Source organism: Gymnoscopelus braueri, assembly GCF_963280865.1.
Source record: "Gymnoscopelus braueri genome assembly, chromosome: 11".
Lineage (NCBI taxonomy): Eukaryota > Metazoa > Chordata > Actinopteri > Myctophiformes > Myctophidae > Gymnoscopelus > Gymnoscopelus braueri.
The window spans coordinates 48441990-48502937 of record NC_137613.1 but is presented as its reverse complement, the minus strand read 5'-3'; the positions used below and the strand labels follow the sequence as shown (position 1 = coordinate 48502937).

At 41.8% G+C, this 60948-nt stretch overlaps 3 protein-coding genes and 1 long non-coding RNA gene across 4 annotated transcripts in view; 2 read left to right on the top strand and 2 right to left on the bottom strand.

Moving 5' to 3' along the window:
• Positions 1–776: 776 nt before the first annotated feature.
• Positions 777–10726, bottom strand: LOC308095692 (peroxisomal membrane protein 11B-like; the record flags this gene model as incomplete). Its single annotated transcript, XM_080442735.1, has 5 exons — positions 777–1039; positions 2601–2834; positions 7672–7873; positions 8544–8691; positions 10685–10726. 5 exons carry the CDS (start codon positions 10724–10726, stop codon positions 835–837), a joined length of 831 nt encoding a protein of 276 aa, XP_080298861.1. The 3' UTR covers positions 777–834.
• Positions 10727–17571: 6845 nt separating this feature from the next.
• LOC308095063 (peroxisomal membrane protein 11B-like) lies at positions 17572–29735 on the bottom strand. The gene is made up of 5 exons (XM_080441981.1): positions 29389–29735; positions 24390–24505; positions 22321–22522; positions 21721–21954; positions 17572–19297 (listed from the first exon to the last, which is right to left on the bottom strand). The coding sequence occupies exons 1-5, from the start codon at positions 29442–29444 to the stop codon at positions 19093–19095; spliced, it is 813 nt and encodes a 270-aa protein (XP_080298107.1). The 5' UTR covers positions 29445–29735; the 3' UTR covers positions 17572–19092.
• An 18139-nt stretch (positions 29736–47874) lies between these two features.
• LOC308094939 lies at positions 47875–49855 on the top strand. Its single transcript, XR_013933997.1, has 3 exons — positions 47875–47984; positions 48546–48655; positions 49234–49855. It is a non-coding gene; the product is annotated as an uncharacterized lncRNA (long non-coding RNA).
• Positions 49856–55393: 5538 nt separating this feature from the next.
• Positions 55394–60948, top strand: part of LOC308095750 (uncharacterized protein) — a 12706-nt gene continuing 7151 nt past the window's right edge. The window contains exon 1 of the mRNA XM_080442792.1: positions 55394–55484. Within this exon, the coding sequence (XP_080298918.1) occupies positions 55405–55484 (80 nt within the window). The 5' untranslated portion in view covers positions 55394–55404. The remainder of the gene's footprint in view (positions 55485–60948) is intronic.

Here is a 60948-nt window from a genome sequence, read left to right as displayed (position 1 = left end):
GGGTCAACGGGAGTACACGGGGGGCCGGGCCCCCCGTGTACTCCCGGACCCCCGTTGACCCCCAACAGAGGTCCGGGGTATACAGGGGTCCACGGGGGCGGGGGTCCACGGGGGTCCGGAGGTACACAGGGGGCCGGGGGTACACGGGGGCGGGGGTCCACGGGGGCGGGGGTCCATGGGGGGCCGGGGACCCCCGGCCGCCATAAGACAAAAACATTTCGGGCTTGTAGATCTTTGATTTTCGCATAAGAATTGAATAAGTGTAGAAAAACTCATTGGTTTATGATTGGAGTCATTGGACTAACAGCTATTTCACAAAACTTGAAGAACAAGGCACTGGATTAATAAAGCTTGGCTGTTAGCCTGCTCCTGACCAGGCTAACTTCACAGCTAAATTGCCATGGTAACTAAGCTAGGCTTGCTTCAATTCTCTTTTGAGGAATCGGATAAGGCTAAACTTAGCCAGGGTGAACTGGCTAAACTAATCTTCAAGATAATTCACCTTTTGAGGAACCGACTCAGCTCTAATCCTGGCTAAATTAAGCCAGGATAGGTGGTAAAGCCAGGCTTTAGCTCTAATTCACCTTTTGAGGAACAGGCCCCTGTTCTTTTCGGCAAGCGAAACCAACGCACTATTGTAGTATAAATTAGGCTTTATAGGAGTAAAGCCTAATGAAAATTAGGTGCTATAAACTACATTCATCCTCGGGATGGCGCATCCCACTCCACGTCGCGACACCTCGCACTGCGAGGTTCCTTATTTCCTCACGGCACGCACACACACACACACGTTGCATAAGGTTCCCTTATTTCCCCCCGAGGTCACAACGTCATTCACGGCTTGAGCTTGAGCCAGGGGTGGAGGATGGTGAGGATGGAGAGGATGGAGGAGGCCAGGCCGCAGGCCCCGACGATCCCGGGCCCCGTGGGGTACAGGCCCAGCCGGTGCAGTGGGATGAAGACGTCGCAGCTGTTCTTCAGCAGGTCTAGCAGGAGCGGCGGGTTGGCGCGCAGGACCGCCGTCAGCAGCTGCAGGCGCCTGAGCATAGATCAATCAGTCAATCAATCCATATTTTTGTTTTTGCACCTTATGTCTAATTTCATCTAAGTACCTGCTGCTATGTTGACCTACTGATACGTTACTACTTTGGCACCTTATGTTTAACCATTTAAACCCTATATGGTTGACCAGAGTCCCTGTCTTTTCTGTTTCCTGTTATTGTGGAGAAAGCTTTCGCTGAAAATAACCGTCGACTCGCAGCGCGGCGCGTTGTGAAATTGTCGATCTGCTATTTTCTGCGGAAGTCTTCCCCATATAAGGATGCTGGGGTTTAAATGGTTAACCTTTTAAATGGTTAATGTACATACTGTATCTGCTGGCTTTATGCTATGTGTATATGTAGATGTCTTTTCTCTTTGACATGCTTTTTTATTTAACGTTAGATTTTTCCTCTACCTGTCCCTTTTTCTTTCCTCCCTTTCTGAAAACAACAAAAATGACGGAGCTTACGCAAAAACGAATTTCACCCACTTCTTTACTCCTGTAAACCTGTGATGTGACAATAAAGTTGATTCTTGAAATGTTATTGTCACAACACAAATACAGGTACGCCTAAAGATGATGCGAAATTCGTATTTATGCAGACCTTTCCATGGCTGCAGTTTAAAAAAGTAAAACATAATAGTAATTAGAATATAAAAGGGAGGATAAAAGCCTGGAAATAGCAGCATGTTAAAATCAGTATCACGTAGATTAGAAGAAGTACTAGATCAAATGTAATTGCATTCAGTAATAGTTCCAAGCCTGTCCCAATTATGACATAATCGCCAATCGCAATTATTTGAGATAATCACAACTATTTTGCAATAATTGTCAAAATCATTTCCGTCTGTATAAATGAATCTGTTGGAAAGTAGCAAAAATAGCCGATCTACAAGTTCACAACGGGTCGCGATTTATTGCATTGTGAGCTCATCGATTGGCTATTTTTGCTCTTTTTGAAACCAATTTAAAGAATACAATGATTAAAAGAATATGCCTGTTTTGGCCATAGACATCATTCATTTTGATTGTGTGCAAGTTTTTGTTTGCATTTCAAACTTTCTGTACTTTTTCTTCTACTCCACTACATCTCATGGCAAATGTTGTACTTTTACTCCACTACAATTATTTGAAAACTTTAGTTAGTAGTTACTTTTTAGATTTGGATTATTATTACAAAACATACATTACCCACTTCAGCCCTATATACATTTCTGGCCATTTGAAAATAGTCGATCTACAAGCTCACAATGGCATTGTGAGCTTGTAGATTGGCTATTTTCAAAAGATTTGTATACATTTTACACATTGGAAAACTGAAAACTGAATACTTTTGTACTTTTACTCAAGTAAATTTTAACTTCCGGACTTTTACTTGTAACAGAGTACTTCTACATTGCAGTATTGATACTTTCACTTGAGTAAAACATTTGAGTACTTTTTCCACCACTGGTTCCAATGTTCAAATGTGCTAAAAACACAACTAAACCGTTATTCACCTTTATTTGTAGGACAATTAAATCACCAACCAAAAATGCCATGATGGTGACCGCCCTACCTGTGCAGCGGTGCGACCATGACGGGGAGCATCGCAGAGGCAGGAAGGAGGCTCGCGCCGCCATCTAGCGGGAAAGAGAGATGCTGCTCGCTGGACACGGGAGACGGCGCCGGAGACGAGGGCGAGGCGGCCCTGCTGCATTTGGGTCCGTGGGAGCAGGCCTCATGCTCCATGAGGAGGTGGATTTCATACATGTCACGGGTGAGGTTGAGGATGAGGGCAAAGAGATAAAACCTGTGAGAGTGAGACAGAGAGAAAGACAGAGAGAGAGAAGGGAGAGTGAGAGTACAAGATTAAAGAAAAGTAGCGCACATTCGACTACTTGAAGGCAGGTGCTGGGCCCCGAAGTGAACTGAGATCAAAGAGAAGAATCGAGCCGTTCACTGTTAGTTCCCTTTGTCGGTAACATTTTTTTCGCAGTTACAGAGTGACGTTTCGAGCCCATTCAAGAGCATGGGCTCGAAACGTCACTGCTGATGTCAAACTGCTAAATCAAGTTTGATTCTTCTCTTTGAGAGTGAGATGGAGAGACAAAGAGAGAGAGAGACAGATAGAGAGCAAGACAGACAAGGGACCAAGAGAGTGAGAGTCTCAAACCAGATAACACAAATCCTTTGCAAAATATTCCATGGATTCATTCATTTTTAGCAAAAAAAGCGATAGCCTATACTGTGGGGACTTAATGTGCTTCATTATAATAGGAACTTAAAGCCTAGTTGACCAGAGTCCCCAGTCCCCAAGCATATTATAAGTTGACTATTATTTATCTCTTTGGTACCACCTTAAGAACTGTTCAGAGTAACATGTACCTGCCACCTTAAGAGCGCAATGCATTGTGGGGCGTTTCATTCATTCTAGTAGCAGCAGCAGAGAGAGCGGTGAATTCCAGCCCAGTTCACCTGCTACAAACTCCTGTCTTTATTTGTACAGCACTACAGTGCCAGTGTGGGTCTTTGATTACTTGTCTGTATCATCTACCCATTCTGCAACCCATGCCTGTATGCCTGTATCACCCTGTGCCTACCTCAGTAAAGCTGCCACTATAAACACTCTTCACTCTCCTGTCCAATTGTGTCCTGACCGACGCCCCAGGGGCGAATGAAGCATTACCCCACAGAACCAGTACCCCTTATACAGTCCTTTAACAAACCCTCACCAACATTTGGTCCTTCGAGCCGGATGTTCCATTTACCCCTGGACAATATGGAGTTTGAAGACCACCGAGCATGGCGTCAGACACGCCCACCAAGCCGCTTCAATAACTACCAAGTTAACTACTTAATGTGGCACAGGCAGCGAAACAGGCATGGGCACGAGGAAGAGTGGCCATCTCACAAGGAGGGAGCGGCCAAGATGACCCCCCTCTACTCCACCCCCACTCCCTACATCGATCACCACAGGCGGGATGCTGTCCTACAAGAGGCGGACCTGTACTACCGGGAGCGGCAGAGGTACAGTCCGGAAACCCAGCTAGCTACGGTATCTAGAGAGAGTGCCCAGGGAGGAGATTCGAGAACCACCTTCACTCCATCATGCACCCCAGGAACGCACCTTGAGAGAGAAACTCAGGGAAGTACAGAAAGATCACGTCATGCTCCAGCAGACGCAGCAGGTCATGCACAGTGATGTGGCTAGACTTACTCATGAAGTTCAAGCTGAGATGAGGAGGCTAACCAACACAGTAGTCAGCCCTCAGCAAGCTACGCCACACTTTGTCAGCCACTGTGACCCCCATCCTGTCCGCATGGAGGACGAAGAGGACTGGCCAGACCCCCCGCCATGGCCAGAGACAGTGGACCTCGAAGAGCCGTCAGCTCAACCGATCGAGGACCGAGTAGATCAGCTGATGGTGGAGCTACAGCTGATGAAGAGCCAAGCCATGTCAGCTAGCTGCTGCAAACAGTCACCCGCGAAGGGCGGCAGTCAACCACCGCACCTCCAACCCCGGCAGCTAAGCAGAGAGCCTTATCCTCCACACATGGCTTCCACCTTCACCTCGCCTACCTCACAGCCTCCACTGCACAGGGCTTCGACCTATGCAGCAGGCTATCCACTTCAGCAGCCTCTACACCACTTTCAGCCTGCTGTGCAGCCTCCACCCCTGAGGCCTACATACTACGTCGGAGCGTCGGCACCGCAGCAGCTCCCGTACCAGTACCAGCCTGCGGCCCAGCCTGTGGCCCAGCCTCTACCCATCAGGGCTACATCCTACGCAACCGCTTATGCACCTCAACAGCCTGAGCACCTTCCAGTCTCCATGACACAAGCCTCATGGATGCAGGGACAGGGCCAGCAGATTCCTGTTCCACTGTGCCGTGACCCAGCAGCCACAGCAGAACAGACCTACAGGGGCCCACGCCCAACCATACCCAACTTCAGCCACAGGGACCCACGTGAGTTTTCACAACGTCAAGACCACGCAGTGGTTGCCCTGCCGGAAGAGAAGACCCTCCGCGTGGAGGTAGCAGGGGTCCTGTGTTATGTCACACCCCTTCCGCACAAGGGAGACATGCCTCTGCTTCATTCCCCCAAAGAAGCCGTCATGCCGAGTCTGTGGAGCACAGAACGACAACTGGCTGAAGATTCGGAGCGGGCCAAAGCCTACATCACCGAGATCCAGGAGCTGGTGGATGCAGGCTCCGTCACCAAGCTAAACCCTGAGGACAGTCAAGGCCAAGTCCTTCTGCCCTTCCCCCTGCCCCAGTCCAGAGTTGCACCCAAGCGACTCCTCTCCCCACCCAGATTCGAGCTGTGTAGAGCTGTCACTGGAGCCCAACTAGCAAAGCTCACAGTGAATGAGCTCACGCCGAAGATCGATCAGACTGTCCTGTGGACAGACTCCACAGCGGTGCTGACGTGGCTGCAGTCAGAGTCCTGCCGCTTCAAGATCTTCTTCGCCACCAGAGTGGCAGAAATACAGCAACTAACCAGCCCACATGCCCGGCAATCCGTGGAGTCAGCGAGGAACCCTGCTGACGATGTCACAAGGGACAAGACCCTGCAAGACCTTGTGAAGCCCAACAGTTGGAGCCAAGGGTCTCCGTTCCTCCTTCAACCCCCAGATGGGTGGACTGTCAAGCCCAATGTCGAACACGACAACGACGCCTCTGAGCTGCAGAAGTCAACCTTCTGTGGTGTCACCTCGACCACACCCATCTCACTAGACACAGCGGCAAAGCAGTGTGACACCTGTAACAGATGCAGATGCTGCATGGGGCGGCAGATCAGAGCAGCAGCTGTACTGCTGAAGATTACCGCAATGCAGAGGTCCTCATACTCAAGCAAGCCCAGCGTGAGAGCTTCCCAGACAAGCTGCGGCTCCTAATGGCAGGCAAGCCTGTCTCATCCAGCAGCAGACTGCTCACCATGTCACCCGAGATGGATGAAGAGGAGGGACTCATTCGGGTCGGCGGCAGACTCCGTCGTGCCGAAGACCTCGAGCAGACAGCAGTGCATCTTATCGTGTGGGATCCTGGCCGACTCCTCATTCAAGACTTTGACAGTCGTCTGCACCAGCCCGGTCCAGACAGGGTGTTTGCGGAGATGCGGTGCTCGTTCTGGATCCGGCAGGTCTGTGAATCAACACACCGCTACCAACACACCTGCACAGAATGCCGGCTCTGGAAGGCTAGACCTCCCAGACCACAGGATCGGCAAGAGCAGCTTCCCAAGCAGAAGATCAGCTTCTACTTCAACCCCCCTGCAGCACCTCACTTAGGAGGAGTGGGGAAAGGGGAAATCCATTCCGTCAAGACGGCGTTGTACACCACAGTGGGAAACCAGCCAGTCCCAGAGGCAGTACTACGGCTTGAAGTGGAAGGGATACTCAATTCTAAGCCGCTGAGGTATGTCTTGTCCAGCCTCACCGACCTCGATCCTGTGACACCCAATGTCTTGTTGACGGGGCGGCCGGATGGATCCGTACCCCAGATCGTGTATCCAGAGACCGAACTACTGAACCAACGTCGCTGGAGGCACCCACAAGTTCCGCCAGATCACTTCTGGTACAGTTTCCCCCATAACTATCTGCCCAGCCGGCAAACTCGCCAAAAGTGGCACTCTACACCAGCCGACCTCACAGAGGGCTCTGTCGTGCAGAGGTGAGGCTCAGAGATCGCGACTACACCCGACCAGTAGCCAGGCTGGTCCCCCTGCCAGCTGTCCTGACCGGCGAGCAGGAGGACAGCGCTACCGTCACCGCCACCCCCTTGTAAGACACTAGAGACTGTCGCCTTTCTTTGGAGCGAATTCTTTGGAGCGAATGTACCCGGTACATTCGGGGGCGGCTGTTAGAAAGGCTCCAAGCATATTATAAGTTGACTATTATTTATCTCTTTGGTACCACCTTAAGAACTGTTCAGAGTAACATGTACCTGCCACCTTAAGAGCGCAATGCATTGTGGGGCGTTTCATTCATTCTAGTAGCAGCAGCAGAGAGAGCGGTGAATTCCAGCCCAGTTCACCTGCTACAAACTCCTGTCTTTATTTGTACAGCACTACAGTGCCAGTGTGCGTCTTTGATTACTTGCCTGTATCATCTACCCATTCTGCAACCCATGCCTGTATGCCTATATCACCCTGTGCCTACCTCAGTAAAGCTGCCACTATAAACACTCTTCACTCTCCTGTCCAATTGTGTACTGACCGACGCCCCAGGGGCGAATGAAGCATAACCCCACAGAACTGTACCCCTTATACAGTCCTTTAACAAACCCTCACCAACAAGGCTCTTTTGGAATGTTTGCCCCAGAATAGGAACTCTAGGGCAGGGTTTCTCAAAGTGCTGCTGTGACGCATGTCCAAGGGTGCCGCAGATTACTTAAAATATTTAGAATGAATCAATATCATATCACCCTCTATTGCACAGAGTACGAGTTGCACTGTATTTTGTGCGTTCTTTTTCGATCTTCAGTACACCAAATGTCCTTGCCAAAAATAGCCAATAAACAAGCTCATAACGCCCTCTTTGCCACCTCCCTCTCGTAAAAGAGATGTTATATCTCAACAAGGTCTACCTGGTTAAATAAAGGTTTAATTAAAAAATAAATAATAATTTAAAAAACCCTCTCACCTGAAAGACCTCTGGCTCCATTTGCGCTGGTCCAGGTTCAGGAGGAGGCCGGTCTTTCCGGCCCACAGAACGTTGTCACAGGCGAAGTACATGGCTCTGTTGAGGTGGGACACGGTGAGGCACAGCCTCAGAACGCTGTCCGACAGGTGGATGGCTCGCTTGGCCGCCTCTAACGCATCTATCGAGTTCCCCAAACGCATCACTGGAGCGGACACACAAAACCAAAGTCAAGATCAAATTAGGAGCAGTGGTTCTCACCCTTTTCAGGCCGCAAACACCCCAAAATAATCATATTTGAACTGGGGACCCCCCCAAAATAATCATATTTGATTTGAGGCATTATATTTAGTTCCACGCATAAATGTTGTGAAAATAGCCGATCTACAAGCTTACAACGCCTCGCAACGCAAGTATATTATTTTACAATTTGGCCAAGTTTTTATAGTATAGTTTATTGATTACTTTTGATGCATGCAGTAAGTCTTTTTTATGCCAGTATGCCAGTCTATACCATTCCAATACCATGTAATTTATCACATGATGAGATTTCATCTATAGTAATATTTTGAATTGATGTTGCACTACTGTTCAGTGTTTTATATTCTTATTACTGTACAATTTACATTATTCTTTTACTAACTTGGAGCTGCACTTTTATTTATTTTTATTCCTAGATCAGTGGTTCTCAAACTTTTTAATTTCAAGGACCCCCATAACTCTGAGAGCGGGTCCATTTGGTTCCATTTGTACACTCTCAGAGTGACAGACCTGTATTACATAATGGTATCGGATCGGTACTCGGCATTGACCGATATGCAAGTTGTGGGAATCTCTATTCAGAACCAAAAAGGAGATAATGGCTTGTGACTCACTCTTTCTAGTGAGACTCATGTGAGCCTCCAGCTGACTGATGGTGTTCAATAGAGCCACACTCCCACCGGCCTTCTGGAGAGTGGAGCCCAGCAGAGCACACGCACACTGTGTAGCCCTGTTACAACACACAACAAATACATATGAATACTGTTACAACACAACAAATCATTAAATACATATTAACCCAATAAAAGGGATATTTCACTTTCAAACATGTTTGGGGTAATTTTAACGTCTACTCAGGCTTTTATGAACACCCCGAACAGTTTTTAAGTAGCTTGATTCAATATTTGGATATTTGATATTCATTTCATCAGACACACCCCCTTCCTATACTATATATATATATATATATATATATATATATATATATATATATTTATATATATATATTGATTCAAATATTGAATCAAGCAACTTAAAAACTGTCCGGGGTGCTATTTGTGCTAACAAAAGCCTGAGTAGATGTTAAAATGAGCCCAAGCATGTTTGAAAGTGAAATATCCCTTTAAGACAGGGAAAGCCTGTACGTTGTTATACCTTTAAAGCAGGGACTAGCATCTGTCATTTTAGAGGTTGCTATGTATATAGCAACAGGAATATTTTTTACATTTATTTATTTTTTATTAAAAAATAGAGGATTTTCTGAAAACTTAGGTAAGGATTTAGAAGGCGTTTTTAAAATCGGCCTCAGGTCTAAACGGGTTAAAGTCACTGTTACAACACAATGACAAATATACTTTTTTTCCCTTTCAATCAATAATTCCAGTGCTTGGTTTTTGCCCAATTCAGCATGGCTGCCATGTACACAAACACGCAATGATTTATGTATTTAATTTATTTATGTTTTTTGTTTTTTTTTACTTAAAAGCTGCACTACATTATGTAACAACATTCCTGTTCTACTCCAGATTTGAACCCGGGTCTCCTGCATGAGTGCTGAAAGTTTTACCACTGAGCTATTGTACCTTGCCTGCCTGCTTGGGGGAGAAATTGGTCAGGTCGAAATTCCTGTCAAACTAGAAACTAAATGTCTCAATTGAACAGCAGGGAGACCAAACCACCCCAATTGTATACGTTATAGTGTGTCAACTGTCAACATACTCTACCCTAGACACTGGACAAAATAACATTTTAGAAAGGAGTGGAAATACAGCTTTTTCAAAAGATTTTGAGTGGAGAATAAACAATGCAGAGACAGAATAATGGTTCATATTTGATCAACACTTCCTGCCAGAGTTTTGCTGGATGGACGTGGCATAATTCAATGGACTATTTTCTTTACCGTAAGCATTGAAATCCTTTTAAATAAAATGTTTTTTTTTTGTTTTCATATCATGTGTCAATTCATTCATTTCTTTATCAAGTAGCTGCTGAGTAATAAGCGGGATAATGAACAGTCAGTTGTGACAGTATTGTGAGCAAGACTTAAGTTTTGACAGCACTATCATCAGTGTATGTTGGATTCATCTTAATGTGTATTTTCAGACATTTAACCATGGTTAAATGTCTGAAAATCCGGTTCACCAAAAACTTATTTTCTATCAATTACACCCCACAAAGCCTTGAAATCATGGGAGATCTTTTAGTTTTTGTCGCATTCCTAAGCCAATAATTTGATGACTGGCGGAGTCTGACTCAATCCGGAGACTCCGGTCATCAAATTATTGGCTTAGGAATGCGACAAAAACAAAACAATCTCCATGAATTCAAGGCTTCATGGGGGGTGAAAATGATAGAAAAACTAATATTTTTTGCGTGAACTACTCCTTTAAACCGTCAACTTGACCTTTCACTCGTCTGCTCGTTTTCCCTCTACACCAAACCAAATGTTCCCCTCAGAATAGGGATGCAAGGGTTTAGGTGGTTGGTGTAAAAAAAAGTTCCAATCACACAGAGATTTGGCGGCCCCCCTGTAGTCACTCTGTGACCGGACCCCCTTGAAGACCCCTGCTGAAGGCTACAGGAGTTTAGAGACGAGTTTTATAAAGACATGCTTATTAGAAGAATACAATTTCAGGTCCTGTCTCTGAGAGCACCAGTAGCAACACACCAAAAGTGAGTTCAAGTGTATTTTACTTATATTTTGAAAAGGGAAAAAGAAAGGGAAAAAATGAAAATTGAAACATACAATACATACGTCCTCATCTGCCTGCATACATACGTCCTCATCTGCCAGCATTTCTTAAAATAAATCATTGCTCTTTTTCATCAAAGACAGAGTGCCTTGCCTGGATGTCTTTCTTTGTAAGTCTGCAGGCTACTTTTTAGAGAATGTTTTTGATCATACAGGAAAAGCGGGTTTGTGCAAATTCACCCGATAGCTTGGGGTGTTTTTGACTGTTCGAGCCCCGTGCGGCGGTGCCCCGACGTGGCATAATTCAATGGACTATTTTCTTTACCGTAAGCATTGAAATCCTTTTAAATAAAATGAAATTGTTTTGTTTTCATATCATGTGTCAATTCATTAATTTCTTTATCAAGTAGCTAGTAGAGTAGAGTAGTAGAGTAATAAGCGGGATAATGAATAGGGATGCAAGGGTTTAAGTGGTTGGTGTAAAAAAAAAGTTCCAATCACACAGAGATTTGGCGGCCCCCCTGTAGTCACTCTGTGACCGGACCCCCTTGAAGACCCCTGCTGAAGGTTACACGAGTTTAGAGACGAGTTTTATAAAGACATGCTTTGGTTAGTTATTATTAGAAGAATACAATTTCAGGTCCTGTCTCTGAGAGCACCATGTAGCAACGCACCAAAAGTGAGTTCAAGTGTATTTTACTTAAGCAATATTACACGAGAGGGTGTGCTTTACCGTCATTATTGGCACGCCAGTGATGCGGTCAGGAACAAGGCGGAGCCGAGTTCCGCAAGCATCACTGAAGTGCCAATAATGTAGGTAAAGCACACCCTCGAGTGTAATATTGCGATTATACAACAGTTACCAACAAAACACATCCAAATGTATTCATATTGTGGGGCAATTCATAATAAAAATGTTTCGCTATTATCCGTTTCCCTGTAAAGAGAAGAGTTTATTTGACTGAGACATTAAATAAACTGAGGCAACGAGCTCAATCGATGGTCTTGAAGGGCGGATCCAAACACAGCCGCCCGGATCCGTGCGGGGCTTCCTATTGCTTCACCAATCTATGTCCCCGCCTCCCCTCCCCTCCCCCCCCCCCCCCGGCCTGTGCACGGAGCACGCTGACGTCACCAAATTTAGAGCGACGCCCCTCTGCACTCTGATAGGAGATAACAAGGTCCTAAGACCATCGTTCCTGCATGGCTCCCCCAGGCTTTTTTTCTTTTGTAACAAAAAAAAAAGCATGGGTTTCCGAGGCTACCGTCTCATCAACACAGCTGATTCCAGTAGGCTATATGCTCCGTCGTACGACCGTGTCACGTGGCCAAAATAACTGATCTACAAGCTGACAATGCGTCACGATGGCGACGCGTTGTGAACTTGTTGATCGGCTATTTTCCTTCTCATCCTCTTCTTCTAACCATTGATCAACCGTAAGTCCACCAAATAAGTCAAAACTAGAAAAAGTGCTCCTCGGAGCACAGGTCTCCGCCAGGTCAGGTACGTTATTCTGGCCTCCTGGTGGCGCTATAATAGGCCAATGTGAAAAGGGTGCCAACCGTGCCATTTATTCTTGCATTGACACTGCATTCATGATTTGAGGCATTTTGTTCCAAAAATTTGTTTTGCTAAATTAGACCTGCTGGTGTCGCTATAACAGACCAATGTGAGAAGGGTGGCATTTCTTCCTCGGCCTAGTGGGAATGTGCGTGTGAAATTTCACGGAAATCCCAAGCTGTGTGTATACTTTGAGGCTTTTTGTTCAAAACGGACCAATCCTGCAAACTTTGGAAGCCAACCTTAGGCAATGAGGATGGAATATGGGAAATCGGACAGATCCGTGTTGATCACATGACTATAGAGATACTGTGTACCGATTTGCATGACGTTTGGATAAAATTTGTAGGTGTAATATAAACAAATGGGTTTTGCACAAATCGGCCTCCTGGTGGCGCTATTACAGGCCCATGTGAAATATTTGTGGCAGAGGTTCTGAATTGGCATCCAGGGAGTGTGTGTGCACAGTTTCGGAGCGACCGGGCCAACGGTGCCGGAGATTAGCTGGTGACAGACGGACGGACGGACGGACGGACGGACGGACAGACGGACACACGGACACACACACGGACGGACGGACAAGGGGTAAAACATACTCTCTCGCCATGCCGTCGAAGACAATTAACAACATAGTCCATTTTGCATAGCTGTTTGTTCTCCGGTGGCAGCGGAGGGTCAGGCTACTGTCTGTTTGTTTTCCTACGTGGGACAGCGTGACTTCGCAGCACAGCTGTGCCATATATGGTCTAATCAGGTGCGGACTGCAGTGCGGAGTGATTTATTAATGTGATTAGGCCCGTGCTATCATACTGGTATATTTTGAAAAGGGAAAAAGAAAGGGGAAAAATGAAAATTGAAACATACTATACGTCCTCATGATTTGCCTGCATTTCTTAAAGTAATACTAGGTAACGTTTTCAACAAAACTAAAGTTAAATTGTATATCTTTTGTCAGTGGCAAAAGTTTCACAACACCCACTACATGAATTTCACCCCCGGAAGCCTTTTATTTATATATTTTCTATTGAACGGTGAAGGGGGGGACTTTCCCGGGAAAATGACGTTCCTGGCCAACGTCATGACGTCGTGGCCGACGTCCCCAGGAACTACCGCAACGGTTTCCTGTTTGGCCAGGAACTACCGCGGTAATAGCAAAAAGGAACCTCACGCTGATGTTAAGAGAATGTAGGATTGGAAGATCGAAAAAGAACAGAAAAAGAAAGCACAGCTCATGGTAACTAATGCTCCACTGGCTAAGAGAAACGATCCGTAGATAGTATAAAACAATTAAAAGATCGCTTTTTGAAACGCTTCCGGCTTCCGGTGAAAACGAATGGAATTCTGGGTAATCGAGGATTACGGAAATTGTATGCAGTGACGGTAGTGACCAGCAGAGGTTGCTAAAAATCGTTATTTGGGATTCTGCATTGTACAACTTTAAAATAAATCATTGCTCTTTTTCATCAAAGACGGAGTGCCTTGCCTGGATGTCTTTCTTCGTAAGTCTGCAGTAGGCTACTTTTTTGAAAATGTTTTTGGTCATACAGGAAAAGCGGGTTTGTGCAAATTCAACCGAGAGCTTGGGGTGTTTTTGACTGTTCGAGCCCCGGGCGGCGGTGACCCATCAGATCAGCTATTTTTACAATGTTTACCTCTTTCTTATATTATTTTACTATTTGATTTGACTATTTATAGGTTGTTGATCACTTTTGATGCAGTAATGGTCTTTTTTCATTTGTTTAGGTATTAAAAAGGTCTTAAAGTCAATGTCATCTTTACTGTCATCTGGGGACCCCCCCAAAATCATGTGGGGACCCCCCTGAGGGTCCTGACCCACAGGTTGAAAACCACTGTTCTAGACGATACAGAGTGCAGAGACAGAACTGCGAATTGTTTTTGTTTAATAATAATAATAATAATAATAATAATAATACCAGCTATGTCCCTGCCTTGTTGACATAATTATTTTAGCCTGCTTTTACATTTTGTTCTTTATGGTAAGTATTGTAATAGAAATCATATATTTTTGCTTAATATTTATTTATTTATATTTGGGGAGGGGAAGGGAAGGAATGTTTTCTACCATTTCTAAAAGGTTCTATGACATTCATTTTCACTTTTTTTTTTTTTTTTTTTTTTTTTTGGGGGTTTTATGACCTCAATTACACCAAAAAAAATCTGAACTTTGAACATTCAGTGGATTTTCTGTGGTCTGGGGTTTTCTGAATAATTAGGCTGAAAAGTAATCTGAGCTTGGCCCTTCGGCAGTGAGGTCACAGCCGATTAATCCCGCCCACTCTCCTCCTCGCCCCCCCCCTCCCCTATCCTTTCCTTTTTAAAGACTTTTAACGTGTGGTAAAACTGAAAGTCATGAAACCTTTAATTCATTTTCAGTAATCCCATAACATAAGCTTCTATTTGCGATGAGGTCTGACGCCATATGGACGTTGTATGCAGAGGTGGAAAGTAACTAAGTACATTTACTCAAGTTACTTGAGAGGAGACAATATCACTGATGTTCACAAGTTACTTATAGGCTACAGGTTGGGAAAAGCCATCTAAAAACTTTACTTTTCAATCAAAAATCTGTAATTCAACATTGCACAAAGACAACAGACCCTCTCTCTCTCTCTCTCTCTCTCTCTCTCTCTCTCTGTGCCCATACGACGTCCGAGTCAGACCTCTGTAACCACCAAAAAAAACAGACATAATCAACGCTGAATCGCCGTTCATACGCCGTCCTAGCTGTAGAATAACTCTCGTAGACGTATTTATGATTCTGACGTTTTCAATCTACAAGATTCTCGTAGATTGAAGACGTCAGAATCATAAATACGTCTACGAGGGTTGTATACTACAGCTAACGCCGTGCATACGCCGTCCAGGTCAGACCTCAGTCCCACCAACTTTCGCAAAAACACGTCCATACAACGTCCGACAAAACGACGTTCGAGTCGGACCTTGATACGACGTCGTCACGACGTCCGTCCATACAACGTCGAGCATCTTTTTGCAGACGTTGAATCAACGTTCAATCGCTGTCTGACTTTGACGTCGTATGGACGTTGTATCGACGTCGTATGGACGTATAGTTAGAAGGTTGTGCAACGTTGAAGAATGGATTTTTGATTACAATGTTTTTCCCAACCTGTAAGCCTATAAAGTAACTCATGAACACCAGCGATATTGTCTTCTTTATGTCAGTGGTTCTCAACCTGTGGGTCTGGACCCCCAGGGGGGTCCCCACAGGATTTTTGGGGGGGGGTCCCCAGATGAAAGTAAAGTGACAAATTAAGGACTTTTAAGACCTTTAATATAAAGAAAAAAGAAAGAAAGGAAGTGAAATGAAAAAATATCATTACAAAAGTAATCAACAAACTATAGCCTACTGTAAAAACTGGTCAATGCCAAGTGCTTGTCAGCGTGGGGGGTCCCAGTTCAAATATGATTGTTTTGGGGGGGGCGTGGCCTGAAAAGGTTGAGAACCACTGCTCTATGTGATGCCAAAAAAATAAGGTAATTACAGTGAGGTGACTAAATTCAGCTCTGAAAAATATAACAACACCAACACAAGTTATAAAGAACACACTTAGTTGATTATTAATCTTATCTTTTGACATTGTATAATCATACACTGACTGAGCTGCCAGTGTGCCACAGTGTATTAACAGAGCACAGAATGATTCAAAGGTGAATGCTTTACCAACTGAGCTTCCCAAGCACACTATATACTGGTTACTGGTTTAGTAGTACGCTTAGCTACATGGATTTAGTGAGACATTGCATTCTGTGGTGTATGCCAGTGGTTCCCAAAGTCGGCAGAGTTTAGAATATTTACATGTCAAAGTACAAGAAGTAGTTTTAACTACAAGCCTATTTGACTACTTTTAATTTTGATCATTTAGAATTTATTTCTGTAAAACTTCGGGTGGACAGACTTCTTTCAGACATAACCCCTCCAGGCCCTCCCCCACCTTGATGGCATGGGACTTGAACCTGCGAACTGTCTGTAGCAGAGGCAACCGATTAAGCACACCACACCATTGTGCCAAGGCCTTTAGGCCCTCAGCAGGTTTCTTCTATTTTTTCTTGTATTTTATTCTTCAGATTTTCAAAGAACTACAGCAATGAACTAAGAGGACTGGGATTTGAACATGAAACCACTACACCATCACTCAGTCATTTGGAAAATGTCTAGTCTTTTACTGTTGAGGTGTTCTTTTGTATATTAGCCTTCACTTAGTAAAGATGAACAATTCTAGCATTGAACTGCAATAGGATTTGATCACGGAACCTCTGTGCTGAGAGTCAGATGATTAGACCATAACACCATCACTCAGTCACTTGCAACAGATGTCTCTTAGTACTGTTGAGGCGTTCTTTTATATGTTAGCCTTCAGTTAAGTAAATGTTTGAAGTACTCCAGCATTGAACATGAACATGGAATCTCTGTGCTAAAAGTCAATTGATTAGACCACTACTACACCATCATTCAATGATTCTCGGCAGATGTCTCTTATGCTCTTGAAGCGTTCTTTTGTATGTTAGCCTTCGGTTAGTAAAATTTAAGCAACGGATTAAAAAATTAATAAAAATGTAGTCAGCCTGTGCCATGTTTTCCATTCAACCCCATTGCAGCCGAATCGGGAGCAGTACTGACACCTGCGTGTCAGTACTGTCGAGGGTTAAATGGAAAAACATGGCACAGACTAAATAAGCGATTTAAAGCAAAATGTGTTACCGTGGCTATTTAAAAATAGCAGATATACAGGCTCACAGCACGCTGCGAACTTATACTGTACATATGCTTCCTTTTTTTTTACATTTTTGAAAGATCTTGATGTGTTTGAAAAACAATTGAATAATTTTGAAATTAACTCAATTTCTCTTCCAGGGGTCCCTGGCCCAAAACATTTTCAGATGGGGGTCCGTGGCCAAATATATATAATATGTATCAATTTGGGGGTCCTTGACAGGAAAAAGTTTGATATCTACTGCATTAATTCATTACTAATTACAATCCAATAATGGGATTATGAAATGGATCGCTCTGTCAATTAACTACCTTTACATTTGCTACTATAAGTATATTTTGATGCCAGTCCTTTTCTAGTTTTAAAGTAAATTTATGAATGCAGGACTTTTACTTGTAAAAGAGGATTTCTACACTGTGATATTGCTACTTAAGTAAAAATAAATACATTAAATCAAAATAAATCAGTACTTTTCCCACCAAACAGTGCCTGCATTTAACCAATCTCTCCAAAAAACATGTCCAAAAAAAGAAAACATTGCTTAAAAGTGAAAATAAGGATCATACACATACAGTGAACTCAATATAAGTATATACGTAACAGTGAACTGAGAGCGTCTAATGATTGTGCACACATCAAGGGCAAATACACCTTTTATTTCAAATCCTTTTCCACGTAGGTTATAAATGTCACATCTGTTAACAGTTAGACCATAACATCCTATAAATGCCTTCAGCCAGACACACAGTTATGGACAGTTCTCATCTTAATTATTAACAAACAAATTAAAACCCATTAACATGTTTGAAATGATGAATTCATCTTGTACAAGGCATGACATATAAAAGAGTCAAAGCAATAAATCCTGTTGTCATGTTCAACCACTTCCAAACTGGGGTCCCTGCTTTGGACATTTAAGGTGAGATTTTTTTTTTTTTTCAATAAAGATTAACATTTTCATAATCTCCAAAACAGTCTTCAAGCTCACAATGCATTGCAGTGCAACACGCTGTGAACTTGTAGATCTGCCATTTTCACCATTAGTGAATGATGAAATTTCATGAACTCATTTGATAAAACAACTTGCTTTCTGAAACTACTTAGTAGTCTAGTGTAGCCATACAATCAAGAGATCTCTGCCTACTGATGTCTTGCTGAAATTTGAATTCATTGAATGGGCTGGGACAGTGGAAAGAAAGGCACCCAGTAGTGCCTACGTTTTAACAGCGGGCGACTCTCGGGCGATCGCCGGGCGACATCGTCCAAAAGATAAAGAAAATCCATCTTTCATCGCCCTTTCAAATCCTTTATAGACCATGGATGTTAAGGATTGCAGGTTTTAAACCCGGTCATTTCAGTTATGTCCGGGATAAAGTGATCTTAACCAGTATCCACTTGTAAGGGGAACATCAGCTGCTGGTTAGTTTGGACCAGTGTTTAGTGATATTATGCATGTGATCTGTAGTATTGTCTTTCCCTGCGGTGTGGCATTTCATAATGCTTTTGGAGTCGGGACAGTACGAGAGTACAGAAAAAGACACTTTTTTGACTGCTAATTTACTAGTTGAAAAGGTACCAGAGAGGGCAAGCTAGCATCTTCCTTTAAGAGATTTAACTGCTGGGACATGGTTCACGGAAATAACACAAATACAATCAACTGCAAGCCGGAAACCCTCTGTTGAAATGACCAAAACATAAAACACATGAACCTCTGCCACTGGGTACAAAATGCATACGGTTCCTTATTTCTTGATTCACATCTTCATGGCTTGAGCTTGTAACAGCCCGCAAAATGGTACCCTTTCGAATGTCACCACTCCTATAAAGCCTAATTTATACTCTGTAGTATGTCGACGACGCTTGCTGAAAAGAACAGAACTTCAAGCTAACAACGTGCCACAACGCGTTGTTAGCTCGGAGACCTGTTCTTTTCGGCAAGCGAAACCAACGCACTATTGTAGTATAAATTAGGCTTTATAGGAGTAAAGCCTAATGAAAAATTAGGTGCTATAAACAACATTCATCCATGGGATGTCGCATCCCACTCCACGTCGCGACACCTCGCACTGCATAAGGTTCCTTATTTCCTCACGGCACGCGCACACACACACACATTGCATAAGGTTCCCTTATTTCCCCCTGAGTCACGACATCATTCACGGCTTGAGCTTGAGCCAGGGGTGGAGGATGGTGAGGATGGAGAGGATGGAGGAGGCCAGGCCGCAGGCCCCGACGAACCCGGGCCCCGTGGGGTACAGGCCCAGCCGGTGCAGCGGGATGAAGACGTCGCAGCTGTTCTTCAGCAGGTCCAGCAGGAGCGGCGGGTTGGCACGCAGGACCGCCGTCAGCAGCTGCAGGCGCCTGCGTATAGGCCAATCAATCAATCAGTCAGTCAACAATCAAATCAATCTTTTTGTTTTTGCACCTTATGTCTAATTTCATGTAAGTACCTGCTGCTATGTGGACCTACCGATGTGTTGCCACAAGGTTTAACCACTTAAACCCCAGGGGTCTTCAACCTTTTCAGGCCAGGGACGCCCAAACTGATGGGGTGATGGAGCAGGGACCCCCTACCTCGTAGGGTAGGGGGGGCTACCACATATATCATATATTTATGTATAAAATTGGGTTTTATATGTATAAACATGAAAAAAATGGTTGCCTGCTCCTATACGCACAGGTTGTCCCAGTAGTAGCCATGGTTCACATGACGCTCGTCTGTCACAAGCGTCATGGCGCTACTTGTTCCTGTTTTTTTTAAATGTTACATTTACAACCAGTACATCTACATAAACATTCAGATTTCAAATATAAAGTGCTGACCCCACGGCCACGGATGTTAAAGCTCACAGGTCTAAGTACCCGTATCTTCCGTATTGTTCAATAAAATAAAATTAATCCGATCACCGGCCATTTCCTTTTTTAATTTTTTTAAGAAGTAATGTATCAGGGTGCAATACACCTCCCAACCGATAGGGGTGCATATTTGAAAGAATATGGAGAAGAATTGGAGAAAATGGCCGGCGATCGGATTACAGGTAGGCTACTTAGACCTGTGCACTTTAACTTGTAACATCCGTGGCCAGGGGGGAAGCACTTTATATTTGAAATCTGAACGTTTATGTAGATGTGCTGGTTGTAAATGTAAAATTTTCAAAAAACAGGAACAAGTAGCGCCATGACTGTCATGGTATGACAGTCGTGTTTCAGGGCTATCCCAGTAAGTGTGCAAAAGGACCTTTCTCTACAAAACATGTATAAACATACCATGTTATTGTGCATTCAATACTAGGCTATCGAAATATGTCATATTATGTTTAAAGACAAATTGACATTAAAAAAAGAAATATATGTTTTGTTTAATGAAACAACAATTTCGCGGACCCCCTGCAGTACCTCCGCGGACCCCCTGTTGAAGACCTCTGCCCTATATGGTTGACCGGAGTACCTCAGGGCTCTATACTAGTGACATTTCTGTTTTCTGTTATTGTGGGGAAAGCTTTAACTGAAAATAGTTGTAAAATAAGTTGTAAGCTTGTCGATCTGCTTTTTTCTGTGGAAGTCTTCCCCACAATAAGGATGCTGGGGTTTAAATGGTTAACCTCATGTACATACGGTACCTGCTGGTTTTATGCTGTGTATGTAGATATCTTGATTTATTTGTTCTCTAAAACTTGCATATTTAATGTTGGATTTTTCCTCTGCCTGTCCCTTTTTCTTTCTTCCCTTTCTGAAAACAACCAAAAATGATGGAGCTCACGCAAAAACTAATTTCACCCACAAACCTGTGATGTGATAATATAGCGGATTCTTGAAATGTTATTGTCACAACACAAATACAGGTAAAGGTGATGGGAAGGAAATTGACTTTTTCATGGTTGCAGTTTAAAAAAGTTAAACATAATAGTAACTGGAATATAAAAGAGAGAATAAAAGCCTGGAAATAGCAGCATGTTAAAATCAGTATCACGTAGATTAAGAAGTACTAGATCAAATGTTATTGCATCCAGCAATAGTTCCAAGCCTGTCCCAATTATGACATAATCACCAATCGCAATTATTTGAGATAATCACAACTATTTTGCAATAATTGTCAAAATCATTTCCGTTCATCTGTATAAATGAATCTGTTGGAAAGTAGCAAAAATAGCCGATCTACAAGTTCACAACGGGTCGCGATTTATTGCATTGTGAGCTCATCGATTGGCTATTTTTGCTCTTTTTGAAACCAATTTAAAGAATACAATGATTAAAATAATATGCCTGTTTTGGCCATAGACATCATTCATTTTGATTGTGTGCAAGTTTTGTTTGTATTTCAAACTTTCTGTACTTTTCCTTCTACTCCACTACATCTCAGAAGCAAATTTTGTACTTTTACCTGACAATATCGCCGAGACAGTTTGTTTATTTTTGGACCACAATTCTTATATGAGACGATTCTAAGATGACCCAATGTTATTCTCCATAGCAAAATTACTTTACGAACCAGGGGATGAACGAGTGACGTCAGGACTTCTGTACTCTATACATTTTACACATTGGAAAACTGAATACTTTTGTACTCTTACTCAAGTAAATTTTGACTTCCGGACTTTTACTTGTAACAGAGTACTTCTACATTGCAGTATTGATACTTTCACTTAAGTAAAACATTTGAGTACTTTTTCTACCACTGGTTCCAATGTTCAAATGTGCTAAAAACACAACTAAACCGTTATTCACATTTATTTGTACGACAATTAAATCACAAACCAAAAATGCCAAGATGGTGACCGCCCTACCTGCGCAGCGGTGCGACCATGACGGGGAGCATCGCAGAGGCAGGAAGGAGGCTCGCGCCGCCATCTAGCGGGAAAGAGAGATGCTGCTCGCTGGACACGGGAGACGGCGCCAGAGACGAGGGCGAGGCGGCCCTGCTGCATTTGGGTCCGTGGGAGCGGGCCTCATGCTCCATGAGGAGGTGGATTTCATACAGGTCACGGGTGAGGTTGAGGATGAGGGCAAAGAGATAATACCTGAGACAGAGAGAGACAGCCAGAGAGAGAGAGACAAAGGGGAGAGTGAGAGTACAAGATTAAAGAAAAGTAGTGCACATTCGACTACTTGCTGGCCCCGAAGTGAACTGAGATCAAAGAGAAAAATCGAGCCGTTCACTGTTAGTTCCCTTTGTCGGTACATTTTATTTTGCAGTTACAGAGTGACGTTTCGACCCATTCAAGAGCATGGGCTCGAAACGTCACTGCTAAACAGATTTTTCAAAAATAGCAGATCTACATGTATATCTGTAATTTTTGAATAGCCAAAGAAATATAAAATGACACAAATACTTTCCCGGTCTAAAATGGATTAATTAAAAAATAAATAATTAAAAAAACACTCACCTGAAAGATCTCTGGCTCCATTTGTGCTGGTCCAGGTTCGGGAGGAGGCCGGTCTTTCCGGCCCACAGAACGTTGTCACAGGCGAAGTACATGGCTCTGTTGAGGTGGGACACGGTGAGGCACAGCCTCAGAACGCTGTCCGACAGGTGGATGGCTCGCTTGGCCGCCTCTAATGCTTCTACCGAGTTCCCCAAACGCATCACTGGAGTGGACACACAAACCAAAGTCAAGATCAAATTAGTGGTTCCCAACCTTTTCAGGCCGCGACCCCCCCCAAAATAATCATATTTGAGTTGAGGCATTACATTTAGTTTGACTCGGTTCCACAGATAAATAATGTGAAAATAGCCGATCTACAAGCTCGGCTATTTTCACAATTTTTGCATCTTTCTTATATCATTTGACAATTTGGACAAGTTTTTATAGTATGTTTGATTACTTTTGATGCAGTAAGGGTCCATTTTAATTTCCTTTCTTTTTTTTAGATATTAAAAAGGTCTAAAAAGTCCTTAAATTGTTACTTTACTGGGGAGCCCCCAAAAATCATGTGGGGACCCCCCTGGGGGTCCAGACCCAGAGGTTGAGAACCACTGAATTAGGGGTTCAACAATCAATCACACTAATCAATTTATTTTCTCTCTTTTTTTTGATAATCGATAATTTGCCAATACAAGCCAAATTGTATATGGTAAAAATATGTTTTAACTTCCATCATCCCCATTTTGGGCATGTCGTTATATCTTTCATACTTCTATAAATTTAAGATTTGTTCACAGATTTTCAAATATAGTGGAAAAGCAGTTCTACAATCTCATGTGTCGCAATCTGATATTTTCACTATGCATACAGAGAGTGCCTTGAGATTGTGCGCGTTGATGTGCCTTGGCCACAAAAAGTTTGAATAAAAAGTTACCATAAAATACAACTTAGAATTTCTTCTTCAATGCTTTACCACAATATATGTCTATATGTTGCAGCCAAAATATAAATATACACAATATAGAATAAGAGTAAACACAGAAAAAAAAGAATGTACGAATTCATTAGCAACTGAAGATAAAAAGAATAGTATTTACAAGTAAGACGCGCGAACGCTGGAAGCGAACGCAGCTCGAAAATATTGTGTATTTACGGACTTGTAATCCGTGTTGTTAGAACATTGACATTGTGTGTGTGTGTGTGTGTGTGTGTGTGTGTGTGTGTGTGTGTGTGTGTGTGTGTTTGTTTTGCAGGCTGTTGTGCATTTTAATCAGAGCATTGTTTAAATTCCTGCACTCTGGCACACTCTGGCGGCTGCACACAGGCAGTGCATGCACACAGAGAGACATACACACAGACAGACAGAGACACACACACCCCGAGCACGGTTTCATAGTAAGCTCCACTTGCGCGGAGGCGCGCCTCCTTCCGCTGCGTTCGCAATCATTTCTTCCCTGGGTTATTTTGGATTTGACCCAACATTTCAGCTTCAGAACTACAGTTGTTCCGATACCAGACAGTATCGGAAAAGCTGCCGATACTGCCCAAAATGCTGGTATCGGTGAGTATGCCAGTCTATGCCATTCCGATACCATGTAATTTATCACATGATGAGATTTAATTTATAGTAATAAGCTCTCAAAACGTTTTAATTTCAAGGACCCTCATAACTCTCAGAGTTACAGACCTGTAAGGGTTCCTTTGGATTTGTTTGTATTACACAACGGTATCGGATGGGTACTCGGTATTGACCGATATGCAAGTTGTGGCTATCGGAATCGGGAAGGAGAAAAAGGTATCGGTACATCTCTATTCAGAACCAAAAGGAGATGAGGGTTTTGTGTCGACTCATGAAAAAGGTAGTGCACGCACATCCGTGGCCCAGGTGCTAGACAAACAAAGTATCATGAAAAAGAATAGAGTCTGCACACTGGTAAAGTTGCAAAAAGCTCCACTTGGTAATTTATTGCTCGTCAACGTTTCGGCCTGTTCAGACCTTCATCAGGACATATTTTTTTATATATATATATATATATATATATACATATATTTTATATATATATATTTTTGTTTTTGTTTTGTTGACTCACTCTTTCTAGTGAGACTCATGTGAGCCTCCAGCTGACTGATGGTGTTCAATAGAGCCACGCTCCCACCGGCCTTCTGGAGAGTGGAGCCCAGCAGAGCACACGCATACTGTGTAGCCCTGTTACAACACACAACAAATACATATGAATACTGTTACGACACAACAAATACAAATATTAACCCATTAAGACCGGGAAAGCCTGTACGTTGTTTTACCTTTAAAACCGGGAAAAGCATCTGTGTCATTTCAGAGGAACAGGAATTCATTTTACATGTTTTGAATAAAAAATATAAGATTTTCTGAACACTTCAGTAAGGATTTAGAAGGCGTTTTTAAAATCGGCCTCAGGTCTAAATGGGTTAAAGTCATTGTTACAACACAATGACAAATATATATTTTGTTCAATCAATCATTCCACAGTGCTTGTTTTTTCAGCATGGCTGCCATTCACACAAACACGCAATGATTTATTTATTACGATTTTGAAAACATTTGATTGGAGAATAAACAATGTAGAGACAGAATAATGCTTCATAATTGATCAACACTTCCTACCAGAGTTTTGTTGTATGGACGTGGCATAATTCAATGGACTATTTTCTTTACTGTAAGCATTGAAATCCTTTTAAATAAAATGTTTTTTTTTTGTTTTCATATCATGTGTCAATTCATTCATTTCTTTATCAAGTAGCTGCTGAGTAATAAGCGGGATAATGAACAGTCAGCCGGTCGTTATGCGAGGGATAATTGTCAGCGCGCTGGTCGCTGTTGAAAAATAACCCCCGACAGGATGATTAATCAATCCCGCTTCTTACACAACTAACTAAATAAATGAATAAATTGACCCAAAAGTAACAACAAAACAAAGCATTTCCTTGCTTAAGGTAATGAAAGTTTTCCATAAGTGTTGGGCTGGCCGTCCGCCCAGCGCAACACGGTCACCTCGGAAAACAAGGAAGTGTCGATCAAATAGAACACATTTTTGTTAGTCCCATCGTCCCTTTCTCGCTTAAAATGTTTTCAAAAACATTCTTAAGAGCAACGTTTAGTTGTAAATGACATTGTGTGTTTGTTTACATGGCTGTCATGTTGGATACAGCATAACATTCAAGTAGCTCTGACTCTTTGACTAGACAGTGGTCTGTTATAGAGCTCATCGGTCATTATCCAGAAATAACACGCCGCTGAATTCAGCGATTGACCAATCAGAATGAAGCATTCAACCAAACCGTGTAATAATGAATGACAAATAAAGCCCTTCACTGTGATTAAGACCAACAATAACAGTCTGTTACAACACAACAACAACAAAAATAACAATTAGTGCAGGACGATATGGACACATCACATAACACAATATTTACCTAATACCACAATATCAATATTGTGACAGTATTGTGAGCAAGACTTCAGTTTTGACAGCACTATCATCAGTGTATGTTGGATTCATCTTAATGTGTATTTCCAGACATTTAACCATTTAAAGGATTGGTTCACCCAAAAAATGACTTATTTTCTATCAATTACACCCAATGAAGCCTTGAAATCATCGAGATTTTTTCTTACACAAAACCCAAGATATAGTGATCCGAAGATTTGCTGCTCCGTTCACTTCCTGATTATCTCAATACTTAAAAATACTGTATCTCGGCTCCTGTGTACCTTTTCTTTTTACTATGTATTTTTGGTCGAGACATGTTATTTTCAAAGGCAGACAACAAATGTCAACAATGTCGCGATGACCTTGTTGATATTTGTGATACCACACAGTGAAACCCTCTGTGATTAGCAACCATCAGGGGATCGATCATACTGGACACACACATATTCTGTGACTACTTCAAAAAGGTAAGAAAATCGAAAAATCGCTGGCAGTGGGTGCACGCAGCCAGAAATAAGTCTGGCAGTGAAAGAGTTAAACCGTCAACTTGACCTTTCACTCGTCTGATTGTTTTTCCCTCTACACCAAACCAAATGTTCTCCTCAGATTAGGGATGCAAGGGTTTAAGTGGTTGGTGTAAAAAAAAAAGAAAAAAAGAAGTTCCAATCACACAAAGATTTGGCGGCCCCCCCTCACTCTGAGACCGGACCCCCTGTTGAAGACCCCTGCTGTAGGTTACAGGGGTTTAGAGACAAGAGTTTTTTAGAGACATGCTTTGGTTAGTTATTATTAGAAGAATCAATTTCAGGTCCTGTCTCTATAATACTATATTTTGAAAAGGTAAAGAATGGGGAAAAATTGGGGAAAAAATTTAATTGAAACATACAATACATACGTCCTCATATTGCTGCATTTCTTAAAATAAATCATTGCTCTTTTTCACCAAAGACGGAGTGCATTGCTTGGATGTCTTTCTTTGTAAGTCTGCAGTAGGCTACTTCATACAGGAAAAGCGGGTTTGTGCAAATTCAACCGAGAGCTTGGAGTGTTTTTGACTGTTCCAGCGGCGGTGACCCATCAAATTCTGTCACCCCCTGAGCGAGGTCGTGCTGTTAAGGCCAGTTCACACCAATGCAACTCCTTGCAACCAACTTGCAACCATTATCCCCAAATGGCAGTTGCAATTGCATTGGTGTGGACTGGCCTTAAAACAGTTTTGTTGGAAGGAGTTGCAATGTTGCATTGGTGTGGACTCAGACTGGCCTTTAATAAAAGGATCACTGGCTAATAAGCCTTATATGCCTTATACATTATAATTGCCCTCTATAACTAAAATGTTACATTAAAAACACCTTAAAAATATCTTATTTATTTTAGAAATAGTTTGTCTGTCACTCAATAGGCACCCGTCGCAAGTTGATGATGTCATATGGCCATTTGTGGTCCAGCCCTATGGAATGTATGGAATGCATGTGCCAACTAAAAAGCCACTTAATACTTTCTAAGGTTAATATGAGCATCAGAACAATGTTTTAAATAATTTTTATTAGCACATGCATTCCATAGGGCTGGACCAGCACATGCTTTCCATAGGGCTGGACTAGCCCTAGAATGTCTGTGATCTTACATACATTTCATGTATTCCAAATACACAGTCATAGATCACCCTGGACGACGCGCTGTGTAGTGACGATCTGCGCGGCCGTAAAAGTGCTCTAAACTCCGTCTGTACTCACCCAATAATTAATTCCTAAGACTTGGAGTCAGATATTGTCCTCTAGTTTCATATCCATTTGAAAGTTCTGCCAGAAAACGTGTGTTTAGTCAAATATCTCCACTTTTCCACGAGCTGCACACGGACGACTTTCTGTACGGGCGAGGGGCCTGGAATGAGTGCAGGACTGAATATATGTAAACTTCCTTTAGGACGCACAAATGTTTGGGACACACAATTGGCAGATGGAGTGACTCATAACCCCGCACCAATCACAAGCACCTGTCAATTGTGTGCCACATTCGTTTGTGCTTCCCTGTGTCAATTTGTTATGACGTTTGCAGGGGTTGACACTAAGGTCTCAGAAGCGCTTGCCCGTCGGGCAAGTACAGGTCATTTTCTACTTGCCCACAGGTCTTGCCCACTTGCCCGAAAAGTAAATCGTCCTTTATAAAATGATAGGTTAAATTTGAATTACCATTCAATTAAACACTTATTTTTGTACTTTCTACTTGCGAATTATGGGACTGCACGATAAAAAATGTCATACCTCAATATGTATGCCAAATCTAAATAGCTATGAATATGACTATGGGTTGAAGGTAGGGTAAGTGATATTTTTTGGTTAAAACAAAAAGGATTTTGTTATGGGTTAAAGCTCTATATTCTGATAGTACTCATTGCTATAGAGTGTTTGTTCAGTAACAGGGGTCTCTCTGTCTCTCCAGCTCTTTGATAGACAGAAAATAAATTTCCAGTTAGGTGACACCATTTCAGCCAATCAGGAGAGAGTACCCATTTATCAGCTTCATTTTTATAATGTTCCAGTTCCAAGTTTACATGCTCATTTCTTTGTGTCATCACTTCCAATTTCACTTGTTTAATCTGTATCCTGTCTGAGTTCTCTGTCCTGATTCGATAAAATTGGTATCCTGACTCGAAAAGCCATTTTCTGTTTAATAAAAAAAGCTGGAGAGACAACATGTGCACCTGCCCGTGGGGCAACCAGATAGCAAACTTCACCTGCCCTACCATTTTATTTACCTGCCCCGGGCAGGCGGGCAGGTGTTAGTGTCAATCCCTGCGTTTGTGATGACAAGAGGATGTTTGGGTAAATTCGGTCCTTCACTCAAGTCGTGCCCCTCGCCCGTACAGAATGTCGTCCGTGTGCAGCTAGTGGAAAAGTGGAGATATTTGACTAAACACACGTTTTCTGGCAGAACTTTCAAATGGATATGAAACTAGAGGACAATATCTGACTCTAAGTCTTAGGAATTAATTATTGGGTGAGTACAGACAGAGTTTAGAGCACTTTTACAGCCGCGCAGATCGTCACTACACAGCACGTCGTCCAGGGTGATCTATGACTGTGTATTTGGAATACATGAAATGTATGTAAGATCACAGACATTCTAGGGCTAGGGCTGGACCAGCACATGCATTCCATAGGGCTGGACCACACAAGGACAAATGACATCATCATCTTGCAACAGAAGTTGTCCCAATTGAGTGAAAGATTAACAATTTCTAAAATAAATTAAATATTTAAGGTGTTTTTACATTTTAAGTTTAGTTATAGAGAGCAATTACAATGTATTAATGATAGCATATAAGGCTCATTAACCAGGGATCCTTTTAAGAAACCACCAAGTAGCAGAATTCAAAAGGTCACCAATGTGTGTGCAACACTGATGACGAAACTTACTCCATTCAAGGCTGGCATCACCATATCAAACCATAATAAATCAAATGATAAAATGACATTGTCATAGCTATTTAGATCAATTACCTGGACAATAATACCTAAAAGTCATCATGTTACAATTTAAACCATTTGAATTATTATAATAATATTTATTATTATTATTATTATTATTATTATTATTATTATTATTATATCCTTACCTAAAAACTCTCTCCTTGGATTGACTTTGAGCATTGAATCGAACCCAGGAATCCATAGTTATATCAAATTAAATCAAATAGTTTGCAAAAAAGAAAAAGGGGGGAAAAGATATCCTTGGTTGTTGTTGTTAGCATTAGCATTTAGCTAACACGTTGACCAACCGGGTCAACCTGTGTTCGTTCTCCAGCTGATGAGCCAAACCTCATTTAAAGCGTTCAGTCAAACCCTCTCTGCATTCCTGCGAGATATGTACGATAAGATGTACTTTTTGTACTTTTAAAAACAATAAATAACTCGTATTTCTTGTATTGTTTTGCCCCCTTGTGTCAACGTCAGCCCCCGGAAGTATATAGTTCATATTTTTCTAACTCTTCCTTGGGTTCAATCGCAGTGTTGCCAGATTGTGCGAGACAAATAAGCATCCAGGTCTATGAAAACAAGCCCTGGCCCTGGCGCAAATATATTTTCAGGTGCCAATGAAAATATTTAGAGTCACTGGTTTAAACAACATTAGGAAACAAGCCCAAATAAACAACTACACTTTAGAAACGAGCCCAAACAACGCAACCCGCAACTACCAATATTTACAAGCAACTTTACAGGAAAAGCAAGTCTAAAGTCGCTTATAATAAGCGGACAGGGCAACGCTGGTTTAATGGCAGACTGGTGCAATACCGCCACCTACTGGAGTGTTGTTCACCCTGGCCTGGCATCCCACATGTTCAAAAATGTTCCTCAATTTCCTAAACTTTCCTCATTCTTTTCTAAATAAAATAAAATAAAAATATATTTCTTACCCCCGCCCCACCTAAATAGGCCTATGTCGGAAATATCCTAAGTATAAAAGGGGGCTAAATAGTCTTTCCCCCTTTCTTTCTTTTTTATTATACTTAGGCTTATACTTATTTATACTTCTACTCCATTACATCTCAAAGGCAAATATTGCATTCATTTGACAGTTTAAGTTGCTAGTTTCTTAACAACAAAATATACGTTAAAGGTAGGGTAAGTGATTTACTTTGGTTAAAATAAGTGTTAAATAGCTCTATATTCTGGTAGTAGCCTATTCGTTGCTATAGAGTGTGTGTTCAGTAAAATGAGTCTCCCATGTCTCTCCAGCTCTTTATTAAACAGAAAATGCATTTTCAGTGCTCTCTCCTGATTGGCTTAAAATGAGTCACCTACCTGAAAATGTAATATATTCTGTTTACTAAAGAGCTGGAGAGACTCCTGGGACCGAACAAACACTCTGTAGCAATGATTACTATCAGAATAGTACTTTAACCTTTTTAACAAAAACATATATTTACCAAAAAATATCACTTACCCTATACCTTTAAAGGAGTGGTTCACCCCAAAAAATTACTTATTTTCTATCCATTACACACCCCATGAAGCATTGAATTCATCGAGCTTTATATTTTTTTGTCGCATTCCTAAGCGAATAATTTGATGACCAGAGGTCTCTCCGGTAGGAGACTCAAGAGTCTCCTTTGAGTCTCCTACCGGATACATTAGCATCTCTCCGCCAGTCATAAAGTTATTGGCTCAGGAATGCGACAAAAACGAGAAAATCTCCATGAATTCAATGCTTCATGGGGTGTGTAATTGATAGAAAACATAGTTTCACTCAAGTCAAATTTTGAAAACAGGCCTTTTACTTGTAGCAGAGTATTTTCATCTTATGGTTTTGCTACCTTTAATTAAGTAAAAACAAATAATCTGAGTACTTCTTCCACCACTGCCCGTATATAGTTTTGGTATTCCATACCCGTAAGCGTTGCTTCATTGTTTGTCTATAAACTGGACTTGACTACTGTTGCCTGTTACCTCCACGTCTTTATAACACGAAAACATTTCTTATACTTTTTGAAACATTTATCTTAAATGTCACAGTTAAAGTCAAAGGGACTGTGATCATGCTGGACGTTACCCAAATGGAGTTCTATGTCATAGTTCTGTCATACTGTCAGTGCTTTTCAAACTTTTTCATGATAAGGCCCCCTAATTGACACAAATCAGTCCGTGGACCCCCTTTTCAAAAGGTATGCCAGGGACCCCCATAAGAGAATATATCTTTACGGTTATAGCAGTGATTCTCGACCATTTGTTTTCATTTCAAGGACCCCCAGTTTGATATACATTAGGCCACTGACCCCCATTTCATACCATTTTGATCTCTGGGACCCCTATTTTGCACTGTAACATCAGTGTTAATCGGGTCTAATTGGTTCCTAACTATCAATCGTTTGGCTCGGGACCCCCTGGAACCCCATCAAGGACCCAGGGGGGTCCCCGGACTCCCCAGTCTGAGAACCACTGCTGCAGTTGACTGACATAATAGGTGACTGGTGTCGCAGGCTGGCCACATGAAGTCCAAGATCCAAACTGGAGCCACGCCGATCCCACATGGATCCCGAGATCCACATGTGAGCTTGTAGATTTGCTGTTTTCTGTGATTGTTCATATGTTTACTGTTACTTTAACCACTGTTTGTACCTATAGATCTAGCCTGGCCATTTGGAGGTCCAATGTTTAGACTGCCTATCTGCTTTACCTTTGACACTGCCTAGCTGCTTTACCTTTGCCTGTCTCGCCTCCCCGTAAGCCGTGGTGAAAAGTAAATAAGTATATTTACTTAAGTAGCCTACTGTCCTTAAGTAAAATTTGTACTTTTACTTTATACTTACTGTATTCAGTACTACACTTCATTACAGAGACAAATTATTTGACAGCTTTAGTTACTAGTTATTTAGCAGATTTTGATTATTAATACAAAACATATTACATTAACCACTTTAAGTCCTATTTCATGCTTCAGTTATTAAAAAAATGGTAGATCTGCTATTTTTTGATAATGTTTGACAATGTCTCTCTAAATGTGATGGTGGCCAACTGTGTCACATTTGACTTGCCCAGTTATACTCAAAAATGTCACATTGAGTTTCTATGCCAAATAATCTGAGTACTTCTTCCACCACTGCCTGTATATATATTTGGTATTCCATACCCGTAAGTGTTGCTTCTTTGTTTCCACATCTCTCTGACACACCATGACAACTGATGATGATGGAAGAGACGAAGATGAGGAGGAGGAGGATGTTCGTATTGGAACATCTTCCCACTGAAGGACGATGTGGCCACGCCTTTCTTTCCTATAAAAGCCATCCTCTTCTCTCCTCTCAGCTCATCTAATCTCTTCGGTCTCTCCGATCAGTAATTGATCGTGACTTCTGATTGATTGATCTCATCTCTCCGGTCTCTCCAGGCGTCTGTCTGGAGAATACAGGTTTACAACATGGTGAGTTGGTGGTGGTCGTTTCTTTGCTGAGAAACATACCCTGACATCAGACAAATACCTATATTTATATATTATAACGTTTTATATTTTTGTTGTGTAATAGCTAAAAATAATACAAGGATAATATACAGCATCAGCCAAATGAATGCTAAAGATGTGAACAATACTGTTTCTACTTGTAGTACTACTATTACTAATATGCTTGTGGATAAGACTCCCTTATTAATTGGTAGGAAAGCTGACAAGGACAGTGTAGGAGAGACAGACAGTGACAGCTGAGAGGGAGACAGCGTAGGAGAGACAGACAGTAGAACAGCTGGGAGAGACAGACAGTAGGACAGCTGAGAGGGAGACAGTGTAGGAGAGACAGACAGTAGGACAGCTGAGAGGGCAGTCTTGTGTGGCCAGACTGTTGCCTCACACAATTTTCAAATGCTTCCGGTCATACAGTCTGGAGCACGGAAGCTCTGAAAATGATTAAGGGGGAAAGCGGATGTGACGGCACCTCTGTTTATTTTTTACAGTCGCGCAAATCTTTCCTAATATAAATCAAAATAATCGAAGCATATATAGCTTGCTGCTTATTAGAAATGGAAAGCTATTTAAGATATTTTGAAATATATTTTCATGAACGGAAATGACGAACAGATGACAACTTCCTGCCTCGGATTCCGGGAGGTGTAGTTCCAGACTCTATACTTTCGGAGATTGTGGAATAGTTGACTGGCTACACAAGTCTACTGAGAGGGAGACAGACAGTGTAGGAGAGACAGACACATCAACACAGTGCATAAGTGTAGTCCCGGGTTTCCAGAGGGTGTCATATTTCCTGTTCCTGTTCATTTTCCCATAGATTAATTTGATTGGCTCAACAGTGGATTTGAACCGGAAACACATACTGTATCAAGACCCCACGAGCTAACATGCATCAATTAATAAGCATAAATATCCATAATTATTAGGGGTGTAACGATACGTTTTAACAACGATTCGATACGTATCACGATACTTGGTTGTCGATACGATACATGAACGATACAGGTTAATTTAGAACGATACGATACGTTTCGATTCAGCGATTTAGTCGATACGATACATGAACGATACAGGACAGGTTAATTTAGAACGATACGATTCGATTCAATGATTTAAAATCGATATAGTAACTATTTATTTACCCAAAAATTCTGTGTGAAAAATAAATACCTGGATACTGGATATAAACCCCTCTTTCTCTTTTCTTCTTCTTAAAAGTACTTAGTATTGATATAATTGATTATTTGCATTGCAGAACGATTCGATACGATTATTTGCATTGCAAAACGATTCGATACGATTCAAAGTCAAACGATACGATATTTAGCTGTTTGCATATCGATATAGTAGATCGTTGAAAATTCAAAACGATGCATCGATGCAGTTACTGTATCGTTACGGGCCTAATAATTATGTATACCATGTGCTGTTTGAGATGTTTGAATATCTCAAACAGCACAGATATACTCACAATGACTAGGGCAGAGTTCAATATGTTGCTCATTCTTACTCTATGGATTGTTACAGTTTCAGACTGGTGATCTTCTATGTACAGTACAAAGTAAACTGGTAGACTGACTGATGTGATATGTTGTTTGACAAAGAATGTACAAAAAACATACATCATACTTGCGGAGCGACATGATGCAATACACTTTCCCTGAATCTGTGTGTGTGTGTGTGTGTGTGTGTGTGTGTGTGTGTGTGTGTGTGTGTGTGTGTGTGTGTGTGTGTGTGTGTGTGTGTGTGTGTGTGTGTGTGTGTGTGTGTTGTCAGTGTGTGGTGTGTGGTGATGGTAGTGTGTGTGAGTCCTGGATGTAGGTCACAGGCTGTGACACCTGAACTAATAGAAACCGTCATGGCACAAATCTGGAACATGTAAGTATTATCACTGGTACGTGCTACTATTACTGTTGTTACTACTGCTAATGCTAGTACAACAACAACAACAACAACAACTACTACTATTACTGCTGCTGCTGCTGCTGCTGCTGCTGCTGGTGGTACTGCTACTGTTACAAACAGTTACAGATACAGATACAGATACTCTGTATCTGTAACTTTATAACTAACTGCTGTGCTGCCTCTTGTCTACTGATACAGTATTCCCCTGCGGGATAAATAAAGGTATCTATCTCAATACATTAACTAATTAGACCTATTTGATCCTGTGGGGGAATTCAGTTTAGCTTCACTCAGCTGATTGAGGGGGGGGGGGGTTAATGGACACCTCAACACATTGCCGGGCCTCAAACCTGGGACTGTCTGTTTACCCCTTTCTACCCATTCAGCCTTGGCCGCAACGTTACTGCTAAATCTGCAACTAAATTTTCTTTTTTTGCAAGACTACCTCTGCTGCTTGTTCTACTACTACAATTACTACTGCCATTGCTATTATGATTACTACCACCATTACTACTAGTTCTGTCAATATATAGTATATCTGTACATATTCAAAATGAACCCTGGCCTGGAGTACCTAATGCTCTCCCGTAATTCCAGATTCCGGATTTAACACTCACACCATAGGCGGCGGGTAATGAAGGATAGGGTAGGCTAAGCCTTCCCAAATGTTATTCTGGGAAATTCTGGGAATTGTGCAAATTATATATAATATATGTGCGCAGCATTATTTAGTTAATTTTTTGATAATAAATCAGTAAAATCAGGCATTAAATAACCTAACCCTAACCCTATAACCGAAATAAAGTAACCAAAAACCAAAAAGAAACTAACAGAATCCACCCAGAAACCGATTTTTTTTGCGCACGCGCGCTTTGCGCGTGTGCATGGATTTCGGCGCGGCCGAACCCCAGCCTTCCCAATTGTCAAGCTCACCCGCCGCCTATGACTCACACACACTCTCTCTCTCTCTCTCTCTCTCTCTCTCTCTCTCTCTCTCTAGCTATGGAAACATACAGGGTCAGTATTCTCTGGCCGTTAGCATACCTTGGGACCGTGCCACTAGACAGTATCAGTTCCAGAGGGTCTTCGCTGCAGACCCACCACAGCAGGTCATCGACAGACTCATTGAAGGCGGTGTCTACTCAGGTACTTACGTGGTCGCAGCCAAGGTGTTGGAGAGAGCTGGAACGGGCTCCCAGCACTCTGAGTTGCGTGTGTTGGCCGAGTCCCGCCGAGTCAACGCACAGGAGAACCGAATGGTCAACTCTGTGAAATCACTGCAGGTAGGCCCAATGTCACAATTATTACATAATCCAAGGGTTCCCAAACGTTTCCGGCTGCGACCCCCCAAAATAATCATATTTGAACTGGGGACCCCCCACCCTGACAAGCACTTGGAATTGTAGGAGTTGAGGCATTACATTTAGTTTGTAGTTCGGCTATTTTCAAATTTCTTGCCTCCTCTTTATTTTTTTTAAGAATATGGCCAAGTAAATGTTTGACCACTGTTTAGTTTGCTGGTTACTATCTTGGACATTAAACTAATCATCTACGGGACCCCCCCGAAAAAATTTGGGGACCCCCAGTTTGGGAACCATTGACATAATCCATAGGGGTGTACAGATACATTTTAACAGCGATACGATACGCATCACAATATGGTTGACGATGCGATACATGGACGATATTTGTTCATCTAGCGATATGATACAATACAATACATTGATTTAAAATTGTTCAGTCAGATAACTCACAAATAGATTGAACCAATATTTTATTATAGAATGCAAGTGTGGATATATTTTATCTTGGCGTTCAGGCTCTGCTACATGTTTCTCCTGCTCAGCACAGTTAGACAACTATCATTAACCATTAAGAGCAGGGATAGATATACAGTAATAGACAAAAATTATATCTGTGTGAAATGCATACGTGTATAGTGCAGGGTTTGTCTTTTATGGGTATAAGTAAACAATGATTCACTGGCAAATACATAGACATTGTATTTGACCAAATATGGACAAACTCACACCATGACAGGCATACAGAGATTCCAAGCATTCATAGAGTGATGTGTAGTGCTATGGAGCTCAGCATGAAGTAATTATACCCCTCTTGTTTTAAAGCGTAAAAGCGTAAATAATGTAACTTTCCTCTTCTACCGCAGATTTGAACCCAGTTTCCTGTGCAAGTGCTGACATTTTTACCATTGAGCTAATAGAGCCTGCCTGCTTGCTCAGGGGATAAATTGAATCTTGACCATCAGGTCAAAATCTGTGTCAGATCCTGTGTCTAGGTGAGACATGACCTTTGACACCATCTAAATGAAGAGCAGGGAGACAAAATACAACCACCCCAAAGTTATATTTGTTGTATTAACATACTCTACCATAGAGATTGGACAAAATTACACTTTATTCATTGAAAAGCAGTTACATAGTGAGGCTTTAACATGACTAAATAGAAGGCACAAGTTTTCATTATCGATTCAATCGATTCTTTTCAAGGCGATACCGTCTATGGATCGATACAAATCACGCGATACGATATGTTGCCGTTAGTGTTTACATATTGATATAGTTGGATCGTTGATGTCACAGTGCAGCTGTGCCCAGAGACTTAAGAGGAACATTGCAAGCACACAGTCTACACAGTTGCTTTCATAAGCTTCCATAGGCGTGATGTCAGTGTGGTATGTTTTTTGTTTTAAAAGTCATCTTATTTTAAGGGTGTAGGTGAATGAGTGGGCGCCTGAAAATGTAAAATCAATACTTCAGGGGGGCCACCAAATGTTTGTGTGATAGGAATTAACCAGTTGAACCCTAGAATTCCTTTTTTGAGGGATACTTATTTTGGATCTGAAAATACACATCAACATGAATCCAACAGCATTATCATCATGCTGTTGAAGACCCCTGCCCTAAACCCTAACCCTAACCGTAACTAGCCTGGCATTGCTGATCACGTGGGATCACTCACGCGATCAGTCTGGCAATGCCAGGCTAAACCGTAACACACAGAACTGTGCACTCACTGACTGCAGGGCCGAGATCTGCTGGTTTTCTACACGCTCAACTCTCCCTGCTGGACGACCTGCACTGTCGTCGGCCATCGTGAAGGCATCCTGCAAAGAATCACAGTCATGAGTGAGTGGCGTCAGTATGCCGTGGTCTTCATGTACGCCTTCCTGCCCAGGGACGCGGTGAACCAAACCCCCGCGCAGGTCAAAAACTACGAAGGTTCTCGATATGGCGCGCTGAAACGCCTGGCTGAGCCTCTCACAGGCGGCGGCCTGCCAGGCCTCAGTTACATTTATCGCTGCTACGGAGGAGAGTGTTTCCACTGTGCGGGTAAACAGAACACGGTGTTGCGGCGGTGTGTAACTCATGATGGAGCGGCACCGCAGGTCACACGACCTGAGGCCACTGTAGAAAAAGATAAAGAAGGATTTATGCCGGTAGGGCGTAGAACCGGTTAGAAGGTAGTCAACAGGGGACAGAAGCTATAATGTGCAACATGTGTTTTGTGTTATTGTAATCTGTTACAATGTTTTCTGCATTGTCCCCTGACAAATAAACTAATACATGAATGACATACTGTAACACTCATTTTGTTTGTTTGATGTTATGGATATTGAGAGTCATTGTTTTATTCACTGCAAAAAAATCTAAATATAAGAAATAAACCGTTTGTTCAGACAATGGGATTGTCCAGTGTATTCAGAACTGTCTAATTAGTGCTAATGTGCTAGTGCTAGTGCTAATGTTTCCTTTTACAGTGCCCATGTTGTTCTGTGCTATTTGACCTGGTAGATTGAAATTGTATAAATGTAATCATTATTGATTATATTTTTCTTTAAGTCTCTGCCAACCTTTGTGAGCTTGTAGATCTGCTATTTTGAAATAGCCTATGTATATAGGGTTAACGTTGTTAAACTGATTTTGATGCTATATTAAAGCGGCACGATGTGACTTTTTTTTATGAATAGAATAACATTTTGTCCAATCTGTATAGTATGTTAATGTAATATACAATATACTTATACAATTGGGGTGGGTGTATTTGGTCTCCCTGCTCTTCTATTGAGACATTTAGATTGTGTCAAAGGTCATGTCTCACCTAGACACAGGATCTGACACGAATTTTGACTAAAAAGATAAAATGTATCCCCTGAGTAAGCAGGCAGGCTCTACTAGCTCAATGGTAAAAACATGTCAGCACTGCCACTTGTGCAGGAAACCGGGTTCAAATCCTGGGTAGAAAAGGAAAGTTACATTGTGCAGCTGTAACTAATTTAGCTGGGGACCCCCTGGAACCCCCCCAAGGACCCCTGGGGGTCCCAGGACCCTAATTTGAGAACCACTGCTCTATAGAGCACACCTCCAAACGAACTTTAACTTCTGCCAATAGGGGGTGCCACACATGCAAAACATTGCACCCTATGTCATAGAAATGCTAATGCAATGCAATGCAATGCAATGCTATTGTCCTGGACTGGTATGATTGATTGATTGATTGATGTAGTTTATTTAGAAAGACATGAGAATAGTACATGACAGTACATAACAGTAGATGGAAGTACAAATTCACAATACAAGGTCTACTATGACTTGAGATTCTGACAACGGTCATGGGGGAGTTTTGCAATACAACTGTATACTGCACAGGCTTATGAAACTCTCATGTTTTGACATTTCTCTATGGGAGGAAACTGATGGCAAAAAGATCAAATTTAAATTGCTTCAACAGATTACACAGAGAAAGTAATAATGCAAATTCAAATGTAACTGAAGTGCACAAGGCAAGGAACTAGCTTAAAGTTGTGTAATAATTCTCAAAATGAACCTTGTGAATGATTAAAAATCTTAAAATGTCATTACATTTAATGAGACAAAATAATGCACTACCAAATAAACACTAAACTGGACTCCGAACATATTTGAGCTTTTATTTGACTCCTGTGACTAGTATCAGTATGACACCAACATTGGTGATCAAAATGTGTGACTCTAGCGTTTGCTGTTTTACTGTCATTTTAATGTTAAGTATGTTATATTCATGACACTGGCTCTTGGCTGGTCTACTCTGCTCTAAATATCAGGTCTTATATGGAGGTGGAGCAGCAGGTCTTATAGGAATCATGTTGGTGAGTTTATGCTTTAGTTTTACATTACCGTATGTCCAGCACTTTTAGTTTCATCATGCATGGATGGATGTAGAGCAGGGGTCTTCTACAGGGGGTCCAGGACCCCTAGGGGTCCTCAGAGTTACTGCAGGGGGGCGACCAAATGTTTGTGTGATAGGAACTTATTTTTTCATTAGCCGACAATAGCAGATCTACAAGCTCACAACGCCTCGCACTGCGAGGCGTTGTGAGCTTGTTTTCCTTGAGCTGTTTTCCTGATAACAAACACGTCTATGAAGCTATCTACGGAATCTATGAAAAAGTTGAATCTGCAACACAATTTCATACAATAAGTCGTGGGGGGTCCCTACTTCGTCTCTCTCTCAGCTAAGTGGTCCTTGGCCTGAAAAACGTTGAAGAACCCTGATGTAGAGTATGAACAGGGAGACAGACAGCACAATGGAGACATGAGAGGCATGTTTAACACTCACAATCGCAAATGACACACTGATCATCCCTTACGTTGTTACTTCAAACCTCACGCCATCTGGACAAAGATGCAGAACTGTGAAATGGGAAAAAAAGTTTGTTTTAGTAGAAGTTTTGTCCCTTCAGCCATTGCGGCATTATTAAACAATCTGACTGGCTTTGTGTAATACTGGGGACTTCATGTATTGTCTTCACGTCATGTTGTTATGTGCTATATTCTGTGCTGATATGTTTTTCTGTTGGAACAGACTGTTGATGAATATCCCTGAGGGGACAATAAAGACAATTATTATTATTATGCTCTCAGGTTATAGCAGTGTTTCTCAAACTTTCTAATTTCAAGGACCCCCGGTTTGATGTGCATTTGATATCATCTAATTAATCTCTAGTCTGGGACCCTAATCTACACTGCAAAATCCTCAGTGTTAATTGAAGCCAGCGTTAACCCATTAAGACATGAGGCCCATCCTACAAATGCCCTCTAAATCAATAGTTCTCGTACTTTCAAGATTTTTCAATAATGTTAAAAAATAGCTGATGTACATGCTCGCAGCACGGCACAAAGTGACCCGCTGTGAGCTTGTATATCTGCTATTTTTGAATAGCCAACACAAATTTCTAAAATGACACAGATGCTTTCACGGTTTTGAACTGCGGACTAAATGGACCCCTTAGGGCCCATTTGGTTCCATTTGGACTCTGTAGTAATAGTTTCAGACCCATAACGGTCCAATTGGTTCCTAACTGTCAATCATTGGGGAACCCCAAATGGATGAATTGATTAGCATATTGTGTATTGATCATGTCTTTAAATGGTGCATTTATATAGCGCCATTATTCAAAACACTTTACAGAGGTCCATTACATTCACACATTCACTCACTCACACACACACACACACACACACACACACACACACACACACACACACACACACACACACACACACACACACACACACACACACACACACACACACACACACACACACACACACACACACACACACACACACACACACACACACACACACACACACGCACAAACAAACACACACGGCAGAGGAAACCATGCAAGGCACCAACCTGTTCAGCAGGAGCAGTTACGGGTTCAGCAGGAGCAGTTAAGGGGTCAATGTCTTGCTCAAGGACACTTGGACCCTGAGCTTTTTGAAGATTCTTTACAATGACTAAAACTAAGGAATGATTTTAACACACAATAAAGTTTCACTAATATCAGTTTTGGTTTTCTTCTGTTTTAGTTATTTTGTTAGTTTTAGTTAACTATAATTACCCTGGCTGTAATTAGTGTCACCTGTTACATTGACTGCTATCACATGACAAATCTGCATCCAAACCAACAAGCACAACAAACATGGATAAATAGCTCAAATGTCCAGTTGCTGTCACTCTCATTCTCCCTGCGGACGTAGTTTAGTCTATAATAAACTATAATCGACAAGACAGCAGCTGACACACTCAAGACAGTTCAATTATCAAACAACACAGATTGATGATATGTCCATTAATATTGTTGGATGGATAGCAATAGAACACATTTAGGAGGATCATCATCACAACAACACATGAGTGAGGTGGTAACCAGCGATCTAGTTATTCCCAGGTTGGGAATAAACTGGTCTAGATTAGGGGTCTTCAACAAGGGGTCCGGGACCCCTAGGGGGTCCTCAGAGTTACTACAGGGGGCCCCCACATCTTTGTGTGATAGCAACCCCCCACCCCTTTTTTGAAATATTAACCACTTGAACCCTCGCGTCCCTAATCTAGTGGGAGCATTTGCAAAAAAGAGCAGACAAAGTACAGATCAAAAGGTCAAGTTTGCTAAGTATTGAGGTTTTAAAGGTCTGAAAATATGCATCCAACATATGAATAGAAAAGATAATGTAAACACACAGACAAACAAACAAACAAACAAACAAAAAACATTAATTTACACAACACTGATGATAGTGCTGTCAAACAAGTCTATGAAGCAATAATTTAATCTGCAACACCATTTTATACAATACTGCTTCATCTCTCCCTCAGCTAAGGGGTCCTTGGCCTGAAAAACATTGAGTGACTCATGTCAGCTGGGGGCTCCAGTGTCTTGCTCAAGGGCACATGGGCTACAGAAGGGATTGGCAACCTGGCAACCTGGGAGAGTAAAAACTGATCTGTAGATGACCTCAGCATGTAGAGGTCACACTGTGGGATTTGACAATAATACAAGTGTAAGTTTCAAGTTTCAACACCAACAAAGAAGGTTCCTGAGAGATAACAAGACCGTTTGTTGCAATACTTTGATCAACGTGTTAAATCTAGAAGTCACAGTGACTGAGCACTATGCATGAACACATAAAACACACACACACACACACACACACACACACACACACACACACACACACACACACACACACACACACACACACACACACACACACACACACACACACACACACACACACACACACATGAATGTTCTCATGTTGTACATTTTGTGAGGGCACAAAGGCCAAATACCATGGCAGAAAGCGTGCGTGCGTGCGTGCGTGCGTGCGTGCGTGCGTGCGTGCGTGCGTGCGTGCGTGCGTGCGTGCGTGCGTGCGTGCGTGCGTGCGTGCGTGCGTGCGTGCGTGCGTGGGTGTACAGTATGTGTGTGTGTGAGAGTAGGGTTGAGAGTAGGGTTTCAACCCCTTATTTGTGCCAAATCTGGGTTGGACGTGATGAGTGGAGCTACCTCTGGTGTTGTGATTGTGGACTTCATTTACGTTTTTGAAGTACTTTGACAGGTACATGGGTATCTTAACGTTGTGGTGTATCTTGTAGACCAGGCCCATTGCAAGTTGCTGCACTCTGTCCTCTACCCTGAGCCATCCGACCCTAGCAAAGTGAGCACGGGTAGCAAAGACCCGCTTTTGGGTTCCCATTAAAAAGACGTGCGGCAGCGTTTTGTACCAACTGTATGTACAGTATGAAAGGGAGGCCCTGACTAACATGAAGAGCAATACAATAGTTAAAGTTATACAATGCAGAATCCCAAATAACGATTTTTAGCAACCTCTGCTGGTCACTACCGTCACTGCATACAATTTCCGTAATCCTCGATTACCCAGAATTCCATTCGTTTTCACCGGAAGCCGGAAGCGTTTCAAAAAGCGATCTTTTAATTGTTTTATACTATCTACGGATCGTTTCTCTTAGCCAGTGGAGCATTAGTTACCATGAGCTGTGCTTTCTTTTTCTGTTCTTTTTCGATCTTCAAATCCTACATTCTCTTAACATCAGCGTGAGGTTCCTTTTTGCTATTACCGCGGTAGTTCCTGGCCAAACAGGAAACCGTTGCGGTAGTTCCTGGGGACGTCGGCCACGACGTCATGACGTTGGCCAGGAACGTCATTTCCCCGGGAATGTCCCCCCAGTCCACTTTCAATAGAAAATATATAAATAAAAGGCTTCCGGGGGTGAAATTCATGGAGTGGGTGTTGTGAAACTTTTGCCACTGACAAAAGATATACAATTTAACTTTAGTTTTGTTGAAAACGTTACCTAGTATTACTTTAAGGCGAGATGTAATACAAGCATGTATAACCCTTTCAAAATAAAAAATCCAAGATCAAAGCCAGATTAACTATTCATTGCAAGATTTCGTTGTTTGTTTTTAAATCTTTTAACCACGTGAACCCTTGCGTCCCTAATCGAGGGCAAATATTCTGCAAAATAGCCCATGTCAGGCTGGCCCTGGCACTGCCTGTATTTTTAAAACGCGCCTTACGGTAAAACTCATTTTTATTCTTTGACTCATGCCAACAAGGGGCTCAGTGCCATGCTCAAGGGTACATGGGCTGCAGGGATTGAGAGTATAGACCTCAGCATGTAGTGTTGGGGTAAGTGTACAGTAAGTTTCAACACATGCTAAGAAGGTTCCTGCGAGATAACAAGACCGCTTGTTGCAATACTTTGGTCAATGTGTTCAATCTAGAAGAAGAACAGACGCACGCACGCGTGTGTGTGTGCGTGTGCGTGTTTGTGTGTGTGTGCCAATATTTAGCAACAGACTAAATGCAAGGGTTTACATTTCTGAAAATATGTATTAACATGAATCCAACATATTCATAGGAAAGATAATGTAAAGGAACAGACAAACATACGAAAGAAAACATTAATTTACCCAACACTGATGACAGTGATGTCAAACAAGTCTATGAAGCTATCTGTGAAATCACTGAAAAGGTTTAATCTGCAACACAATTTTAAAATTTTCAATTGAGAAGGCTCGTTCCCCCCTGTGCTTGGACCATGTCTTATGGACAAAAAGCAACTATTGGTAAGCTGAACTCACCGACCGATCAGGGGACTGGTGCTAACCACTTAAACTTAAGTCTAGAATTGATTTTAAAATCCTTTTAATAACCTACAAGCACTACCTGGGCTGGCCCCACTTTATATCACTTTATATCAAAGTGAGATGTCTCAGGTCCTCTGACAAAGGCCTTCTGGAAATACCCGCGACCAAACAAAACTAAGGGTGACCGGGCGTTTGCAGTGGTTGCTCCTGCACTTTGGAACGCTACCCTTGGCGAGTCAGTTGACGGTTTTAAGAACGTAATAAAACACATTTGTTTCGTAAGCATTTTGTCTTATGAAGTTCTTACCTGACCCACTTGTGCAGGTCAACGTTTTTGCTTTACTTCTTGTTGTGCTATTGCTCTTATGTGCCTTGTTTTTACTCGATTGTTTTATTGTTGTACAGCACTTTGTAACTTTGTTTCAAAAGGTGCTTTATACAAAAAATGTACTTACTACTTACTTACTTAAACTCTATAATACTTTGTCGAGCAAAGACCCCCAGACCTCTCTACGAGGCGCCCTCCTTTTAGCCTTTACAATACACCAAACCTTGGTGCAGATTGAGTAATAGCTGACAAAGTTTTGCAACACCAGGCCTTGTGAGCTTGTAGAAGGGCTGTTTTTTTCCCCCTGAATATTTGCTCCTCAATACGGAAACTAGGGTTCACTTGGTTAAAATATTTAAAAAACAAACAACGTACAGGGAGCCAGTGGAGGGTGGTGGTCAGACTACAGGGAGCCAGTGGAGGGTGGTGGTCAGACTTTGGAAACTGAATTTCCCACACAATAAAGCTCTCATCAGACCCGCTTTCGGGTTCCCATTATACAAGTGTAAGTTTCAAAACCAAAATAAAAAAAAAAACATTGAAGATCCCCTGGTCTAAATAATAACAAAGTGACTCATGTCAACTAGGGGTCAGTGTATTGCTCAAGGGCAGATGGGCTACAGCAGGGATTGAACCTGTCAACCTGGGAGAGTCAAACGGATCCGTAGATGACCTCAGCATGTAGAGGTCACACTGTGGGATTTGACAATAATACAAGTGAGGCACGTTGGTTTCAACACCAACAACGGAAAGAAGGTTCCTGAGAGATAAGAAGACAGCTTGTTGCAATACTTTGATCAATGTGTTCAATCTAGAGTCACAGTGACTGAGTACTATGCATGATACACACGCACACACACACACACACACACACACACACACACACACACACACACACACACACACACACACACACACACACACACACACACACACACACACACACACACACACACACACACACACACACACACACACACACAAAGCAGGGCAGGAACTTTGCGGGGGACATGGATGCAGTGCCCAAACTTTTCCCTTATGACCATGTGTCATTGTGGCCCTGTGTCTGCCTTTCTGCCATGGCATTTGGCCTTTGTGCCCTCACAAAATGTACAGCCTGAAAATGCCAGGCTCTGTGTGTGTGTGTGTGTGTGTGTGTGTGTGTGTGTGTGTGTGTGTGTGTGTGTGTGTGTGTGTGTGTGTGTGTGTGTGTGTGTGTGTGTGTGTGTGTGTGTGTGTGTGTGTGTGTCTGTCTGTTTGTCTGTGTGTCTGTGTGTCTCTCTCTGTGTGTGTGTGTGTGTGTGTGTGTGTGTGTGTGTGTGTGTGTGTGTGTGTGTGTGTGTGTGTGTGTGTGTGTGTGTGTGTGTGTGTGTGTGTGTGTGTCTGTCTGTTTGTCTGTGTGTCTCTCTCTGTGTGTGTGTGTGTGTGTGTGTGTGTGTGTGTGTGTGTGTGTGTGTGTGTGTGTGTGTGTGTGTGTGTGTGTGTGTGTGTGTGTGTGTGTGTGTGTGATAAAAAAATATAGGCTAGATAAAGAAAAGATATCCGACTGAAACTGTATTGTGTTTAAAAATAGCAAAAATTGCAGATGTACAAGCTCACAATGTGTCATGGCGCGCTGTGAGCTTTGTGAGCTTGTAGATCTGCTATTTTTGCTATAATTTTCTGACCTTGTTGAATCTTGCCACAGATTAATCCATACAAAAAAAATAAAAGAAACTAAACTAAAACTAAGCTTTTTCAAAACATTTTGTTTAAAAAAAGAAACTGTATTCTCGCTGCAGATAGAAAACAAGTGTGGTATCTGGGTCATAAGGGAACTGGCGGAAATACAAGTCCATTTCCGGAGGCGGTGAATAAAGAGTCAACGTTCAGAAACCGGAGCTTTCATTCTCAAACAATTCCATTTTATTGTCAGAGTTCTTTTAACAATCTATACGTTCGAGTCAATTCAACATATAGCGCATCTTATTCATAGGTTCTGCTTTATCCTACTGAACGTGGCATCTGCATGGGTCCAGAATCACAGAGCCCTGTTTGCTTCTAATGCAAGCCAATATATACGGAACAGTTCAGTACAATCACAAATAGGCTCCTTGTCTAAACATGCTTGGCCCGCCTTCTCCTCTCGTCTGCCTCCTTTCACTCTTACCACATGAAATCTTTCTTTATCTTTATCTATAAAACCGTACTTCCCATATGTTCACATTATGACATTGTTATACAACATTTTATTAGCTTCGAAATAAGTCTAAACAGTAATATATCCGACGTTGTATGAATGATCTTTATAATTAAAGTTACTTAATAAAACGCACTCCTCTGCTGGGTTCCCCCTCTGCTGGAACCAAGCCCCTCCTTCCTGGAGAGAGCAGCTGTCAATACCCACAGGCACTCTTGCTAATAGAAGACAGTCAGCATCAACTTAAATATAGGGTTTCGGACAGTGAACAGATGTCCCATTTAAGGACTCCTTGCAGGCTAGGCTCACAGATTTGTAGATAGCTGCTTTGGAATGCCAGGTAAATCCTCGGGGGAGCAGAGACCCAAGAATTCAGCCTGATCCCACTTTTAGATTGCACAGCCCGCACCCGCTCCATGGCACTTAGGGCAGAGGCCAGCTGAGTCACTTGACCCACTCAGCTACGGTCGCCCTCGAGCCTGTTTTAATGACTTTACTGTTGGTCCCATTCACATGGAACATTCTAACAATTTGTATTTATAATATATTAATATCCTAATAATTTCATATTCCATAACTTCAGTCTTGAATACACCACACAAGCTTCCATAATAAACATATTGATGAAGATGTTGATGAAGATGTGGATAACGATGCCCATATTAGGACATGGTCCCACTGAAGGACAAATGTGGCCACGCCTTTCTTTCTTATAAAAATCACCCTCTTCTCTCCTCTCACTTCATCTCATCCCTCCATTCTCCCACACTGCCTCTCTCTCTCTCTCTCTCTCTCTCTCTCTCCATTGTCACCAGGTGTCTCTCTCTCCGGTCTGCGGTCTCTCCAGCTGCCTCTGTGTGAAGAAGACAGGTTTCTAAAATGGTGAGTTGAATGGTCGCTCACTTTAAAGGGATAGTTTCACCCCCAAAATGACTTTTTTTCTATCAATTACTCACCCCATGGAGACCTGAATTTTATGGAGATTTTTTTGTTTTTGTCGCATTCCTGAGGCAATAATTTGATGACCGGCAGCGGCTCCGGTACGAGGCACAAAGTGTCTCCTTTGTGTCTCCTACCGGAGACATTATAGCATCGTTCCACCGGTCATCAAATTATTGGCTTAGGAATGTGACAAAAACTAAAAAATCTCCTTGAATTGAAGGCTCCATGGGGTGTGTAATTGATAGAAAATAAGTAATTTTTGGGGTGAACTATCCCTTTAATATATTTACTGACTAACTGTTCAGATGTCAGGAAACTAGAAATACTTATATTTATATATTTTACATGATACTGTATATCTATATGTTTATCATGTGATATGTCACAAAAAATTGTTAATTCACAATATTTATAAAATGTATCATATTTGTCTCATTGTGTGTGTGTGTGTGTGTGTGTGTGCGTGCGTGCGCGCGTGCGTGCGTGCGTGCGTGCGTGTAGATGTGGGTTGTCAGTGTGTGGTGTGTGGTGATGGTAGTGTCCTGGGGTCCTGGGTCACAGGCTGTGTCACCTGAACTACTGGATACCATCATGCCAGAAATCTGGAATACGTAAGTAGTACTACTACTACTCAGTGGCGTAAAGTAAGGGTACATTTACTTACGTACTGTACTTAACTAAAATGTTGAGGTATTTGTACTTTACTTGTATGTCCAATTTCCAATACTTTTACTTCTACTCCACTACATCTCAGAGGCAAAGATTGTACTTTTACTCCACTACAATTATTTGAAAACTTAAGTTACTAGTTACTTTACAGATATAGATTATTATATTATGAAACATACATTAACCACTTCAGCCCTATTTTATACCCAGGCTATTTGAAAATAGCTGATCTAGTACTACTACTACTACTACTACTACTACTACTACTACTACTACTACTACTACTACTATGTCGTCACTTTTGTCGTGCGACGTGTCATTCGGCACTTGTCGCTGCAAGCATAAATTGGCCTTTACTACTACTACTAATACTACTAAAGTTACTGTTGTTACTACAACAACTACAGTACTTCTAGCACTACTACTAGTAATAGCTACTACAGCTATTGCTTCTTCTATTACTTACTACTACAGTTATTACTACAATTACTAACCCCCGCCCCCCTCTCTCTCTCTCTAGCTATGGAATAAAAGGTCAGTATTCTCTGGCCATCAGTGTACCTTTCACCGATGGAAGTCCTGACCTAGAGAAAGTCTTCAAAGTGGACACACCGGAAAAGGTTGGAAAAGCTCTGGGTGTAAACAACAACGTCTACTCCGGCACCTACGTGGTCGCAGCCAGGCCCAAGGACCCCGAACACGCTGAACACCGTGTCTTGTTTGCTAAAAAAGACAATACATACTCTGTCAGATTACTGCCACACAATACAAATCAATTGATGGTGTTCTACACACTCCTCTCCCCCTGTTCCAACCCGTGTACTAATGAGCTAAATCGTAATACCATCCTGAAACAAATTCAAGTCGTCCGCAATTGGGGATCGAATTATGCTGTGGTCTTTACCCACGCCTTCGTGCCCGGGGGCCCGGGGAAGGAAACTGACGACAACAAAAATGACAACGAACGTTCCCGTTCCGACGCACTGCGCAATCTGGCTGAATACGAGCTGCAGGACACAATAGGCAATAGAAAGCTTTTGGCTGGTCTAGGGCTGATGGAATATGGGCATGCGCAGGCTAACAGCAAAGTACCGATCAACACCAAACCGCTGGGCATTGAGAACATATATCGATGTCTGCAGACCAACGAGTGTTTTAGCTGTGCAGATAATAAGAAGAGGTGTGTAACTGTTGATGGAGCAGCGGAGGTCACACGACCTAAGGCCACTGTAGAAGCAGATGAAGACGGATTTATGCCGGTAGGGCGTAAAACCGGTAAGAAGGTAGTCAACAGGGGACAGAAGCTATAATGTGCAACATGTGTTTTGTGTTATTGTAATGTGTTACAATGTGTTCTGCATTGTCCCCTGCATTGTCCCCATTGTCACAAATAAACTAATACATGAATGACATACTGTAACACTCATTTTGTTTGTTTGATGTTATGGATATTGAGAGTCATTGTTTTATTCACTGCAAAAAAAATCTAAATATAAGTAATACACCTAAAACCTAAAGTCTGTTTGTTCAGACAATGGGATTGTCCAGTGTTTCAGAACTGTCTAATTAGTGCTAATGTGCTAGTGCTAGTGCTAATGTTTCCTTTTACAGTGCCCATGTTGTTCTGTGCTATTTGACCTGGTAGATTGAAATTGTATAAATGTAATCATTATTGATTATATTTTTCTTTAAGTCTCTGCCAACCTTTGTGAGCTTGTAGATCTGCTATTTTGAAATAGCCTATGTATATAGGGTTAAAGTTGTTAAACTAATTTTGATGCTATATTAAAGCGGCACGATGTAACTTTTTTTATGAATAGAATAACATTTTGTCCAATCTGTATAGTATGTTAACGTAATATACAGTATACTTATACAATTGGGGTGGGTGTATTTGGTCTCCCTGCTCTTCTATTGAGACATTTAGATCGTGTCAAAGGTCATGTCTCACCTAGACACAGGATCTGACACGAATTTTGACTAAAAAGATAAAATGTATCCCCTGAGTAAGCAGGCAGGCTCTACTAGCTCAATGGTAAAAACATGTCAGCACTTGTGCAGGAAACCGGGTTCAAATCCTGGGTAGAAAAGGAAAGTTACATTGTGCAGCTGTAACTAATTTAGCTGGGGACCCCCTGGAACCCCCCCAAGGACCCCTGGGGGTCCCAGGACCCTAATTTGAGAACCTCTGCTCTATAGAGCACACCTCCAAACGGACTTTAACTTCTGCCAGTAGGGGGTGCCACACATGCAAAACATTGCACCCTATGTCATAGAAATGCTAATGCAATGCAATGCTATTCTATGTCCTGGACTGGTATGACTTGAGATTCTGACAACGGTCATGGGGGAGTTTCGCAATACAACTGTATACTGCACAGGCTTATGAAACTCTCTCATGTTTTGACATTTCTCTATGGGAGGAAACTGATGGCAATAAGATAACATTTAAATTGCTTCAACAGATTACACAGAGAAAGTAATAATGCAAATTCAAATGTAACTGAAGTGCACAAGGCAAGGAACTAGCTTAAAGTTGTGTAATAATTCTCAAAATGAACCTTGTGCAAAATGATTAAAAATCTTAAAATGTCATTAAATTTAATGAGACAAAATAATGCACTACCAACCAAACACTAAACTGGACTCCGAACATATTTGAGCTTTTATTTGACTCCTGTGACTAGTATCAGTATGACACCAACATTGGTGATCAAAATGTGTGACTCTAGCGTTTGCTGTTTTACTGTCATTTTAATGTTAAGTATGTTATATTCATGACACTGGCTCTTTGGCTGGTCTACTCTGCTCTAAATATCAGGTCTTATATGGAGGTGGAGCAGCAGGTCTTATAGGAATCATGTTGGTGAGTTTATGCTTTAGTTTTACATTACCGTATGTCCAGCACTTTTAGTTTCATCATGCATGGATGGATGTAGAGCAGGGGTCTTCTACAGGGGGTCCAGGACCCCTAGGGGTCCTCAGAGTTACTGCAGGGGGGCCACCAAATGTTTGTGTGATAGGAAATTATTTTTTTTACATTAGCCGACAATAGCAGATCTACAAGCTCACAACGCCTCGCACTGCAAAGCGTTGTGAGCTTGTTTTCCTTGAGCTATTTTCCTGATAACAAACACGTCTATGAAGCTATCTACGGAATCTATGAAAAAGTTGAATCTGCAACACAATTTCATACAATAAGTCGTGGGGGGTCCCTACTTCGTCTCTCTCTCAGCTAAGTGGTCCTTGGCCTGAAAAACGTTGAAGACCCCTGATGTAGAGTATGAACAGGGAGACAGACAGCACAATGGAGACATATAGAGGCATGTTTAGCACTCACAATCGCAAATGACACACTCATTCCTTACGTTGTTACTTCGAACCTCACGCCATCTGGACAAAGATGCAGAACTGTGAAATGGGAAAAAAGTTTGTTTTAGTAGACGTTTTGTCCCTTCAGCCATTGCGGCATTATTAAACAAACTGACTCGCTTTGTGTAATACTGGGGACTTCATGTATTGTCTTCACGTCATGTTGTTATGTGCTATATTCTGTGCTGATATGTTTTTCTGTTGGAACAGACTGTTGATGAATATCCCTGAGGGGACAATAAAGACAATTATTATTTTTATGCTCTCAGGTTATAGCAGTGTTTCTCAAACTTTCTAATTTCAAGGACCCCCGGTTTGATGTGCATTTGATATCATCTAATTAATCTCTAGTCTGGGACCCTACTCTACACTGCAAAATCCTCAGTGTTAATTGAAGCCAGCGTTAACCCATTAAGACCCATCCTACAAATGCCCTCTAAATCAATAGTTCTCGTACTTTCAAGATTTTCCAATAATGTTAAAAAAAAGCTGATGTTCATGCTCGCAGCACGGCACAAAGTGACCCGCTGCGAGCTTGTATATCTGCTATTTTTGAAAAGCCAGCGCAAAATTCTAAAATGACACAGATGCTTTCACGGTTTTGAACTGCGGACTAAATGAACCCCTTAGGGCCCATTTGGTTCCATTTGGACTCTGTAGTAATAATTTCAGACCCATAACGGTCCAATTGGTTCCTAACTGTCAATCATTGGGGAACCCCAAATGGATGAATTGATTAGCATATTGTGTATTGATCATGTCTTTAAATGGTGCATTTATATAGCGCCATTATTCAAAACACTTTACAGAGGTCCATTACATTCACTCACTCACACACACACACACACACACACACACACACACACACACACACACACACACACACACACACACACACACACACACACAGAGATGAAGCAGGGCAGGAATTTTGCAGGGGGCATGAAGGGGGCCATGGATGCCGTGCCCCCTAAATTTGGCCTTATGACCTTGTGTCATTGTGGCCCGAGGCCACTCCCACTGTCCCAGCTGATTTCACTGATTTCTCCTCTTTCTTGTCAGGATGTTTTTTTAACACTTAAACCCTCTAGACTTACTAAACTGGACCTGAGTTGGCTCTGCCCCCCCCACCCCATTCACACATTCACACACACACATTCACACAAACATTCACACACCGACCGACGGCAGAGGAAACCATATGCAAGGCACCAACCTGTTCAGCAGGAGCAGTTAAGGGTTTAATGTCTTGCTCAAGGACTCTTCGAGCTTTTTGAAGATTCTTTACAATGACTAAAACTAAGTTTTACTTAGTTATCAGTTTTGGTTTTCTTCTGTTTTTGTTATTTTGTTAGTTTTAGTTAACTGTAATTACCCTGGCTGCCTGCAATTAGTGTCACCTGTTACATTGACTTAGCCTGACACTCAACCTGAATTTTCATTTAGTTTCACTCCATTATTCAGTCTGAAAGCCCTCTCAGTGCAGCCGTTTTCTGAGATGGGGGCGTGGCCAAAGTTGGACTCTTTGGCGATTGGTTTCATACTGGATTATCCCGATCCCAATTCGCGTACAGATTTTCAACCGAGAAAACCCCGCCTTCGACAGCGCCACCAGACCCTGAATGCGAGGCTACCGATTCAGGGGGTGGAGCCAGGCTAACATTGACTGCTATCGCATGACAAATCTGCATCCAAACCAACAAGCACAACTTACATGGATAAATGGCTCAAACGTCTAGTTGCTGTCACTCTCATTCTCCCTGCGGTTTAGTCTATAATAAACTATAATTGACAAGACAGCAGCTGAAACACTCAAGACAGTTCAATTATCAAACAACATAGATTAATGATAATTATGTCCATAATATTGTTGTTGGATGGATAGCAATAGAACACATTTAGGAGGATCATCATCAGAACAACAAATAAGTGAGGTGGTAGTTATTCCCAGGTTGGGAATAAACTGGTCTAGATCAGGGGTCTTCAGCAGGGGGTCTGGGACCTCTAGGCCTAGGGGCTCCTCAGAGTTACTACAGGGGTGCCGCCAAATATTTGTTTTTACATTAACCACTTGAACCCTAATGTCCCTATTCTAGTGGGATCATTTGCAAAAAAGAGCAGACCAAGTACAGAGCAAAGGGTCAAGTTTACTAAGTATTGAAGTTTTAAATGCAATGAAAATATGCATTAACGTGAATCCAACATATTAATAGAAATGATAATGTAAACACAACACAATTTACACAACAGTGATGATAGTGCTGTCAAACAAGTCTATGAAGCTATCTGCAATAGTTTAATCTGCAACACAATTTTACACAATACTGCTTCATCTCTCCCTCTGCTAAGGGGTCCTTGGCCTGAAAAACATTGAAGACCCCTGGTCTAGGTAATAACACAGTGACTCATATCAGCTAGGGGTCAGTGTCTTGCTCAGGGGCACATGGGCTACAGCAGGGATTGAACCTGTAAACCTGGGAGAGTCAAACTGACCCGTAGATGACCTCCGCATGTGGGATTTGACAATAATACAAGTGTAAGTTTCAACACCAACAAAGAAAAGAAGGTTCCTGAGAGATAACAAGACAGCTTGTTGCAATATTTTGATCAATGTGTTCATAGTGACTGAGCACTATGCATGAACACGCACGCACGCACGCACGCACGCACGCACGCACGCACGCACGCACGCACGCACGCACGCACATGAGCGTGAACATACCTGCCAACATTTAGCAAGAGACTAAATGCAAGGATTTAAATTTCTGAAAATATGCATTAGCATGAATCCAACATATTCATAGGAAAGATAATGTAAAGGAACAGACAAACATACATACGAAAGAAAACATTAATTTACACAACACTGATCACAGTGATGTCAAACAAGTCTATGAAGCTATCTATGAAATCACTGAAAAGGTTTAATCTACAACACAATTTAAAAAATTTCAATTGAGAAGGCTAGCTCCCCCCTGTGCTTGGACCATGTCTTATGGACGAGAAGCAACTGGTCAGCTGAACTCACTGACCGATCAGGGGACTGGTGCTAACCACTTAAACTTAAGTCTAGAATTGATTTTAAAATCCTTTTAATAACTTATAAAGCACTACATGGGCTGGCCCCACTTTATATCACGGAGTTCCTGCACTCAAAGCCCAATATGAGATCTCTCAGGTAAACTCTACATATTTTGTCGACCAAAGACCCCCAGACCTCTGGGATTTGACAATAATACAAGTGTAAGTTTCAACACCAAAAAAAGAGTGTGTGTGTGTGTGTGTGTATATGTGGGTTGTCAGTGTGTGGTGTGTGGTGATGGTAGTGTGTGTGAGTCCTGGGTCACAGGCTGTGACACCTGAACTACTGGAAACCATCATGCCAGAAATATGGAAAACGTAAGTAGTACTACTACTACTCAGTGGTGTAAAGTAACTAAGTACATTTACTTACGTTCTGTACTTAAGTAACATTTTGAGGTATTTGTACTTTACTTGTATGTCCAATTTCCAATACTTTTACTTCTACTCCACTACATCTCAGAAGCTTTTACTCCACTACAATTATTTGAAAACTTTAGTTACTAGTTACTTTTCTTTTTATTATATTATGAAACATACATTAACCACATAAACTATTTTTTATCTAGGCTATTTGAAAATACTGTGTTTCTGCTGTGCAGAGAATAAGAAGTGGTCTGTAAAACCTGATGGAGCGGCAGGGCAGGTCACACAACCTCGGTCCACTGGAGGAGAAGATAAAGATGGATGGAAGGTAGTCAACAGTGGACCGAAGCTATAATGTGCAACATGTGTTTTGTGTTATTGTTATCTGTTACAATGTTTTCTGCATTGTCCCCTGACAAATAAACTAATACATGAATGACATACTGTAACACTAATTTTGTTTGTTTGATGTTAAGGATATTGAGAGTCATTGTTTTATTCACTGCAAAAAAATCTAAATATATATGAAATAAACCGGTTGTTCAGACAATGGGATTGTCCAGTGTTTCAGAACTGTCTAATTAGTGCTAATTGCAGATACCATCATGATTAGTTGTAACAGTTTCCTTTTACAGTGCCCATGTTGTTCTGTGCTATTTGACCTAGTAGATTGAAATTGTATAAATGTAATCATTATTGATTATATTTTTCTTTAAGTCTCTGCCAAACTTTGTGAGCTTGTAGATCTGCTATTTTGAAATAGCCTATGTATATAGGGTTAAAGTGGTTAAACTGATTTTGATGCTATATTAAAGCGGCACGATGTAACTTTTTTCATGAATATAATTCAACTTTGTCCAATCTGTATAGTATGTTAACGTAATATACAGTACTATACAATTGGGGTGGTTGTATTTGGTCTGCCTGCTCTTCTTCAAGGAACCCAACGGAAACAAGTCCGCAAGGACTTTTTTGGTCGGACCTTTTAGACAAAAGTATTATAAATCTTCTTTTGCCTAATAACATTTTCAATCAATCAATCAATCAATTCTATTGAGACATTTAGATCGTGTCAAAGGTCATGTCTCACCTAGACACAGGATCTGACACGATTTTGACTAAAAAGTCAGTCTAAAAATGTATCCCCTGAACAAGCAGGTAGGCTCTACTAGCTCAATGGTAAAAACAGTCAGCACTTGTGCAGGAAACCGGGTTCAAATCCGGGGTAGAAAAGGAAAGTTACATTGTGCAGCTGTAACAAATTTAGCTGGGGACCCCCTGGAAGCTATCAATTTCATCATCAACTTGTTGAAATCGCTTCAACAGATTACACTGAGAAAGTGTCGAAATAATCAAGTAATAATGCAAAGGATTCAAATGTAACTGCACAAAGCAAGGAATTAGCTTAAAGTTGTGTAATAATTCTCAAAATGATTCAAAATCTTAAAATGTCATTGAATTTAATGAGACAAAATAATGCACTACCAAACAAACAATAAAGTGGACTCCGAACATATTTGAGCTTTTATTTGACTCCTGTAACAACTATCAGTATGACACCAACATTGGTGATCAAAATGTGTTTTGATCACCAGCGTTTGCTGTTTTAGTGGTAATTAAAAATGTAAGTATGTTATATTGATGACACTGGCTCTTTGGCTGGTCTACTCTGCTCTAAATATCAGGTATTATAATGGAATCATGTTGATGAGTTTATGCTTTAGTTTTACATTACTATAAGTTCAAGCACTTTTAGTTTCATCATGCATGGATGGATGTAGAGCAGGGATCTTCAACAGGGGGTCCAGGACCCCTAGGGGTCCTCAGAGTTACTACAGGGGGGGCCACCAAATGTTTGTGTGATAGGAACTTTATTTTTTTACATTAACCACTTGAACCCTAGAATTCCTTTTCTGAGGGGAACATTAGCCGAAAATAGCAGATCTACAAGCTCACAGCGCCTTGCGCTGCGAGGCGTTACGAGCTTTATAGATCGTCTATTTTCCTGATATCAAACAAGTCTATGAAGCTATCTACGAAATCTATGAAAAAGTTTAATCTGCAACATAATTTCATACAATATGTAGTGGGGGGTCCCTGCTTCGTCTCTCTCTCAGCTGAGGGGTCCTTGGCCTGAAAAACGTTGACCTTGGCCTTTAAAAAGTTCAGCCTCGCTGATAGGATGGTTTTTGTGTAATACTGGGGACTTCATGTGGGGATTTTGTCTTGGCGTTATGTTGTTATGACGCCATATGTTCCGTGCGAATATGTTTTTCTGTTGGAACAGGCTGTGAAGATAAATATCCCTGAGAGACAATAAAGACAATTATTATTATTATGCTCTCAAGTTATAGTGTTTTTCAAACTTTCTCGTTTCAAGGACCCCCGGTTTGATGTGCATTGGCCACGGACCCCCATTTGATATCATCTATTTAATCTCTAGTCTACACTGCAAAATCCTCAGTGTTAATTGAAGCCAGCGTTAACCCATTAAGACCTGAGGCCCATTCTACAAATGCCCTCTAAATCAATAGTTCTCACACAAGATTTTTCAAAAATGTTCAAAAATAGCTGATGTACAAGCTCGCAGCACGGCACAAAGTGACCCGCTGTGAGCTTGTATATCTGCTATTTTTGAATAGCCAACGCAAATTTCTAAAATGACACAGATGCTTTCACGGTTTTGAACTGCGGACTAAATGAACCCCTTAGGGCCCATTTGGTTCCATTTGGACTCTGTAGTAATAGTTTCAGACCCATAACGGTCCAATTGGTCCCTAACTATCAATCATTGGGGAACCCCAGCTAAATGGATGAAGTGATTTGCATATTGTGTATTGAACATGTCTTTAAATGGTGCATTTATATAGCACCATTATTCAAAACACTTTACAGATGTCCATTACATTCACACATTCTCACACGCACACACGCACACGCACACGCACACACACACACACACACACACACACACACACACACACACACACACACACACACACACACACACACACACACACACACACACACACACACACACAACACAAACACAAACACACACACACACACACACACACACACGGCAGAGAAAACCATACAAGGCACCAAACTGTTCAGCAGGAGCATTTACGGGTTCAGCAGGAGCAGTTAAGGGTTCAATGTCTTGCTCAAGGACACTTCGACCCTGAGCTTTTTGAAGATTCTTTACAATGACTAAAACTAAGGAATGATTTTAACACACAATAAAGTTTCACTAATATCAGTTTTGGTTTTCTTCTGTTTTAGTTATTTTGTTAGTTTTAGTTAACTATAATTACCCTGGCTGTAATTAGTGTCACCTGTTACATTGACTGCTATCACATGACAAATCTGCATCCAAACCAACAAGCACAACAAACATGGATAAATAGCTCAAATGTCCAGTTGCTGTCACTCTCATTCTCCCTGCGGACGTAGTTTAGTCTATAATAAACTATAATCGACAAGACAGCAGCTGACACACTCAAGACAGTTCAATTATCAAACAACACAGATTGATGATATGTCCATTAATATTGTTGGATGGATAGCAATAGAACACATTTAGGAGGATCATCATCACAACAACACATGAGTGAGGTGGTAACCAGCGATCTAGTTATTCCCAGGTTGGGAATAAACTGGTCTAGATTAGGGGTCTTCAACAAGGGGTCCGGGACCCCTAGGGGGTCCTCAGAGTTACTACAGGGGGCCCCCACATCTTTGTGTGATAGCAACCCCCCACCCCTTTTTTGAAATATTAACCACTTGAACCCTCGCGTCCCTAATCTAGTGGGAGCATTTGCAAAAAAGAGCCGACAAAGTACAGATCAAAAGGTCAAGTTTGCTAAGTATTGAGGTTTTAAATGTCTGAAAATATGCATCCAACATATGAATAGAAAAGATAATGTAAACAAACAGACAAACAAACAAAAAACATTAATTTACACAACACTGATGATAGTGCTGTCAAACAAGTCTATGAAGCAATAATTTAATCTGCAACACCATTTTATACAATACTGCTTCATCTCTCCCTCAGCTAAGGGGTCCTTGGCCTGAAAAACATTGAGTGACTCATGTCAGCTGGGGGCTCCAGTGTCTTGCTCAAGGGCACATGGGCTACAGAAGGGATTGGCAACCTGGCAACCTGGGAGAGTAAAAACTGATCTGTAGATGACCTCAGCATGTAGAGGTCACACTGTGGGATTTGACAATAATACAAGTGTAAGTTTCAAGTTTCAACACCAACAAAGAAGGTTCCTGAGAGATGACAAGACCGTTTGTTGCAATACTTTGATCAACGTGTTAAATCTAGAAGTCAGAGTGACTGAGCACTATGCACACATAAAACACACACACACACACACACACACACACACACACACACACACACACACACACACACACACACACACACACACACACACACACACACACACACACACACACACACACACACACACACACACACACACACACACACACACACACACACACAGGAATGTTCTCATGTTGTACATTTTGTGAGGGCACAAAGGCCAAATACCATGGCAGAAAGCGTGCGTGCGTGCGTGCGTGCGTGGGTGTACAGTATGTGTGTGTGTGAGAGTAGGGTTGAGAGTAGGGTTTCAACCCCTTATTTGTGCCAAATCTGGGTTGGACGTGATGAGTGGAGCTACCTCTGGTGTTGTGATTGTGGACTTTGTGGACGTTTTTGAAGTACTTTGACAAGTACATGGGTATCTTAACGTTGTGGTGTATCTTGTAGACCAGGCCCATTGCAAGTTGCTGCACTCTGTCCTCTACCCTGAGCCATCCGACCCTAGCAAAGTGAGCACGGGTAGCAAAGACCCGCTTTTGGGTTCCCATTAAAAAGACGTGCGGCAGCATTTTCTACCAACTGTATGAAAGGGAGGCCCTGACTAACATGAAGAGCAATACAATAGTTAAGGCGAGAGTAATACAATGTATAACCCTTTCAAAATAAAAAATCCAAGATCAAAGCCAGATTAACTATTCATTGCAAGATTTCATTGTTTGTTTTTAAATCTTTTAACCACGTGAACCCTTGCGTCCCTAATCGAGGGCAAATATTCTGCAAAAATAGCCCATGTCAGGCAGGCCCTGGCACTGCCTGTATTTTTAAAACGCGCCTTACGGTAAAACTCATTTTTATTCTTTGACTCATGCCAACAAGGGGCTCAGTGCCATGCTCAAGGGTACATGAGCTACAGCAGGGATTGAGAGTATAGACCTCACAACAAGTAAAGGTCACACTGTAGGATTTGACAATAATACAAGTGTAAGTTTCAACATCAGCAAAGAAGGTTCCTGAGAGATAAGAAGACCGCTTGTTGTAATACTTTGATCATTGTGTTCAATCAATAAGTCACAG

What these genes read in the sequence shown, in the direction of transcription:
- LOC308095063 (XM_080441981.1), bottom strand. Translation starts at nt 29,444, where the DNA reads ATGGATTCCTGGGTTCGATTCAATGCTCAAAGTCAATCCAAGGAGAGA. An exon ending in TCCAAGGAGAGAGTTTTTAG is followed by an intron (nt 24,506 to 29,388) that starts GTAAGGATATAA and finishes GTGTTGTAACAG; the next exon opens with GGCTACACAGTATGCGTGTG. An exon ending in ATGGTCGCACCGCTGCGCAG is followed by an intron (nt 19,298 to 21,720) that starts GTAGGGCGGTCA and finishes GCCTATACGCAG; the next exon opens with GCGCCTGCAGCTGCTGACGG.